The following is a 65855-nucleotide window of genomic DNA, read 5'->3' on the forward strand; positions in this document are numbered from 1 at the left end:
TAACGCTCTATACATTTGGTGCATTCGTAGCGCTTTTAAGAATTTATCTTTATCAAAACAACTCAATTAAATAATGCCGATTCTAAATTATTGTCCTCTAGATGGATGGACGGTACTCCTAGGGACAGGCAGTCCATCAGCAGCGGTAACAACCAAACGATATACATATAGTTATAAACGTATATTTCTAACTTAAGTGCAAAATGATATCCCTGGAATAACCTTTATCATGTATGATCTTGAGTCCAAAAGTCTGGAAATGCAAATACATGAAAACTAGTGGGAGCATTGCAACAAGTACAGCCAAAACCGATAATTTAGATGCAACCAAAGTAACCTACATATTTCATATACTTAAATTTTGTTATAAATCGATAATAATTGATTTTTCTATATCCACAAACTCATGGGGAGATTGTAATTTTGCAATTATGTCTGATGACTACTTTAAATGATGCAAAATGATAGTGAAAATGTTTAGAACATAATGTACATCACGGCTGTATGCAATGCGTGTGTTTTTGGGTATTTTGTCCAATACACATGACTTACTTACCCCAGGGTGTAATGTAATATAGAAAGGCGTCATAGTTTGTATCAAGGAGCATATCCTTTGCACAACTGTATTGCCATTTATTATCCATACGTCGCCTGTAAGTAAACAAGAAAAACAATAAAAGAAAATGGAAAATATGTGTATATATTGTAAGATAACTTAATTAACATCTAATCTTGTTCTGTTTTGTTCATATTGGTGTTTTTCGTTTCGTCACGCCCGTTTCTAACTTTATTGTCTCTCCATCTTAGTATAATTCTGGTGTATTTAAATGTCTTAAGAAGATTTTGTGTCTTAAGACATGGCGTAAAGACATATTAATGTACGCCTTTAATTCATTTCTAAATACACACAACTGTCTAAAGACATTTCAAGATAAAAATGAGCCATCTTTTAAAATAAGTGAGCATATGTTATACACATGTACAACGACGAATATAACAGTTGAAGCCTGTTCTCATTAATACATTTAATAAATCGGTCTCGTGATATCTGCTTTTAACAAAAATGTTAACACTGAAATATTTACATTGCGCTCAGCTTTTGCATTTGCTAGAAAATACAGCAACATATGGAACAAAGACAACGTGTAATTTACAGATCATATCTGCATATAAATCATCAATGATAGTTGCTTCAAAGAGTAAACTCGAACACTGAAAAAAATATAAGTCGACGAATAACCGACAATACCTTTAAAAGAAAATAAACGTAAAACAACAAAAAGACAAACAACAGTACATGAGGCACCTATCAAGTTTATCATATTTCAAGTGTAAAATCGTTAATAAGTCTCAATTGGTGGTGTCACAATAGAAGAAAGGGGTACTGGATTGTGGTTACGAAATTTTAAATATATCAGTTGTCATTTGTGTTGTCGTCCGTAAAACTTTCCAGCTCTACCATGTCTACCGCTATCAATAGTTGAAACAGTTTGTTCTGACAGATGGATGAAGTATGAATCCGGATTATGATATTTCAATAACAATGTACATGCAAGGTAAAAGTAAGTTTCCTCATTGTCCAAGTGAGTGTGAAATTTTAGTTTGAGAGATGATTATATGATTTGATTGGTTTGTGTATTTGCTGTACGGTTGAGTTTGATTGATTTTAACAGTGACCTTGACCTATGTTATGGTACGGTATTATCAAAAATGACGTAAACACATTAAATTAATGTAAACAAGTCAGATGATATTATGTTTTTTTTATAAATGATAGTACCTTTCTGTAAAGACTCATTTGCCAGTGTTTAAAAGAATCTTGGGATTAACTCCCCTGATTATGAACATTCATGAAGTTAAAAAGGTATATTGATGATAAATGATAACTCATTTATACTATGTTCAAAGGCATCAATTTGTTTGAAGTTGATGTTTATTGTTTGTAAATCTACGTTCTGATATTTTCCAACCGCATACCGTGTATAGAATTAAAGATGATAGCATGTATTCAGTCTGGTCGTTTAATAGATTGTTCTTCTGCTGTAAATGAACGTCTTTAACCCCAGTAGAGTCATAGAATAACAGTACAATAACGGATGGTACAAGGACACTCTTTAAGTTGTACTTATCGCCTCGGACTTGACATGAGTACTCGTGCAGAAAAACTATACGGCAACAGTTGTCACCAGCCTGTTATTTGTTACCTTTGTTCTGTGTCTAATACTTACCATAAAGGACAACATGTCGGATGTATTAAATATATAAGAACATGTAAACTCTAAAGATATTAAAAGTGTAATGTTTCAGGGGCGGATCCAGCCATTTTTAAAAGGGGGGATTCCAACCCAGGAAAAAGGGGGGGGGGGGGGGGGGGGGTTCCAACCATATGTTCCCATTCAAATGCATTGATCGGCCAAAAAAAAACCCTGAACACCCCCAGCCCCTCCTGGATCCGCCACTGTGTTTAATACTTTATCATACTGAATTGTATCGTGTTTATTTTAACACTTTAACCAATGTTAATTTGTTATTCCAGGGTTTCTGTATATAATTGTAAGATGAATGAAATTCAATGTGATGTACAATTGATGACTAAAGAACCCTTGAACTCAGATGACTTAATTGTATTTGAATGATGAATCAGAAAATTATACTTTTACACATATAACATCAGTATTAGTTAACTTCCAAAAATTTAATCTTACCTCAAAGCATAGAATTCTCCTGCGCGAGCATAACAGTATCCTGTATATACAGTTCCGGTACTGGTGAAGGTCAAGTTATAACCAGTTGGATCGTCGGCAAGGAACTCAGAAAGTATGTCTGGAAATAGTTTGGACTTGTAGCTTCTACCTCGGAGGTTACACGGGAAGCTACAGAATCCACTTGCTATAGCTGTAAATATAGACCACGTCATCGGTTGTGTTGCGTATCATTTGAGGATAACAATTGATGTGAACCGAAGGTAAAACTATGGCAACCAGTATAGTTTTAGGAATTTCCAAAAACTAATATGATGTGTATTTGAAAAATAGGTTAAAACAGACCAAATGAGGCTTTTGTAAGACAACGACGGGTGCCACAAGTTGAGCAGGATCTGCTTACCCTTCCGCACCTTAGATCACCACTTTTTTTTCAACATTCGATTTTAACATTCAACAAACGTTTTTTAACATTCAAGATTCAATTTTTTCATTTTTTTGGTGTTTTTTTTTTCATTTTTATACGACCGCAAAAAAATTTTGCGGTCGTATATTGGTATGATGTTGGCGTCGTCGTCGTGGTCGTCCGAAGACACATTAGTTTTCGCACAATAACTTTAGTTTAAGTGAATGGATCTCTATGAAATTTTACCATAAGGTTCAATACCACAAAAGGAAGGTTGGGATTGATTTTGGGGGTTATGGTACCAACAGTTAAGGAATTAGGGGCAAAAAAAGGGGCCAACAATAAGCATTTTTGTAACTTCCAGACAATAATTTCAGTTTAAGTGTATGGATCTCTCTAAAATTATACCACAAATTTCCATATCACAAAGGGATGGTTAGGATTGGCTTTGGGGGTTATGGCTCAAACCGTTTAGGAATTAGGGGCAGAAAGGGGGAAAAACAAGGTTTCCTGGTTAATGGACAATTTAAAAGCAGTGTAAGGGAGGTAATAAAAAACTCTACACATTTTTTTTTTGCAAAAAAAAAAAGGGGGGGAGGGGGTCAATACGCAACAGCATAGTGTATTGCATAAAAGCCCCCAAAAATGGGTTAATTTTTTTTTGGGGGGTGGGGGGGGGGGGGGGAGGGATGTCAATTCGCACAGGCACAGTGTATTGCACAAAAGCAAAAAATTGAATAGAAATTCAAATCATATAACCAATTCTAAGTTCTTTGACTACAGTTATTCTGTGTCAGAAACCTATTATGTGTCAAATATTTAATTACAATCCAAATTCAGACCTGTATCAAGCGCGAATATTGTGTCCATTTTTGCCCCATCTGTTCAGGGTTTGACCTCTGCGGTCGTATCCAGCTGCGCCCGGCGAAGCAATTTATTACCATTTGATTTCAACATATAAAATTCGTTTTAAAAAACATTCAACATTCGTACTTAGACGTCATCTAGGAAATAAAACATGAAGGATTCAGAGACTGTCACTTGAATAGAAGAGCCATTATTACGAATTCGAACAAACGACCTCTTGCACTCGAGGCGAACACGCTACCACGTGACCACCGAGGCGGTGATTTTGAAAACGAACGTTGAATGTTGACTCGAATGTTCAAAAAAAGTAAAATAAAAATAAGATACGAAAAAAAAATATGTTGAATGTTGAATGTTGAAATGGAATGTTGAATGTTGAAAACGAATGTTGAAAAAAAAAATTGAAAAAAGAAAAATGTGTAAGAAATCCTCGCTAAAAATTCCGGTCTACCTCCTACGGCACTCATTAGTAGCTAAAGATTTGATTTTCATTCAACAAATTAATTTATGACCTTCATGTACGTTTCGCTTAGAACACGGATATATACCAAATGGTCAATATTAATCATCCATGTAATTTGCTCTAAGGGGTGTTTGCAGAATTTAAACGGAGGCAATTTCTTGGCATGTTTTTGAATGTTGAATGTTAAATTGAATCAACTTGACATCCGTATCACATTCTTGGTAATTGGCTATTCGCACTTATGATGAAATAAACATCTTCATACTTATATCAATCTAATTCAGATACCTTTATACTTTTGTTATAGCGAAGAAATTATTAAAATTTCACTTTATGACATTGATTCGCAATAGCAAATTAAGATAAAATGTACTTACCACCCGTTATCATGCAGATAAAGACGGATATCATGGCAACTTTCATTGCACTAATTTTATCTAAAACAAATAATAAAATATAATAATGACCAACTACGTGTATAAAGTTCGATATAAATAAGTGAATTTGATATTAATACGTTTTTGATAAAATTATTTCCTCTATAGAAGTTATAAACATATGTGTGTCATTAAATAAATTGAATGTGTTTATGAACGTTTCTATCTGAGAATTCGACTTAAAATAAAGGGTGTTAATAACACGAATGATACGTGTATTTCAATATGAATATAATTAAGTGTTTTTCAATGAGAAAAACTGCACCAAAGGTCAAAGGACAAGGATGTAAATAACTATAGGTCACTTCAACAACGAAAAAAAACCATACCGTTTTACAGTACGGCTTAACAAAAAAAAAAGCTCTGGATAACAAATTGGAAAGTAAAACGTGTGTAAATATCTATACAATATTTCTTCTATAAAGATCGCCAAATCTTTAGTATTTCTAACATACTGATGGTGGAACAACTTTGTATATCAAAATTACAATGTAATTATCTGTATAGAAGTTTTAGTTCTAACTTAAGTAGCTTAAATTGTCTTTAAGTACAAAGTACCTGCATGATATACCATCAAATAACCACAGGTACTCAGTTAGCAGATTAACATTTTGTTAATCTTTTTTTGTTCAATTTCTTTGCATTTCCTGTCTATTTGTGTTACATTATTAACGTATTTAACGTTCACGTCAATATTTCTTTATTTTCTAGCAATGTACAGTTTACTATCTATATCCGTTTAATAAAAAATCCTTTTGATAATGTAATACAAATAGGCAAAACATACAAAAAAAAAAATGAAAAACATTGATTAACAAAAATTTTAATCTGCTAACCGAGTCCCTGTGCAAAGAAATTAATTATAACTGATAATCATTACTGTTCTTTTCTATTCGGTAACTTAAAGTTGTCGTTCTGTTTGCAGAATTATTTTAATTCAACTTATCGTTCACTTTCAATATTGATATGTCATATTTTTGTTGACACATTCACTTTTTCAGTGATTTAAATGGTTTCATTCAATGCCACATTTTCATACAGAGTCATACAAATCAGGGATAGTCATGCTATAAATTGCTCAAAACGTCAACTTATTTTTTCTTTCTTAATCTCTTCCTGTTGAAGTATGTTTCAACTTAATAAAAATTAGTATTTCACGCCCAGCTTTTAACAGTAATATTATTAATGGAGCAAAGAAATTCTCCATCAAATCCTTTTATTTTTGTTAAATTCACTTGTTGATCACTAAGTCTCATTTTACATTTCGAAACACAACTATAAAAACTAGTAGAATTTACTTTTTTTGTTTCTGCATTTAATTTTTATTTTTGCACCATTTTGAATATTTTTTCTGACAGTACTAGCAGTTACTGGAAGCTAGTTCAAAACCCATCACACCTAATAAATACGAGAATGAGGTTCTCTCCGACTAAAGTATTAATCATTTCACATTAAACAGATTTAGTGTAAAGACGTCGTAATAATATTCTGTTTAGGTCCTGTTGGTTTTTAGGATCCCAACGATTTTTGTTTTGCCTCACAAAATTATTGTTTTCCGATGGAGTTTAATCAAGGAATATGTAAAATCTATGTTAATTATTTTTATTTAATTCTTTTAACTTAAAAAAATCCTACAAACATTTCGAAAAGACATTTGAAAATATGAAACATCTGCTAGGGAACATCCTTTAGTGACTTGGCTTTGATTTATATCTTTAAAAATTACATATCAATTTATGATTAAACTAAAACTAAAACAACATCACTTTATTTAGAAATGAAGCATTACATTTTTACTAAAATATTTGAATGAATGTTTTATGTCAGTGGCAGATCAAGAAATAAAAAAAGGGAGAGGTCCACTTAGAAATAAGGCGAAGAGATCAGGAGTCCAAAATCTTATAAATAATGTTCCACCATAAGGTCCCCTGGCACCAACCACCTGGATCCGCCAAATTCTATCTTACAATCCAGAAAAGCGCATGAAATTTATAACGTGTTGTTTTCATTTTTTTCATAATAAAGGAAGAATAAAATTGATACTTCAAATATGCAGTGCTTTTTTCCAGAATGACCAAGACTTATCCTCAAATACGACTTACAAACTAAATAGCAACTTGTTCAGCTTTCTGTGTAGTGTTATGTAGAATTTTATCTTTCGTTCTTGCAAAGTTAACATTGCACTACCTCCACTGAAAGTCAAAATCGTACATCGGCATGTCTCAACAACATATATAACATGGTATATTAAGTTATCCTTTTCAAAGCTTCAGATGATTAACAAAAAGCTGCAAATTATTAACATACAACATTCCCAAAATATGTAGACTTCCTAACTCATACCAGATACCTCCGATCTTTATCTGTGTCCTATGAACTAGAAATATTTCTAACTATCCTTAGGCCACTTTTGTGCAGACTTATGGTGTAATTATCGTAAGGTTACTTTTTACAAAACCTATGCTTTAACTATCGTTAGGCCACTTTTCTACCGACCCATGCTTTCACTATCGTTAGGCCACTTTTCTGCAGACTTATGCTCTATCGTTAGGCCACTTTTGTAATATTTCCACATGAGTGGTATTCACTATATCAGGAATGTTAATAGTTCGTTGAAGTCCTTTTGTATACGGTTGTCTCTATTCACAGTATATATTTTCCCACTCTTTATACGACACTGCCATATCAACATATTTAAGAACAGACAGGATAAAGTATGGAAAGGCCATTTTTTGCCAACTGAATTCGAAAATTAAATAGCATTATAAATCTGCAAAATTAATATACTTCCGACGTTTATAAAACATATCAGATTATAGCCTTTATGTTCCTTAATTTTGTCTCACATATTGACATTAGGGCTTGAAACTCTTTGCATTTAGTGCATATCTGCAAAAACTGTCAAAATGTCCTCGTTTTGAGATCTTGTCTTGAGTATTTAGATATGAGCCTAAGCTTTACCCAACAAGTTAGTTTGCTGTTGAAGGCTAAATTATTTGTCATAAAGTTGTGCGTGAAATTGTCTTTTTATGCCAAATCCATTCATTTTGAAAGATTTTAACGTTTTTATGCCAAATTCATTCATTTCGAACGATTTAAACGTGTAACTATATTCAATGTATAAAATCAACTACAATGTTAGTACAAACTTTAACAAAGTTGACAAGAAAACAACTCATAGTTTTGTTTAACATGTTATAATGGAAGAATTCCAAACTAGAAAGTGAGAGAAAAGAGTGTGAATAGGAGAGAAGAAGAGAGAATAGTCAGTGAGACATTTCGTAAAACGCGAGTGACAGGATGAATGAATATGGTGGAAGTGAGTAATTGAGAAGAAATAGTGAATGAGTGAGAGAAGAGAGAGAGAGACAGAGAATGAATTAGTGCCCGGGTGCGAATGGTCGAGAGAAGAGTTAGCGAGTACAGACAAGAGCTGGGTGAGAGCAGAACGAGTGTTTGCGAACGAGAGATGAGACGAAGAAAGAGTAGACGATAGGAGAGATTGCAACTGAGTGAGTCAACGAGAAAGTATGTTAGTAAAGGAACAACTGACTAAACCTGAGTGAGTGAAGGGAGAATGAGACTGAGAGAATCGGTGAATGAGAGTGGGTGAACGAGAATCCGAGTGAGTGAAAGATGTTCAGAGGGTATATCGGGTGTTTTTTTCTGAGCATCCCTTTGTCTTTTGGTTTCTTCCGCCTCTCTTTTAAATTTAAAGATCGACATATTGTATCGACTCAAATCCCTTGGTAGTTGGTTTGACTATAGTGGATGGAATAGTAAATGCCCAGGTTCATCACCTGGTACAGCAGTTTCATTCCTGAAGGCGTCTCATGTTACAAAAACACGTTAAGCACACCAAGTTACACCAAGTTACATCATGTACACTGTACCTCTTATTGTCAAAAACAAAGATTCTTTGAATGATGATGAGGTAATCCTAGAATTCGAAAAATGGAGTTTGGAAAGATCAAAAGAATCTCCTTATATTTAATTCTGGAATGTTATCCTGCAATTTGAATAGACAGTATAGATACATGAGGCTGACGCTTTGTCAACGACGAACAACGTCTGTCTTTGATATAATCAATAGGAATAAGTTACCACTTTTTTAAACACCACCTCCAAAGAAAACTTCGACTTTCGAATGTTCCAGGAAACTGGCAAGAATTCTTGCGTCAAGATGATGTTAAAGTTGAGGACTCTCATTTGCTTGCTCATAAAAAAATTAAAACTCACTGGCATAGAAAATAAGATCGTAGTAAATGACAAGGACAACACCATTGAAAATACTGCAGAATACAGCTATGAATAATTGAGCACATGCTCCCATGAGCAGACAGATACCAGAATGCTGTTGCATGCCTTAGATGGTACCTAGAAAGGTCACGACAGAACATTGATCTGAACTGTTGATACGGATGATGTGGTATTGTTTTTGTCTTGTTTCAACAGACTGCAGATTGAACAGTTGTGGATAGTTTTGGCATTGGAAAGAACTTCCGATATATTTCAGTTCATAGAGTATGCCTTGCTCTAGGACCTTTAAAATCGAAAGTCTTATTTCTGTCCCATGCCTTCAGTGGTGCGACACAGTACCAGCTATTTCTGGTAAGGGTAAGAAATCAGCTTTGGACACGTGGTCCGTTTAAGAGGAATTTTCAGAAGCATTTGTGATTATTGAAAATCCTAATGAAGTGGAAATATTAAAATTGATAAAAGGTATAGAACGATATGTTGAGCTTCTTTATGATCGGTCTACTTCATTTAATACAGGGAATTAATTAAGAAAACATCTATACACACAGAAGACAAGAACTATTGACTATATTCCTCCAACACGAGATGCACTACTACAACATACGAAACGTGTAGCTTACTTAGGTAGTGTTATTTAGGAAAAATTATTTACAAATCCTGATATGAGGTCACCAGATTTATCTGGTTGACAAAAACTTGATGGTACGTGGGTACCATTTTGGTCAGGGCTTGCAGAAGCTACAATGTCATGTCAAGAGCTCATCCACGATGTAAGAAAGGATGTTGAGGGGCATATAAATTCTTGAAAGGAGCATTGAAATACAGGCATTATTTACTGCTCACCCGACTGTTAGAGAGAAACTGATTGAGACTGTGCTTAATTTTGATTATCCTGCAGTTGGATCTAATTTGAATTATCAATAACTTGAATATGTTCTATAAAGTTGTTATGCCGAATACTTACTTGTGAGGCGCCATTTTTATTTTCGCTCCCATTTTGAAAAAAGAAATACTTTTCTTTTATCTTTGTAGGGTTTCATACATATTTTTCATTGGTAGTAAATTGAGAGATTTTATGAAGTCATGTAAACATTAACTATAACTGTGTAAATTTACACATTTCCGAGACGCCATTTTGAATTGTACCGGCCATTTTTATTTCATAGTTTATAACACCTCTTACAAAAAAATAATATGTTGGTTTACATTTGTATCCAAATAAATGTTTCATTATTTTTGCATCAATTAATACCATATTTTTACAAAAATAAACCGTAAACTTTTGACATTTTTGACGGCGTTATTTTGCATTTTGCCGCCATTTTGGAAACATAATCTATGTCCCCTGGTATAATTAATGAATTTTAGGAATGTGTCTATATCACATGATCAGTTTCACAAATTTGTAAACTTTATGTACCACATTGATAGTGTTTAATTGTATATCAATACCGTCAAACTCTGACATTTTTTACGGTGCCATTTTGATTAACTATGTATTTATAGAATTAAAAAAAATAATTATTGGCATATTTTAAATGTATTTCCTTAAATTTGTGATATCTACTGAACTTTTGCATATTGGTAGACTTCATCAAGTGTATGATGTTATATTCCCAGTACCTTGTGGCAGCTATCTTTAATTTGGCGGCCACATTGGATTAACATTTCACTATGCCAAGTTTCATGCTTTTAACATAAAATGATCAATTATTCTTATATCTGCTGGACTATAGGTAGTTAAGTGAATCCCAAAGAATAAAATGAAATTACTTTTCTTATCAATACTAATTAATTGATTTAATTTAATACATTCCAAAAAATTTAGGACATCGATGTTTTGATATTCCATGTAGTGGAATTTTTTTAGTAGGTTTTCCTATATGAATTGAATTTTGAATAAACCAACAAATTCAACTGTAGATAAATTAAATGAAATGCGCTATACGCCACGTTTGTTTGTTTTTTTAACATGTTAAGATATGATAAAATGTCAGTTTATGTACAATTGGTTTTGGTAAATATTTGTTGTTAATTGCATTTTTTGTTGTCGCTCGGAATATGAATATGGAATTAAACTATTACAGTTTTGTTTTTGTTTGTTTCGGTAAATATATGGTTTTATTGAATGGTGATCTCGGTGAAGCAATAAGGGGTGGGGGTAGTATTATACACAGCGCAAGGACGTTATGCTTATTTTGCCCTTTTAACTCCTTATTGAGACAAATTAATTTACCGGGGGGAAAATTAATCCGACGACCCCGTAATAATTTTATATAAAAAATATATAATACATATAATATACGCACATACATCTCTCTCTCAATATATATACAACATTTCATCAAAATTTGAAATACAGACCAACAACTTATATCTTGCCAAACGCAAATTTAAATTGTCAGACATTAAAGTTATTTATAAAGATTTTAGCTTTAAAATTGAATTGCATAAAATTCGATAAGTATATATGTTAATTACTTTCATCACGTCTGATGATTTTTCGACAGAATGTTATATATTTTAACTTTTTGTTCTTCTCTGTGGATACTTAATTGCCATAAAGTTAAATGTCATCGTCAGATGTATAATGGAAGGCGATAAACACTTTAGTATATATACCACCTGCTGTTACTTCTTACCTGGACACAATTCTTATTACGTAATAATCTAATTTTGGATGTAACATGTCTTCTGATTAGCAGATGTTTTTTGTCTATCAGCTCATAGACATAATTTTGTCATGTGACCGTGACGTCATCAACGTTTTTCATGATTTACTCCTTTGAAATGGAATTTAGAACAGACAACTTTCGAGTTCGATGCATTTCCGCCAAAAACTCTGGTTTTAGTGAACATCATTCGTGCATTTAGGGGCATCGTTACTTCCGTTCCAATGTTGAGCGAGTGGTTGGAAAACTATAATGCTATATTGCACGAATTATTTGGCAAATTAAATTCTCATAATTGAAAATCAGCACTGCTGTCATTAGGGAATTGTGATTAAGTACTTACAAAACAAACGTTATTTCTAGTTATTCCTGCACAATGACGATCACTAAGACGCTTGATAAACGTTAATAGTGCAGGGATACAGGCGATCCCCTCTATCTGGTAATTGACGTCATAAAGGCGCGCATAATTGACGAGTTTTTTCCGGTGACGGATGAACTCGAAAGTGGTCTATTAAGTTATATGGACTGATTGTAATATTTTTTTTCTGTCTTTTCGAAATAACCTTTAAAAACATGTGGTGCACACTTTAAAGTAACCTGCGTAGCGAGTTATTCAGTGTGCACCACATTTTTGATGTCAAAAACTTAAACTGCTGGTCCCAAGCCCGGATGAAGGAGGAGTGAAGTCAATAATTAAGTAGATATATATAGATAAAAATAAATGATGAAATTGGCGCAATTGTACGATTGTTTTATTGGCGCAAATGAAACCTATAGTTTTCAAAATATAGTGGCGCAAAAGTAGCATTGGCGCAAATAAGTTGTGGCACAAATGATTTTGTTTTTGGCGCAAATAGATATCGGCCATCAGACAGTAACCCAAAAACTAAAAAAAAAAGAAATTCTAGTGATAAGGCAGTCCAAAATAAAATGGAATATCCTCTTTGCGGACAGAAATATGCAAAATTCATCAATTCATCAAAAAATACCGAATGCATCAACAATTCTAGTTTGTGCAAACGGTTTTTGATGACTTCAATGGTTAGAAATTTCTTTGCTGAAAGAAACAACAAAGTTAGAAACTTGCGTAAAACTATGAGAATATTCCACGACAGAAATGTCTTCTCTCAGACCTCAGAAGAAGTTCATAAAGTTGTCAGTTTAATGGAAGAAATCTCTATTATTCATTACAAAATAAAGTCATTGGAGCAGTAAGTTCATTGGAAGAAATTTATTTTATCGGGCGTATGACGAAAATATATCATTTATGGCAGCTAGTTCGTTGGAAGAAATTTTCTTCTATCAAACGTAATATGAATTACTTCCAGGTGATTGCTTGTTTAAGAAATTTCTTCTTTCAGATGTAAACCTAAAATGAAATATTTATTCTGAGCCGTTAGTTCGTTGGAAGAAATTTCTTTATCAAACCTGACCTAAATGTAATATATGTGGCATTTAGTAAGTCGGAAGAAATTTCTTCTATCAAACCTTCAGTGAAATATTTGAAGCAGTTAGTCCGTTGGAAGAAATTTCTTCTATCAGACCTACATGTAGATCTAAAATGAAAAACATGTAGCTGTTAGAAAGTTGGAAGATTTTTTTTTCAACAAACTATCAGACTTAGACCTAAAATATAAAATCTTAATTAGAATATTTGGAGCACTTACTTCGTTGGAAACATTTCTAGCTTTAAACAAAGTTAGATCATTGGTAGAAATTCTATTCACTATGAAGCAAATAACGTGACTGTGAGTAACATAATAATACCCAGGAACTGCTCAGATGACATCATGTACGCGTGGCAATTTATTTTCAAATCACATGAATTTACCTGACATTTTGGCATCAAACAGTATAAATGAAGAAGTGTAGCTGAACATAATTAGGTACGGATTTGTTTTCCTATTTTGGGGAAGGGTATTTTCGAGTAAAACAACTTTAAATTTTAATAAAAAAAAATCCTGTTTGACAAGCAAATATTTTTTTTTAAAAAGCATCCCACCTTTGCACAGACAGAATAAGAATGATCGGTGCGTTCGAAGGATATGCCCACATTACATTTTCTAATTTTAAAAACAAAAGAATTGTTGAATATTTAATTGCATTACCTGTTCTCAGAGACACTCAAAATGTAATGGCGTTGAAATACAATATTGTTATGAGAAAGTTAATGATACATGAAAGCATGCTGATAAATCGATTTAAGTAATGACAGCTTTAATAAAAATCGAATGAGCATGTCTTTCGACACGTTTAAAATCGCAGTACATGTACTTGAAATATGTCATTTAAGGCTAAAAATAAAACTTTGATAGAAGCCATTCCTTTCCACTTACTAACTGCTAAAAGTATTTCATTTTAGGTGTATGTTTGATAATAGAAATTTCTCCCATCGAACTAACAGCTACATGTATTTCATTTAAGATCTAAATGTAGTTTTGATGGAAGAAATTTCTAACCATTGAAGTTATCAAAAACAGTTTACAAAAATTGGCAAACAGTTGATGTATTTGCACTTTTTTTTTTTGATAAATTCATGATTTTTGCATATTTCAGTACGCAAATAGGACATTCCTGGATTTTCCTCTTTTATTTTGGATTGTCTTTGATCAATATTTAACATTCGTCAGCAATACGCAATGGTATTACAGTCAATAAGACATGTTAATTAAGGAATTCAGTCGAATAAGTTGTGAATAAAGTAAAAGAGTGTTATCAATCCTTAATGCTTGGTGGGTAAAAATACAGTAATCAGGAGTTACCTATTTTGCATTAAACCACTTTTCAAAAGAAAATTAGAAAATGGCTCCTGACAGTATTTATAAGAAACTGTTTTTTCCTGTTTACGTAGCTGTCTTACTTGCACTGTGTCTCGCCTGAGATTGCTGCTGTCGTTGTAAAAGTGTAATGTTGACTTAAAAAGTGTGTACAAGTATTGAAACTTTTTCTTTAGATGCTATTTATTGGTCTTGAAGATTAGGTTCTGTCCAAGTTTCATAACAATCCATGAAGGTTTACAAATTTATCATGTCAAAAAAATATATTCCCAGACAGTCTGTAAATGTAAACTACAAAAAACGAAGTTCATCTATCATGTCTATCAGAAAAATACTAAAAATGAAAAAAATATATTTTCAAAGGTTTGCTTCAGCAAAAATTATCTTTTCATCATTAAAAACTTCTGCCAAAATTTTATAAAACTCTGTTAAGGTTTGACAAAGTCATTGATGTGTACCAAACTTTAACCCCAGAATGATGAATCTACTTGTTACATGTAGGATGCTGTTACATAGTCTCCCAAACAAAGTCCCCATAAATATAAACCCCTAAAGACTCTTCCTATTGAATAAATTGAAAAAAAGTTCAAGGTCAAAGGTCAAGGCATAATTGATCATTTACCTTTCAAAAGGCCATATGTTCCCGTGGTCATTACTTAAGACCCATTTGTCTATAACTAACTGTTCTCAAGTTATAATCATTTGAAATGATAAAAAATCTTAAAATCACATAGGGTTCTATAGTAAACCCTTTCCTTCTTTTGACCCCTCAAAGTACCCCTTAATAGACCCCAATGCACAAACAAAACCCTGATTGCACCACTAGACATGTTAGTCTATTTAGTAAAATACTGAGTAAAAATTTGACAAAATTTGGAGAGAGGCAATACATAATTTTATCCCCAACTTTAGAAAGGGACAATAGCCGGCTGCAACGCGAGTGCTGTCTCATTTTACCTAACATTTCCTGTATTATAGTGTGCATACCAACTTAATCCTAACAGACAAGACAAAGATGATGTAAATACTGCATGCATGAATAAAGTACTTCAAACATTGGATTTAGTAAATAGCGATGTTGTACAATTTGAGTTGACTTGTTTTGTCTAAAACACTGCATTCTATGCACTAATCAAAAAAGATTAATCATTCTGTTATTAGTGGAAAATTTCACGAAAATGAATATCTTGATAAAATGCACACTCTTAATATATTATACCCTGTACTATATAAAAGTTCAAGTTATAGGACGAGTTAGTAGAACAAACCTAGCTTGCACCCTGTATGCAAAATTTCACCAAAGGCCACCAATGGGTCTTCAACGCAGCGAGAAAATCCCGCATCCGGAGGTAGGCCTCAGCTGGCCCCTTAATAAAAATGTGTACTAGTTCAGTGAAAATGGACGTCAAACTAAACTCCAAACCATATAAATGAACTAAAATTATAAAACATACAAGACTAACAAAGGCCAGAGGCTCTTGACTTGGGACAGGCGCAAAAATGCGGCGGGGTTAAACATGTTTTGTGTGATCTCAACCCTCCCACTATACCTCTAGCCAATGTAGAAAAAAAGAAACACACAGCAATAAGCACAGTAAAACCCAGTTTAAAAGAAGTCCGAGTCCGATGTCAGAATAGGTAACAAAAGCAATTAAGCAAAATGACAATGATACATAAATTAACAAAGGACTACTAGCAGTTACTGACATGCCAGCTCCAGACCTCAATTAAACTGATTGAAAGATTATGTCTTCATCATATGAAAATCAAGCACAATCCCTCCCGTTTGGGGTTTAGTATCATACCATCATAAAATATATGAGAAGAACATAACCCGTATCATGCCAACAACTGGTTTTAGAATAAATGTGTTTATTTCCGATGCAAAGTCTCTATGAGTGAATCAATATTAATACCAAAATATGCAATCCTTAATGACCTGACAACAGTATCGTAACTATATCCCTTCTGAATAAGTCTGTTTAAAGGTTTGGTAAGCTTTTGAGGTGAATACCGACATTTTTGTGCTTTGTAAAGAATATTACCATAAAAGATTGGACGTGAACTACCTGAACGTACAAGATGTCTGCATGTTGATTTATATTTACGAATGATGTCCTTGTACCTATGATAAAATTTAGTAAATGTTTTGACTAGTTAGTGATATCGAAAACCCTGGTGTAATAATTTTTCAGTAATAGAGATTTCTTTCGTTAAAATCTAATACTATGTTACATACACGAGTGAATCGAACAAGTTGAGATATAAAAACACCATAACATGGTGACAAGGGAACGTCACCATCTAAAAATGGATAATTAACGATAGGAAATGAAAAATCATCTCTTTTATCATAAATTTCGGTATTAAGCTTCCCGTTAAAGATATAGATATCAAGGAATGGTCAGTGTTCATTGTTAGTATAAGCTTTATTCAAAGTCAGTTCGGCAGGATAAATCTCTTTAGTGTACATACTGAAGTCGTCATAATTGAGAGCCAATATATCATCCAAATATCTAAAAGTGTTATTAAATTTTTGAATTAGATGTTGCTTCGATGAGTCTTTGCTGATTTTAGTCATAAATGTAACTCATAACAATACAGAAATAGGTCCGCAATAAGTGGTGCACAGTTAGTCCCCATGGGAATTCCGATAACTTGACGATATACGGAATCTCCATGGCGATCAAAAATATTATTTAGTAAAAATTCAAGGGCAGTTATAGTATCAAAGCAGGTCCAATTGACATAGTTCTTTTGTTTGTTGTTACTAAAAAATGACCTAAAAGAGTTTGAACATATATTTTCGTATTCTGACTTTTTAAATATTTAGATATATAATATTAGTTACATGGTGTGTTAGTGACCTTATACGATATATATGGGGTCAGTAAATTCCATATGGAGAGAGAGCAATACTCGAATCCCCATATAAAATTTTCGCTCTCACCCCATATGGAATTTACTGACCCCTTGTATATCGTATTAGGTCACTAGCACATCGTGTAACGAATTTATCTTACCGACTATCTTCACATATGGTATTTAGACTAGCGGCCTATCAAAGTGATTAAGTCTTCAATACGTCTATACAAAAAAACAGATGCCAACAATAACAACATGTTAGCTTTAAATTTGTTTTACGAATATATTTCAATCGTTCATTATCAATTTCTTCGTCTGTTGAAACCTTTCAGATTTCTTTTTTGTTTTGAAAGGGAAGCAACTCCTTACTAACCCCATACCATATTTTTGAGGACACCCTATATCAAATATATAGCCACGTGTAGTCCTTTAACCAATCATATCCCTAAAAATCTATAGCAGGTAAGATAGATATATATATATACCATGCATGCCAAATGTTCCCGAAAGCAATCTGTCATTTGTGGAAAATGCAAAGAAAATAAAATCCTGACAATATACACCCTTTTAAAATATATAATAACACCCTACATAATGTGAGCGTTCTAGCTTGAAACATGTAGAAGAAGTAAGCCACACAAACCATGTACCCTGCATGCCTTAGACGTTCAGCAATCTGTTGTTTGTAGAAAATAAATAAAAAACAAGACAAAATCTAGACAATATGCACACTGTTTGTATATGTTCTAACACCTTACATAATATAAAAGTTCTTGCTTGAAAATTGTAGTCCTGAGGAATCGGCCAAACAAATCAAATACCCAATGTGGGATCGACAAATGGACTTTGTAACACGATGTTTTGTCGCAAAGAGTGGTGGCCGGGGCATGATAAATATATATTTTTTATAATGATGTTTTATTTTTTAAGGCTATCCTTTAGAATAAGCAGTTCAAGTTTAAATAGTAATTTGAATATCTCAAAATGTAGCAATGTAAACGATGCAATGCATGGATTCCCCCTCCCCCGAAATATGTACTAGGAGACTTAAATGTGTTTTTTTTATTGGTATAAATATTGATTTTGCTATCAGAAAATTAAAACCAAACTAAATAGTATTGTTATATACATATGATATGCACATTCACGGTTCTACAATCTGTCGATACCCGTATCTTGGCATTGCACAAAGTAATGTTTTCTCTGACTGATAATGAAGTCTTTACACTAAATCCATTTGATCCGTTTAAACACTTTAGTATATATACCACCTGCTGTTACTTCTTACCTGGACACAAATCTTATTACGTAATAATTTAATTTGGGATGTGACACGTCTTCTGATTAGCTGAGAGTTTTTTGTCTATCAGCTCATAGACATAATTTTGTCATGTGACCGTGACGTCATCAACGTTTTTCATGATTTACTACTTTAAAATGGAATTTAGAATTATATTATAAGGACTGCATGACTGTAATATTTTTTTTCTGTCTTTTCGAAATAACCGTAAAAACATGTGGTGCACACTTAAAAATAACCCGCATAGCGAGTTATTCAGTGTGCACCAATTTTTGATATCAAAAACTTAACATGCCGGATAGTGAAGTCAATAATAAAGTAGATATATATATAGATAAAAATAAATGAATTGATGAAATTGGCGCAATTGTGCGATTGTTTTATTGGCGCAAATAGTTTTCAAAATATAGTGGCGCATAAAGTAGTATTGGCGCAAATAAGTTGTGGCACAAATGATTTCGTTTTTGGCACAAATAGATATCGGCCATCAGACAATAACCAAAAAACTAAAAAAAAAAAAAATTCTAAACATAATGATAAGGTAGTCCAAAATAAAATGGAATGTCCTCTTTGCGGACAGAAATATGCAAAATTCATCAATTCATCAACAAAAAAAATACCAAATGCATCAACAATTCTAGTTTGTGCAAACGATTTTTGATGACTTCAATGGTTAGAAGAAATTTCTTCTCTGAAAGAAACAACAAAATTAGAAACTTGCGTAAAACTACTGAGAATATTCCACGACAGAAATGTCTTGTCTCAGACCTTAGAAGAAGTACATAGAGTGGTCAGTTTAATGGAAGAAATCTCTATTATTCAAGACAAAATAAGTCATTGGAGCAGTAAGTTCACTGGAAGAAATTTATTTTATCAGACTTATGACGAAGATATAATATTTATGGCAGTTATTAGTAGCTATCAAAGGTACCAGGATTATAATTTAATACGCCAGACGCGCGTTTCGTCTACATAAGACTCATCAGTGACGCTCAGATCAAAAATATTTATAAAGCCAAACAAGTACAAAGTTGAAGAGCATTGAGGACCCAAAATTCCAAAAAGTTGTGTCAAATAGGGCTACGGTAATCTATTCCTGGGATAAGAAAATCTTTAGTTTTTCAAAAAATTCAAAGCTTTGTAACAGGAAATTTATAAAAATGACCATATAATTGATATTCATGTCAACACCGAAGTGCTGACTACTAGGCTGGTGATACCCTCGGGGACGAAACGTCCACCAGCAGGGGCATCGACCCAGTGGTGTAAATAGTTATCAAAGGTACCAGGATTATAATTTAATACGCCAGACGCGCGTTTCGTCTACATAAGACTCATCAGTGACGCTCAGATCAAAATAGTTATAAAGTCAAACAAGTACAAAGATGAAGAGCATTGAGGACCCAAAATTCCAAAAAGTTGTGCCAAATAGGGCTAAGGTAATCTATTCCTGGGATAAGAAAATCCTTAGTTTTTCGAAAAATTCATAGCTTTGTAACAGGAAATTCATAAAAAGTTAGTTCGTTGGAAGAAATTTTCTTCTATCAAACGTAATGTGAATTACTTCGAGCTGATTGCTCGTTTAAGAAATTTTTTCTATCAGATTTAAACCTAAAATAAAATATTTAATCTGAGCCGTTAGTTCGTTGGAAGAAATTTCTTCTATAAAACCCTCATTTAGATCTAAAATGAAACACATGTGGCTGTTAGTGGGTTGGGAGAAATTTCTTTATCAAACCTGACTTAAAATGTATAATATATGTGGCATGTAGCATGTTTAGTAAGTCGGAAGAAATTTCTTCTATCAAACCTTCAGTGAAATATTTGAAGCAGTTAGTCCGTTGGAAGAAATTTCTTCTATCAGACCTACATGTAGATCTAAAATAAAAAAAACATGTAGCTGTTAGAAAGTTGGAAGAAATTTCTTTCAACAAACTATCAGACTTAGACCTAAAATACAAAATCTTAATTAGAATATTTGGAGCACTTACTTCGTTGGAAACATTTCTAGCTTTAAATAAAGTTAGATCATTGGTAGAAATTCTATTCACTATGAAGCAAATAACGTGACTGTGGGTAACATTATAATACCCAGGAACTGGTCAGATGACATCATGTACGCGTGGCAATTTATTTTCAAATCACATGAATTTACCTGACATTTTGGCATCAAACAGTATAAATAAAGAAGTGTAGCTGAACATAATTAGGTATGGATTTGTTTTCCTATTTTGGGGAAGGGTATTTTCGAGTCATACAACTTTAAATTTTAATAAAAAAAAATCCTGTTTGACAAGCAAATAATTATTTTTAAAAAGCATCACACCTTTGCACAGACAGAATAAGAATGATCGGTGCGTTCGAAGGATATGCCCACATTACATTTTCTAATTTTAAAAACAAAAGAATTGTTGAATATTTAATTGCATTACCTGTCCTCAGAGATACTCAAAATGTTAGAGCGTTGAAATACAATACTGTTATGAGGAAGTTAATGATACATGAAAGCATGCTGATTAATCGATTCAAGTAATGACAGCTGTAATAAAAATCAAATGAGCATGTCTTTCTATACGTTAAAAAATTGCAGTACATGTTCTTCAAATATGTCATTTAAGGCTAAAAATAAAACTTTGATAGAAGACATTCCTTTCCACTTGCTAACTGCTAAAAGTATTTCATTTTAGGTGTATGTTTGATAAAAAGAAATTTCTCCCATCGAACTAACAGCTACATGTATTTCATTTAACATGTTTAAGATCTAAATGTAGTTTTGATGGAAGAAATTTCTAACCATCGAAGTTATCAAAAACAGGTTACAAAAATTGGCAAACAGTTGATGTATTTGCACTTTTTTTGGTTAAATTAATGATTTTTTGCATATTTCAGTACGCAAATAGGACATTCCTGGGTTTTCCTCTTTTATTTTGGATTGCCTTGATCAATATTTAACATTCGTCAGCAATACGCAATGTTATTACAGTCAATATGACATGTTAATTGAGGAATTCAGTCCAATAGTTGTGAATAAAGTAAAAGAGTGTTATCAATCCTAAATGCTTGGTGGGTAAAAATACAGTAATCAGGAGTAACCTTTTTTCGCATTAAACCACTTTTCAAAAGAAAATTAGAAAATGGCTCCTGACAGTATTTATAAGAAACTGTTTTTTTTGTTGTTTTGTTTACGTAGCTGTCTTACTTGCACTGTGTCTCGCTTGAGATTGCTGCTGTCGCTGTAAAAGTGTAATGTTGACTTAAAAAGTGTGTACAAGTATTGAAACTTTTTCTTTAGATGCTATTTATTGGTCTTGAAGATTAGCTTCTGTCCAAGTTTCATAACAATCCATGAAGGTTTACAAAATTTATCATGTCAAAAAAAAAATAATCCCAGACAGTCTGTAAATGTTAACTACAAAAAACGAAGTCCATCTATCATGTCTATCAGAAAAATACAAAAATGAAGAGAATATATTTTCAAAGGGTTGCTTCAGCAGAAATTATCTTTTCATCATAAAAAACTTCTGCCAAAATTTCATAAAACTCTGTGAAGGTTTAACAAAGTCATTGATGTGTACCAAACTTTAACCCAAGAATGAACAAAGTCCCCATAAGTATAAACCCCCAAAGACTCTCCCTATTGAATAAATTGAAAAAAAGTTCAAGGTCAAAAATCAAGGCATAATTGATCATTGACCTTTCAAAAGGCCATATGTTCCCATGGTCATTACTTAAGACCCCATTTGTCTATAACTAACTGTTCTCAAGTTATAATCATTTGAAATGATAAAAAATCTTAAAATCCCATAGGGTTCTATAGTAAACCCTTTCCTTCTTTTGACCCCTCAAAGTACCCCTTAATAGACCCCAATGCTCAAACAAAACCCTGATTGCACCACTAGACATGTTAGTCTATTTAGTAACATACTGAGTAAAAAATTGCCAAATTTGGAGAGGGGCAATACATAATTTTGTCCCTAAATGTAGAAAGGGACAATAGCCGGCTCCAATGCTAGTGCTGTCTAATTTTACCTAACATTTCCTGTATTATAGTTTGCATACCAACTTAATCCTAACAGACAAGACAAAGATGATGTAAAAACTGCATGCATGAATAAAGTGCTTCAAACATTGGATTTAGTAAATAGCGATGTTGTACAATTTGAGTTGTTTTGTCTAAAAGACTGCATTTTATGCACCTATCAAAAAAGGTTAAATATCTGTTATTAGTGGAATATTTCATGAAAATGAATATCTTGATATAATGCACACTCTTAATATATTATACCCTATACAATATAAAAGTTTAAGTTGTAGGACGAGTTAGTAGAGCTTGCACCCTGTATGCAAAATTTCACTAAAAAATACAAAGTTCAACATTCTGTCATTGTTGAAAATCCCGAGAATATACACCCCCTTTTTATATGTGGAAACACTCTGCATTATATTGACTTGAGTTAATTTCAATATGATAATAAACGAGCCTTCGTGGAGTTTATTATCACTATTTAAATTAATTAACGAGATTTGACATCAAGCGGTATTTTCACTAGTTGTTTAACCTATTTCACTTATGGTCAACACTTTATGTGTTAAATTAAAAATTCTGTGAATCCTTGATCTAGTCTTTTGCACATACCAGTATGATATCATGTCTCCTTTTCCGTCGTAAAACTTTGACATCAGACATTTTAAAACTTTTGTACGCTTCAGAATGTAATAAAATTTGACAAAAAGAAGATTTCCAGGATAAAAATGTGAGTGTTTCAAGAAACATATGTCTATTAACGAAATGTACACGTCTTATTAACCTTTGAAAGTTATCAATGACTTACCAAATAGCCAATGGAAATGTTGTTATATCATCTTATGGTGCTGGATGAGCCAATCAAATTAACGCAGTTTTCGTATCACACTCCATGCAGTGTGATACGAGAAATATCTCTTCATGCAAGAAATAGATAACAAGCCACAATCATAAGAGAATACCTCTTTATAAATTTTTGCATTCAGGGCGCTTTTCTATATTTACTTTTATTAACCAACTGACAATTCATTTAATGTGGGGCATGGGTTTTCAAAATAGATTGTTTGATTTTAAATTTCTAGAAACTCATTTATTTATGTTTCAAATGAAAACAGTGATTTTCAAACTAAATTCTCTTTCTGTATGTTATTAAACCAATCTTGTTTGTCCCAAGCAAAAATCCATGTCCCCCCCCCCTTTAACACACACACAAAAGATAAAAATGAATGGTTTGTACCTAAATAATTATCTAGCTATTATTTGTTTAACTACAAGAAGGAGATATGTGTGACTGATGCTGTATTCTAAGAAAAAATATATATGTGTATTGCATAAAAACAAAAAAGATTGTTATATATTGTAGTATATTTATCATCAAAATATATATATGATGCATCACAGACAATACGTGGACGGATGTAATATTCTACAAAAAAATAAAATTTGTTTACTACAATGTAAGATAATGTAATATGTATGCAATTGTCTTTAAATGATATCAGTGATAATATGGTTACCTCAAAAATATTATACTTTTATCTAAATTGAGATATACCTTGGACTGCAATTTTCAATTATAAAATAGGACTGTATAAACTAGTGCCACATATTACAGACCACAATGAACAATGTATAGTTCATACAGGGTTTTATGTTCAATATCTGTTACCGTAATAAATGTTTTTGGTAATAAACATTAACGATTGACGTAACAAACATTATATCATTTACAAAATTTTTCTTACAAAAGATTAATTCTATTTTGACTGATATTGTATAGATGGAAATCAACAAGCTGTTGAAATAAAATCTGTAACAGTGTACTCTGGTAGACTGTTCTTAACATGCTTGATTCATGTACTTTGATTTCAGCTTTATAAATAAATCCATAAAAAATAAGAGCAAAATTTGCTGAACACAGAAAATCACCAGGTATATTTCTTTGATACCTGTATTCATTTATTCATACTATAAAACTTTAAACCCTTTATTGTATATTAATAACACTTACAAATTTATCAATGCCAAATAACATGTCATTTTGATTTACATACACAAACAAAGTCGACTTTTATATACTACAAACTGTGAGTCTAGAAATTCTTTTTAAAAAAATTGTCCAATATAAAAATATGAAGATGTGGTATGATTGCCAATGAGACAACTCTCCACAAGAGACCAAATGACACAGAAATTAACAACTATAGGTCATCGTACAGCCTTCAACAATGAGCAAAGCCCATACCGCATAGTCAGCTATCTAAGGCCCCGAAATGACAAATGTAAAACTATTCAAACTATCTAAGTTTGTTCCACCACATCATTTGCTTAATGTCCTTAACATTTCAATACATTACCGCTTATAGTGTTAACGAACGTAATCATAGAAACAAAGCATATGACCAAACCTTATACATGTACAGCCAAAAATATAGTGTAACCAGCTGCTAAGTGTAGGTCCTCAGTTTGAATAAGATAATTGTTTATTTGAATATTTCTTTTCCTTTACTCCATCAAAAGCATTCCTTAACTCCATCAAAAGCATTCCTTAACTCCATCAAAAGCATTCCTTTACTCCATCAAACCTTTACTTCATCAAATGCATTCCTCTAACACTTTTATTGTAATGCAACAACATTCCTGGTAAAATGTATCCTACAGTTAGCATGCACTATTCGATGGAAAAGCACTTGTGTAATACTGCTTAAAAACACTTACATCATCAAAACATAACTTTCTAGTCATTTCAAAAGTTTTGCAGTACATGTTGTACAACAAAAAGGTTATTGCATGAATATTAGTGAAAAATATTCCAATAAATTGTCCTTTGGACTTTCGAGATCATGTAAATATAATATTCTACTTAAAACAATTTTCACCAATATTGGTGCAATAACCTTACAGAATATCATACAAATTTAATTATTTCTAGCCCTAAAATATAATTTGTTCATCATCAACATATTCCTGGTCCTGATATTCATCACACAACTTTTTCCACCAGGGTTGCCGTAGTAATCGTAATTGTTCAATATGATTTGTTTTTGCTTTAGTTGCTACTGGTAACAAACTACTTGAATACATTTCTACATCTTTATCTGTAACGCTGTTTAATGGTGGTGCCACTGAAATTTAAGTAATAAAGTAAAAAATGCATGTAAAGAAAGACACAAAAAAGCAAAATTTAGGAAAACAAATAATTTCAATTTTAAGAATGTAACTTTAAAAAAATGTAATATAAAAAAACAATATCAAGAAACAGCAACAAAATAATGAAACCATGATTTAATGATTTATTTATAGGTACAGTTTTCAATAGCTATGTTATCTATAAAAAAAAATACTCATACTGAGACATAGTCAATTTCTGCTGAGTTGGCATTAAACTGACGTTTACCAATCAGCTGTTATGAGTCTGGAAAAGTTGGAAATAAATTTAACAAAGAGCTTTCATCAATTTTGATAGCACGATGTTACAAACAACTACCACCACTGTTGAAATACGTGGCATTTGACAGGCATTTTACAATTAGTAAGGTACGACTAATAATGGAGCTTCTTTCAAATAATTTTGTTGGTTTCCAGGCTGAGCAGCTCCTGTCCAAATTGACATTATTGTCCCCCGCGTTACACGTTGCAGGGGACATGGAAATACTGGGCATCCATCCATCCGTGTGTCCGTCCGTCCGGTATTGTATCGATCTCACAGGTACAATTCTTGCCAGATTTTTATAAAACTTATACTATACAATTATGGCCCGTTGAAAAGGTGAATATCCAAAATTGTCAACACGAGAAGGTTATTTCACTGAGGGCGCCGCCCGAAGTGAAATAACTTTTAAGGGTTGACAATTTTGGATATTCATTGCTTCTAAGGGGCCACAATTGTTTTATTATACCGAACTAACAGTGGAAGGGCATTTTGAATCATTGTAAAAGCACTTACCCTTACTTGAGTCAGTAACAAACACAAGTTGACGTTCAAAAATACATGTAATTTGTGTCTTAGAATTCTCGTATGTACAACAAAGGTAGATACTTTTTGTAAAATATTGATGGCCCTGAAAAGGACCGTTATTAGAGATATCATCGGCACAAGATGCACGTCAAAAGCCTTATTTCCTCTTCTCTCGATCAATGGGCTTCCTGTAACTTGAACTTTGAAAAGGTTATTCGCCAGTGAATAATAGGGTTATTCAATGCTGGTGTAAATTTTAGGGTTATTCGTTCTTCCTTGCAATTGAATGAAAATTAACTGAATTATTCCATGTCACGTGATAACGTTTAACCCAATAGAATTGTTTGAAATATATGTAAGGTATAATAATATAGGTTAATATCAGCAATATCTCGGACAAGTTGTATAACGATGGCAATCGACTTTTTCAAAAAAGAGTCATGCCCCTTGGAAACATTTAATTTATGAAAAATGGCCTCTTTAGCGCTCTCACGGGTACAATTCTTCCCAGATTTTTATAAAACTTTTACTTTAGGTTAATATCAGCAATATCTCGGACAAGTTCTATAATGGTGGATGATGGACTTTTTTTAAAAGAGTAATGCCCCTTGGAAATATAAAATATGTGCAATGTGGGGGACATTGGAACTCTGTTCTTTTATTTCAGGTTACAGATAGATAAAGGGTACTCATCTTTCCTCTTAAATAGCATTTTGAGGATTGCAAACTACATATTTTTATATAAGACCTTGTTTGTTTCTAGTTTGCAACTGAAATGAAATTGGGAATAAGTAAATAAAGCAGTAACTTGGAGGATATATGTTCCAACTGGTTGTTTTCACCAGTTAGAGAATTATTAAGAATTAATATTTCATTTTTCAAAAATTGTTCTAGATAAACTGGAAACACTTTGATTCACAAAACATCATGAATAAAAATATGCTATGTCTGTTGTCATTTTTACTATACATATTACAACTGATGTTATACATAGACATTTTTGTCATTTCTTATTCCAAGTTTCAATCCTGTTGATGACCAATGTTTTTTTTTTCCTATCTGTTATCCTTTTTCGTATATATATATCTCAGATACAGCAAAACTACAAAACTTATTTAAGATACATAAAAAAAAATTTTGTTTTCCAAAACAAGAAAAATAGACATTGTCTTTACTGATAAAATAAATCTACTGTGGATTCATTTATTTTCGTGGGAACCAATTTTCTCGGATTAAGGAAACTTACATATTCATGGATATTTAATTTTGTGGTTTTGCCGAAGTCTGCATACAAGCCTATATAAAATTTATCATTTGTTGAACATTTAATTTCGTGGTTCACCTGTACCCACGAAATCCACGAAAATTGGTATCTCACGAAAAATGATGAATCCACAGTATAAAAAATAATAAATAAATATTCAAGAAAATAATCCTAGATGAATGATAAAAATAGAAAAAAAACATAGACATCTCATATTAAGTAGTAAACTTTTAACTATTAGAAAATCACACAAAATTTAGGAAAGTGGTGATAAAAACTAAACTATACTCACAATGTACAAGTTCAGAATCTACATTTAATCTGGCTATTAAAGCTTCCCTGTGGTGCTGTTTTTCCCTGTTTACTCTTGCAGATTTATAATAACGAGCTAACATTTCTGCTGCTTTCTTATGTCCTTGTTCTAACTCTTCTCTTGATGTATACACAGTCTGAAGTCAAAGTTCATAATACCTTTTTTCATAATTCTTTCAAAACATTTTTTTTTTATTTACATAATATTTGATTATATCACATATGGTGTAGCATTCTTCTTTTTCATTGGTAATTACGATCTACAATTATGATTCAAAGGGTAATAAAGTATATGGACGCTATGTTTCTATTTATATGTATATTAACAGTCAACATTGAAAATCTTCCAAAATTCAACGTAAAATACGCTATTCAATGTAAAATATGTTATGTATCTATTCATATAACAGTCTTTATTAAAAATCTTGCATAATGCAATGTAAAATACAGAGAAAGAACATTAAAGTCGATTTCCATAATACGTGTACACGGTTTACATATGTAATATATAAATTTTAAAAGGACTTTCACTCAGTCAATATGTTATATATGGACCTTTTACATTATATTGACACTCAGAATTCATCCTCGGTCAACATAATCTGAACAGGTCCATATATAACGTATTGACATTGTCAAAAGTCCATAACTAATTTGTAAGTTCACATCTAAACTATCTATCATATGAATCTTTTCAATCTTTTTATATCTGAAAATTTTATCTTTTATCTTAAAATTCTGAGGATGTTTTGCTTAATCAATGTGAAGAGCATTGATAAGGCTGTCCAACACCTACTGTGATATTTTTCAGTTACTCTTTTTATCTTAAGCAAAAGTGATCATTTAAATCTGGCATTCTATATGCTATAAAAATGTTAGACCTATTGTGTGTCAAATAGTCTTTGGAGAGTAACTTTTACGAAAATATCTGAACCAAAGAACAAACATGAGCAGTAATAGTTCAAAACATGTAGGTAAGGGTCCGGAAACGATCATATTTGCCAGTCATGACCGAAACTGAAAACTATTTTTACTAGATAACATTTTTGTTCGCTTTGGAGATTCCGTATATCGTCAGGTTATCGGAATTCCAATGGGGACTAACTGTGCACCACTTATTGCGGACCTTTTTTTGTATTGCTATGAGTTACAATTTATGACAAAAATCAGTAAAGACCCATCGAAACAACATCTGATACACAAATTTAATAATACTTTTAGATATTTGGATGATATTTTGGCTCTCAATAATGACGACTTCAGTATGTATACTAAAGAAATTTATCCTGTTGAACTTACTTTAAATAAAGCTAATACTAACAATGACCACTGCCCTTTCCTCGATCTTGATATCTATATCATTAACGGAAAGCTTAATACTAAAATATATGATAAAAGAGATGATTTTTCATTTCCTATCGTTAATTATCCATTTTTAGATGGTGACCTTCCCTTGTCACCCTCTTACGGTGTTTATATATCTCAACTTGTACGATTCGCTCGTGTATGTAACAATGTTTTAGATTTTAACGAGAGAAATTTATGTATTACTGAAAAATTATTACACCAGGGTTTTCGATATCACAAACTAGTCAAAACATTTACTAAATTTTATCATCGATATAAGGACATCGTTCGTAAATATAGCTCAACATGCAGACTTCTTATACGTTCAGGTATTTCACATCCAATTTTTTATGGAAATATTCTTTATAAAGCACAAAAATGTCAGTATTCACCTCTGAAACTAACAAAACCTTTAAATAGACTTATTAAGAAGGGATATAGTTACGATACTGTTGTCAGGTCATTAAAGATTGCATATTTTGGCGTTAATATTGATTCACTTATAGGGTCTTTGCATCGGCACTAAACACATTTATTTAAAAACCAGTTGTTGGCATGACACGGGTTATGTTCTTCTCATATATGTTATGATGGTATGATACTAAACCCCTAAGGGGAAGGATTGTGCCTGATATTCATATGATGAAGACATAATCTTTCAATCAGTTTAATTGAAGTCTGGAGCTGGCATGTCAGTTAACTGCTAGTAGTCTGTTGTTATTTATGTATTATTGTCATTTTGTTTATTTTCTTTGGTTACATCTTCTGACATCAGACTCGGACTTCTCTTGAACTGAATTTTAATGTGCGTATTGTTATGCGTTTACTTTTCTACATTGGCTAGAGGTATAGGGGGAGGGTTGAGATCTCATAAACATGTTTAACCCCGCCGCATTTTTGCGCCTGTCCCAAGTCAGGAGCCTCTAGCCTTTGTTAGTCTTGTATTATTTTTAATTTTAGTTTCTTGTGTACAATTTGGAGTTTAGTATGGCGTTCATTATCACTGAACTAGTATATATATTTGTTTAGGGGCCAGCTGAAGGACGCCTCCGGGTGCGGGAATTTCTCGCTGCATTGAAGACCTGTTGGTGGCCTTCTGCTGTTGTCTGTTCTGTGGTCGGGTTGTTGTCTCTTTGCCACATTCCCCATTTCCATTCTCAATTTTATTTGTCCTAAACCATGTAAACGGCAGATTAGGATTTTTAGGTCTAATTTTATTTTTTAAAAGAAATAATAACGGTCATGTTATTGAGATTAGGTTTCTTAATCGCCAAATTTCACTGAATTTTGTTTTGAAATGCTTTTTAGGTTATAAATTGCCACTCCAGTATAGTATGACAATCCTCAGGGCCCTCAAAATAACCATATTAATGCCTCTAGGAGATATTGGCTAATGATCCCTAATCTTTTTTTACCTGTGTTCCTGACAGTTGTGATCAAGCTCAGAGCTAATATTTTAAAGAAATTCTATTCCATTACAACTAACTTCATCATTTGAGAACTTTTCAGTAAAGACAATTGCCAATTTTGATTTAAAAGTTAAATTTTTTATTAAATGTATGCTGAAAAAATTAATTGTTCACTAGTCAAACATGTGCTTTATTTACTTTGTAATATTCATGTGTGAAATTGTTTTCACCAGGCTTGTCTCCAGGGACAGATCCAGTCATTTTTAAAAGGGGGGTTCCCAATCCAGGATAAAGTGGGGAGGGGGGTGGGGGTGTTCCAACCATATGTCCCCATTCAAAAGCTTTTGTCGTCATTTGGACTTTATTGCATTATTGGATTCTATTAATAAAACTAACTGGTTTTAATTCTCTATTCTGGTTAATAAATCTTTGTATTTCTACTCTTCTTTCATCAGTCAGTCCAGGAGGTTTGAGTGAAGCTTTAACTTTATTTCTTTTGTCTTCTAGCTTCTTCAACCATTTCCTAACCTGCATGTGAAAAAGAACATATTGTTTTAGTTACAAAGAACTTTTGAGTAAAATTGTGTAGACATTATCAATCACTATCAAACAGTTGATACTAAATGTTATGACCTTGCTTATGACTATCTTGACCTTGCTGATGTCATCTTGACCTTGCAGAAGGATATTAGATCTGAAATGCATTGACAAGGACCTTTTACCGTCAAGCTAATGAACAGTGACCTATACATAGAATTTCATGAAATTTTTTTCATGTACAATCAAACAATATGCTTTCATTTAGCATTACTTTGTATTTTCATAACCATTCAAAATTTATTATATAAATGAATCATTATAGATTGAGCATTGGGAGAAACAAAATGTACAAATGACCCACTCTATCAATAACATAATATACTGTTATTACATTTTACAATTATTAAATTTTTACAGACAACTTAGAAAAATAATTATATATAAATATATATAAACTAAAATTTTATTATTTTATATTCTACAAACACAACTTATATACTTACAGCACGCTGGACAGTAATGGCGGCTCTATAACGTTTAACAAATACTTCTCGGTCCTGCATGCTCTGTCGGGCATGATGACCCCTCCAGGATTTCTGTATAAGAACAGCAGATTTATTCTGTTGTCTCTGCATATATCTTTCTAGCATGGCTACAATTATAATTTTAAAAAGTTTTGACAAATACTGTACTGAAAAAAAAATTGAATCAAGTAATATTTAAACTGGTACCTAAAATTTAAGCATAACATATTCTCATTTACTATATAAGCATATTTATCTATGGTGTACTCATTTGTTGAATTTAGTTGCCAACAAAACAAGAGGCTCTAAAAAGCATGTATCGCTCACCTGCATTTTCAACATTAGCCATTTTTTGGTAAAAATAATCATGAGAGGGCAATAACTATATAAAGAGTTAACTGTCAATTCAGTCATGTTGACATATTTGTAGATCTTGTCATGCAGATCATTTTTGCTTCAAACAGTTTCTACATATTTATTATAGTTTTCAAAATTACAGGCAAAAATGCAAAATATTGGGAAAAATCTTCATTAAAGGGCAATAACTTCAATCAGGAGTTAACTGACGATTTTGATTATGTTTGACCTATTTGTAGATCTTGACTTGTTGATCATTTTGGCTTTTAAAGTTTCTTTCTATCTATCATAATTTTTAAAATATAAGGCAAAAACGCCACAAATTGGTAAAAATCGTCATTAAAGATCAATAACTCCAATAAGGAATCGTCTGATGATTTCAGCTATGTTGACATATTTGTAGATCTAGTCTTGCTTATAATTTTTCCTAATAAAAATTTCTCTGTATCTATTATAGTTTTTAAAAAAATGATAAAATTTGACATTTAAGGGCTATAACTCATATAAGAAGTCATCCGACAGTTTTAACGTAAATGGACAGCAGGTAGATTTCAACATTCTCAACATTTGCGCTCTTGTCAGATTTTCTCTTTTCATAATGGTTTCCAAGATGATAGACAAAACTTGCATTTTACCCCTATGTTCTATTTTTAGCCATGTAGGCCATCTTGGTTGACAGGCGGGGTCATCGGACACATTTTTAAAACTAAATACCCCAAATATGATTGTTCAAGTTTGATAAAATTTGACCCAGTAGTTTCAGAGAAGATTTTTATTAAAGTTAACAGACAACGGTCAACGGACAAGGGATGACAAGCGATTACAAAAGCTCACTTGGCCTTTTGGCCAGGCGAACTAAAAATGAAATTTGATACCCTACAGTAACATGTTATATCTGTAATGTATAAAGTTTATTAGCACATATAAAAAAAAAAAACAATTACCCTGGGTCTTTCCATAAACTTAAAATGAAGGTATTTGAAGTTAAAAAAGCTCAGTATATCTTTGTTTCTTTTTCCATAAATATATAAATATCAGATGAACAGGTAATACTGAATTTATGTAAACAAAATTACAAATATTAGTGTCTTACCAATGAAATTCTATACTAAAAAAGGCTTTTGCAATCAATCTATACAAAAATGTTTTTATAAGCTAAAAAAAAAACTATCTACAAATTCAGAATTTGTTTTAAACTGAATATACTTTGCAATTATTTACCTTCAGAACTTGACCAGAAATAAGAAGCATTCAGTCAGTGAGATATGTATGTGTATTAATTCTGAAGTGCTTAGGTAACATAACAGATATGTCTGCCTTGTTAACAATTAGGAAAGGTCATGTTCTGAATCTTACTACATCTTTCCAAACAAAGTTTTGTGAAATTAACTATGTTCAAAAGAAAAGGTGTATTTCTATAAAAATTTGAATCTCATGGTGAATACAGACTTTTCAAATTTATATTTTGCATAAACCATATTTTTTTTTTGAAATGACATATACTGTGGATTCATTTATTTTGGTGGGTACCAATTTTCGTGGATTGTGGAAACCTTGCATTTTCGTGGATATGGGATTTCGTGGTTCTGCCAATAGAAATTTGTATTTCGTTGAACATTTAATTTCGTGGTTCACCTGTACCCATGAAACCGACGAAAATTGGTATCCAACGAATAATAACGAATCCACAGTATATCAGTTCTTTATCATTCATAACGTTACCTGCCGGTAATATTTCTACAGTATGTAATTGTTTTTCTTTGAATTCCCTCATTATTCTCTGTCTGTTTAACTTCAGTTGTCTCTGTAATTCTATGGCTTCCTTTGCCTGTACTTTTCTGTCTTCTAATACTCTTTTCTTTAATCTAAAATATACAATTATTTAGTCTGGTTCTCTTTTGTTACCAAAGTTGGAAGTATTTTGCACATCAGGTCGCTTAAAACATGATTAATGACATATGTTTGTTTCATTTAAAAAAAGCAAGGTAAAAACTATATTTACTATAGTATGAACAGGTTTCATAAATTTTGATTTTAGACCTCATGTCTACCTTATCCCAACCTTCTATACTTTGTTCTAATTCATAGAGATCAGGTCTAGGCAGTAGAAAGGAGTATATCTGGGGTAAATCAACTATCTTTGACATGTAACTAATATAACTCTATCAAATAATAGAAGAACAAGTGTAACTAAAATCTTTTGCAAATAGACGAGTTTCTAATTTCCATTCTATGAATGAATGTTCTTCCATAGTTGACCTGCAGCCATTCATAGAATAACAGGCCATAGGTCATTGTGACATGAAGATGTTTGCTTTGCGACTTCATATGTTTTCAAGAAAATTGCACTAAATAGATAATTGTGTGCAAGATATACACATAGTATGGACACTTGTCTATCAATGAGGTATAGGTAATGACCTATAAATGTCCTTTTTGGTTTATTGTATAACCCTGTTCATCACCTATGTCCTATCAATTCAACCCTGTTCATCCATGAGGCCTTCATTTCTATATTCTTTAATTTTTTAGGCCATTTTTCTCAATTCTTTATATTTTTTGCCCATTATTCTCAATTCTTTATATTTTAACACCTCATTATTCTCTATTTTTTATATTTTAGAATCTCATTATTCCCAATTCTTTATATTTTAGCACTTCATAATTCTCAATTCTTTATATTTTAGCATCTCATTATTCTCAATTCTTTATATTTTAGCATCTCATTATTCTCAATTCTTTATATTTAAGCACTTCATAATTCTCAATTCTTTATATTTTAGCATCTCATTATTTTCAATTCTTTATATTTTAGCATCTCATTATTCTCAATTCTTTATATTTTAGCACCTCATTATTCTCTTTTCTTTATTTTGTTGGTCAATTTTTCTCTATTTATATTTTTTGCCCATTATTCTCTATTCTGTAGTCCCCATCCACACCCTCATAGCAAATGCTCTTCAGAACTACAAATACTGTATTACAACATACCTATATTGTTGTTGGAATTTTGAGAATGTTTTGTTGGCTTTTACAAGCTTCTTTCTTGTAATAAATCCTTTCCATACAGCTTGGATAGTAATAGCAGCTCGAAAAAATCTCTGGAAATAGAAATATTACCAAAACTTACAGCATATTGACACCATTATTAGGCCATACAGATTTTTTACAGCTTTTAGTCCAACTTTCAATAGCAAAGGTATTAAAGTATTTGGAATGCTGATAAAGAAATTATATAAAAATAGAACAAAACTAGAGGCTCACTTGTATATACTGTGGTTTTGGAAATCATGTAAAATAAGGTTAAAATCATAATAAATAGTATTAGATACCCAAATAATGATTGAGGCCAAGTTTGATTTAAATTGGCCCAGTAGTTAAATTAAAAGAAGCAGATTTTTGAACAAAAATTTACAAAAATTACCAATAAATTGCAGAAAATGACTTTAAAGGACAATTACTCCAATAAGATGTCAATTGAAGATTTTGGTCATGTTGAATTATTTGTTGATCTTTCTTTGCTTGATATTTTTGCTATTTGCAGTATATCTCAATCTATAATGATATTCAAAGATAATTAACAAAAATTGCAAAAGGATGCTGTCATGAAAGTCTCCCAAACAAACACCAATTGAATACCCCTCCTCTCCAAAATTTATTTCACCCAGGGCCTGTATAATGCTGGAAATGCCTTTAAATGTTTTTTGGGAACGACCTTCAAAAACAATTTGGGCAGGGGGGCATTCACCCACCCCCCCTGAAAAAATTGCACCCTCCAATGGAAAAAAATTAAGTCATCCCATTGTAGTCTTACAATAGTTACTGAAGACCCCTTATCATTATTAAAATTAGTTTTCAAATTGTGACCATTTGAAATTGTTTTTTTTAATTGAATTTTCCTGTAGACTGCAATAGTAAACAACTATGTTCTATTTTTAGCCATGGTTGCCCATGTTGGTTGGATGGCAGGGTCATCGGATACAATTTTCAATCAAGATACCCTATTTAAAATTGTGGCTCAGTTTAATTCTATTTGGCCCAGTAGATTAAGTGGAGAAGATTTTTGTAAAAGATTACAAAAATTTATGAAAAATTATTAAAAATTGACTATAAAGGGCAATAATTCCTTAAGGGGTCAATTGACAATTTCGGTCATGGAAACTTATTTGTAGATCTTACTTTGCTGAAAATTATTGCTGTTTACAGTTTATCTCTATCTATAATAATATTCAAGATAATAACCAAAAACTGCAAAATTTCCTTAAAATTACCAATTCAGGGGCAGCAACCCAACAATAGGTTGTATGATTCGTATGAAAATTTCAGGGCAAATAGATCTTAACCTGGTGAACATTTTTATTTCGTCAGATTTGCTCTAAATGCTTTAGATTCAGAGATAAAAGCCAAAATCTCTTTTTACCCCTATGTTCTATTTTAGCCATGTCGGCCATCTTGGTTGGCAGGAGGGGTCATTGGACACATTTTTTAAACTAGATACCCCAATGATGATTATGGCCAAGTTTGGTTAAATTTGGACCAGTTGTTTCAGAGGAGAAGATTTTTGTAAAATTTAGGCCTGGTGAGCTAAAAAGGGAGTCAACTATTGTAAACAACTACTAATCCACTTGTCCATTTTTAATTTTATTCTTTAATCATTAATGAAGTCAAGGTCACCTACTTTAAGTGTGGACCTTTGTCATAAAACATAATGCATTGACTGACAGAAAAGTTATCCTTCATTTGTAGTTGCTTAGATTTGGAATTTATCACAAAACTTAACTAAGATTGAAAAAGAAATATACACAGAGACAAAATCCTATATTCCCTCCCAAATGTTGTCAGATATATATCATTATGATATAAGCTGGGACAAATAAAGTTATTATATCACTTTTATTGTAAAGTGTACATAAAAAATTTTTTTTTAAATTTTATTCCTTTTACCATTGTTTACCTCAAGACATGTTAAATCAGTGCAATGTATATACACCAATAATTCAATCATATTACCTCATTTTCAGCTTTCTGTGCATTTCCTGCTTGGAGTAAAAGATGGAGTTCTTTTAAATCTCGACTAAATCCTGCTCCTTCCCATTTGGCTAATAATGGCCTTAAGCCTCTACAAAATTTTCAAATTTATTCTATGTTATGTTAAAAATTTCACATGTGATGTATGTAACTATTCGTTAACAACCTAGCATTTTAAATTTTGATAGAATTATTTGTATGCAACATTTGCTGAAATCTCAATTAATGTGGTGGTTTAGGGTCTGTTGTTCTGTTAGGATCGATAAGAGGGGGTGTCATCAGGAATTCCCCCCAAAAAAAAGTATTCTTTCCCATATCCTGAAAAATTAATAATTCCCAAGTCCAGATAGCTGCAAATCCCCCAAATCCCACGAAAATAAAGACCAAATGCCAAATTTCCTCAAAAAAAGGACCAATCCCAACGTCTCAAAAACGGTCCTTCTGCCCTCTTCTGTTGTTTGCCTTTTAGTCTTTTCCTTTTGGCCTTGTTAAATTTTTTTACTTATGGTTTTTGATTGCCCCCTAGGTATCTTTTAATCATCTTTTACTCATCTTTTACTTAACAATTCCAGTTCAGTTTGTTCTTCAATCTTATCCAATTAATTGTCGCTGTCTTTAAAAGATTTCTACTTTCTTTGTTAACAGGAGATATGAACCTAAAACAATGATTACAGTTATCTTGAAGGACAACTTAGAGGATGATCACTACTTACTTATATCTTGTACACAAGGTTTCTACTAAAGGTCGATGACTCTCACAGATTCTCAAAACACATTTACATGCAGACCTAAATATATAAACGAAAAATTACATGCATAAATTCAAAAGAAACAAACTCTTATTAATAGGAAATTTTTGATTTTCTGTTGTATTAAAATTCTATTTCTTGTTTTATGATTTTGCTTCATACATTTTTTTTTCAACTAGTATTAGATATTGTTTCATAATTAAAAGTTGATGTATTGCAAAACTAAATGATTAGTTTTTTTATGCTTTTCTCAAAAAAATTTATTATACATTTATCAGTTTATTAATCATTTTATCTGTTTAACTGCAAATTTTTTATTGAAGTTATATACTTATTAAACATAGAGATATGAAAAGTGAAAGAATGTAAAGAATCATGATCGAGACATTAAAATGACATCTTGCACAACTTGATGCGTTATTCTGAACTTGATTCCTTTTGAAAAATGTAATTTTTGATGTTACAATAAATACAATATCTTTATTTTTGCAAATCTTGAAGATTATTTTTAAACTGCTGCCAACTGCTTGCAATAATCTGACTACATTAAAGATGTCAATTCAGACATCACACTGCCAGAATATACATTTCATAATTGGAATAGTAAACAAAATTTAAAAAAACTTAAGAACTCATGAATATTAGCATCAACCTTAAACAGATTTTATTCAGACCAATAAACATGACTAATTTTTAAATAAACACCTGGAACACATAATCATACCAAACAGAGTATGTCAGATTTAAATTACTTAAGACTTTTCAGAAAAAGCAAGCATATTAAGTCATTTAATCAATTGTTTATTTTATTTCTTATTTTTTTTCAACTCTTCACAAATATCATGAATATCATAATACATCATGGTTTTGGATACTTACGCTCCAACACTGACTTCATTACTAACAGACAGTTTATAAATTAATTCATCCATTATACTGAGAATTAACTTCTGGTTCAAACTTCTTAGGACAATTCTGAAAAATAACAAACATTTATAAATTGATGTGGCACAACTAATATATGAAATTATATTTGTTAAATTGTATTTCTATTTTTCTTTACAATGGATTTAGATATTATAATGACAATGGTCAGGTTTCTTCAATTTAGAAGGATGTTATGCTCTGATACCCTTAGTCAGTCCCTTTTGCTTTTGAACCATGCTACAAAATTATCTGTGTCAATTTTAAAGGAAATCAACCATTTCATGATAAATTCAAGGTAAAGTTTTATATTGATATCAGACACTCCAGAATAAACAATCATTTTTTTCAAATTTGGCTTCTAAGAGTTAAGCAATATGATTTACCTGTTAACTCTGAGTATTTTAGGTATGAGATCCATGATAGCTACAACTGTGTCTGTGTCATCTGTGATCAGCAGTTGTAATAACCATGGACATTCCAAAACTGCAATATATAAACAGTAAATATAAAGTATATTCCACAACTGTCACACATGTACATACATATATAAATGATAATAAAAGTACTTGTACATGTCAATCTAAATAAGGTATAAAACAATTCTACATAGTTAAACAGAAGAAGAGAAACATTTTCTTTGCATCCAAAATATACATTTTCACATCTATTTAAAAGGTTTTATATCTTTTTCTGGAAAATTCAATTATTCACATAGGATTCTGCAGTTCAAGAACACCCCCTCCAAAAAAAAAATATAATAATTAAATTAAAAAAAATATAGCTTTTGAAAAAAACAAAAAAGCACTTATTATATATAATATGTGTATAGAAAGAAAAAAAATAAGATACCATTAATTGAAATAAACAACACAGGTATTTGTTCCCTATACATATTATTAAATAGCAATGTAGATAAGTTTTTACTTCTAATTGATATTTCTTTCCTTCTGGTTTGTTTGTATTTCTTGTTTATCATTACTAATTTTTCAAAACTATAAATCAGTATTGGGGCCATATATATATTAAGATGGATAATCACTATATATTTCCTCAGATAAATTTTTTTAAACTTAACTAAAATGTAGATATTACCAGCTTTTTTCAAAAATATAATAAAAAGTAAGGGTCATTGTGCTGTTTCTCAGGTTATAAGTTGTGCAAAACTGCCTTATTAGGAATAGATTATTCATAAAAATAGAAAAAATCTGTAAGATAATTTTTTTAATAAAATATGAGAAGGTTTTATGATATGCTTTTAGTAAATAAAAAGAAAATAAATGTGGATAGTGTTCACATTTGGACACAGATGATGCCCCCCCTTGCATATCATATAGTTATAAAGGGACATAACTGAAGAACGGTAAAAGTGACGCTACCCAAATTTGAACTTGATCTGAGTTTTGTGGTAATGAGCATTGTGTGTAAGTCTCATAACATTGGTTGAGGCTAACTTAAGTAGAGAACAGAAACTAAAAATTCAGCAATTTTTCTATTTGTAAACTCGCATAACTCTAGAACTGTTGTGTATAAGTTTTATAACATTTGGTTGAGACAAACTAAAAAATTCAGCAATTTTTATGTCTATAAAGGGACATAACTCAAGAATGGGAAAAGTGTCACCACCAAATTTCGTACTTAATCTGTATTATGTAGTAATAAGCATTGTGTATATGTTTCATAACATTTGGTTGAGGCAAACTAAAGTTAGAAAACGGAAACAAAAAATTTGTACTTGATCTTAGTTTTGTGGTAATGAACATTGTGTATAGGTTTCATAATGTTTGGTTGGGGCAAACTTAAGTTACAGAATGGAAACTAAACATTTTGCAATCTTTCGATTTATAAAGGGGCATAACTCAATAATGGTTAAAGTGACACTACCCAAATTCAACTTGATCTGTGTTTTATCTGTGGAAGTCAAAATTAAACATTGCATTGTATTAAGCATTGATTGTAGTTGATTCAACTATAATCATGGACAAAGGAAGATAACTCCAATTTTAAAAATTAGTTGATATTTAGAAGAAAATAAAATTTTGCAATTTTTCCATTTATAAAGGGGCATAACTCTAGAACGGTTAAGGTGACGCCACCAAAATTCGAACTTGATCTGTGTTTTGTGGTAATAAGCATTGTGTATAAGTTTCATACCATTTGGTTGAAGCAAACTCAAGTTAGAGAACGGAAACAAATTTTTGCTACGACGGGGGAATAAAAAATGGTGTCACAGAACTTGTTTTTTTGCTACAAGTAATATTAAAATTGTAAATTTCATTAACATTCCTTTATAAAATTTACTATAAGAGTTATCTCCCTTATATGGCTAAGTTAAAAAAAATTGAATAAAACAAAATAAATACTCAGTATTTGTCAAAACAGCTTAAATAATGCAATAAATCACTAAATTTTCTTTATTTAAATAAACCATTTTACACATAAATTGCCATTCTGTCTCAAAATTTGCAGAATTAAGCAAAGAACTAGATTGTATACTGCTATTTTACAATCAAAGATGGTGGTGTACAGTTCAACCACCTTAAGAGAGAAGTCAAACAGTTGTATGACATCAGCAAAATACTACTTCTACTTCTCTAAACAAACTTTAATAAAATACATAATGAACAGGATAGTCTGATTAAACAGAAAACATTCTATTTTACTTCATTCAAATTCAATATTGTTTAAGTATATTCTAAATACTATGCCATTAAGTTATTAGATTTACCTTTCTTTGGCACACTAGTGTGACCTGAGGCTAAATATACAACAGATTCCAATACACCTCTGTAACATGCAAGTAATTTATTTCTCTCTTTCATGTGGCCCTAGAAATATCAAAAATAAAGTCTAAACATCACACTCCATCATAGCATATATATGTTATTAATAATAATAATAATCAACTATAACTTCATTAAGGTACAGTGTGTTCACCAAGTATAAATATGGTTATGAGTTGTCATGAAAAATGTCTATTTAGCCAGTATGCGATTAGTCATCAAGGCATATACATTATCAGACCTGTAAATGTCTGGTTCCCAAGATTATAAAATATAAGATTCTATCTGGAATCTTGACATAATGTAAATTGTATACATCTCATCAACAGGAACATATCATTAATCTAGCTTGTATACGTCTAATGACTAAGGAAATATAATTTATCTGGGGTGTATGTGATTGGTCAATAAGAATATATTACTTACGGCTCTGTCCGGAATCTTTGCATATCTTGCTTGTATGCGCCTGGTCACTAAAAACATATTACTGACAGCTTCAAGTAGCACCTCATCCTCAAACTTCTTTACTTCTGCACTAGGAAGATCTAGGCCTGTGCATACTTGACTAAAAAATGTCAATTTTTGAAAAGTAAATTATAAGTTGAATTAAGTCTATTTCTTAAAACTTCATCTATTTCTTAATAAAATCCAAAATGCATAACAGTAAACCATCAACATTACATAAAAAATATAAATCTACATGGTAGAATTTTAATTTTTTACTCAAAATGTGAAAAGGATAGTTGTTGTACATGTACTTTGTTTATATATAAAATAAAATATGCATTGGTCATTATAAATTAAAGCATACTCTTTACTTATGTGTCTCATAATTTGTATTGGTTTGTTTTGTTCACAATGTATCACTGATGTTTAAATATGAGGGGGGGGGGGACATTATTTAAGGTGATCATTGGAAAACCCATAACATTAATTATTGCAAATCTGTGTCTGTAAGCAAATTCAGTGGTGTTCTTTATATTACTAACCCAGTATTACTTTTTTGAGGTGTAGCTATTAGATGGAGTTAAGGCTTGATATAATCATTATGCTCAACTTAAAAAGGAGTTTTTCTTTATTTTTTAAGACAATGTGAGATGTAAGGACACATCTTAAATTTGAATTTTGTTGTTCAGACGATCTAGCCAATGACTTATGACAGAGTATAGCCATACATGTATGCAATTCAAGAATCTATATTTTGTAACAGACACTTAATAGTACATGTATATATATCTGAAAACAGTTGATAGGAACCATTACATATATAACAGTAGTAAACAATGATTCATACCTGAGTATAGCCGCCAGCGATGCTGCAATTTGCCATTCTCCATCCACAATGGTGAAGTCCTGTTTTAAAACTAGAACTAGGGCTTGCAAAAGATTGTATTCCCATATTTCTTTCCTTATTCTCATACCATCTTTGCTTCCAGCTACAGCTGTGCTGAGAATTTCTAACAGAAAAATAAAAAAAATTTAATTCATGTCAAAATATCATGAATATAAATTATATCATTACATCATAAATATGTGATTTTTCTGTTGAAGCTTAAGTTAAAACAATTTTATTTAAATTCAACCCATCAATGAAAATGCATTTGTCAATGTTCGTAAAAAAAAATGCACTCATTGCTTAGATTCTTTATTGTCCTTTATTTTCATTAATTTCAAACTACATATAATGTATGTACCCGTATTATCATGATTATTCTAATCTAGGCTGTATTAAGGAGGATGCTTTTCCATGAAGTTTTCAATATCTGATAACCAATTGTTTAAAATATATGATAGAAATAAAATTGATAAAAATAACCAATAAAAATAAACATGATAAAATCTGTAGCCTTTCCTTATGAACTAAAAAAGATACATGTACCGTTGCAGTCTTCATAATAAACTTTAAAATCTACAGGCCCAGATCTCAACTTTTGGAAAATTTTAGTTAAATTCTGTTGGCCTGTAGGGATGATTTTTACAAGCCTGGGCTGCTGGGCCTGTGGTACAGTGTGAAGACTGCCGTTGATAAAGAATGATAAATTGTTTAAGCTGTCAATAAACGGTCTGAGTTATCTTTCTCATAGACACTCATTTAATCATTTACATAGTCAAAACTTTTCATTTTTACTTAGTCTTAGTTGGTGATGTAGACAATCCGAGTTGACTTTATTGACAGTCAATGTTTTCATAGATGGCCCGAGTTGTCTTGCACCAAAAACAAGCATTGTATAAACAGCAAAATTTATGTTCTACACTGATACAGACAGATCATACATGTAAGATAAGGATAGTTTTATATTTTCTTATTTCCTTGTCAATACCAGTGACATTTTTCTTCATTTTGAAGAATATATCAATTTATGGTGAAAATTTTTTGTTATACAATGTTATACAATACAATAAAATACAATACAATATAATACAATATATGTATATGTTTATTTCAATAGAAGTCCCTCATTGGGCAATGACAAAGATACAATCATAATTCAGTTATACAAACAATACAGTACAAGAATAGAATATGTATATAATACCGGTGTGGTAAAAACAAAAACAATATAAGCCGATTTTAAATGATGAGTTCTCTGCAATAAGGATGTTTGCAGCAGTGTGACCTAAGGGAAGACAAACCGTTTGGTAAATTGATTACTTACATTTTGTAGCTGGAGGAGACACCAGGGGACAGTGCTTAAGAATCATATGCATATATATATGAATATCCCTGTGTCTAAATCATCAATGCCAACAAGACTTAATAAAATAGATAAATAGTGGCCATCTATATGATTGCTGAACTACATGAAGAGGAGAGTCCGAGACACCAGGGGGGTAATGCTTAAGTTAAGAATTGTTTGAATATGGTTCTCCCCGTGCCAAAATCAGCCAAGCAAGCATTTAAAAAAACAGAAAATGAAATGAAATATGAGTTTAAAAAATTTGTTTTAATGATTCAGATTATATCTAGGTTCAACTCTTTGTGGAAGAGTTTTGAGCATGACTGGTCTTGTTCATATCAAAATTGAATGACTATTATTACCTTTCAGCCTCAATAGTAAAATTGGAATACGTCTATCCCGTGTCTCTGCTACCTCAGATGCTAAATTAATAACACGTTTATCTCTTGTCGGACTCGGCTGTCTCGACATTTTAAAAATATAAGTTGAAACTTGCCGAAAAAAAGGTTGTTTACTTGGTCATTTAGGCGCTTCCGACTGAATCAGCAGTACGTTTTATTATCTAGCTGTCTAAAATAAAAACAAACGCGGACAGCAGCAAAACGAAAGTAGGAATGGCGGGAAATGTGTAACAGTTAGAACAACATGAAGTTTAGAGGGAAAATCGTTGATATAGGATGTATACACCATTTCACGAGCAAGTCTATTTACATTTTTTTTATTCATACAAGAATCGAATAAATGATAGTAAAACAATACTCAGTCCAGAAAATGTTTCCATTCTGTGTTTATTTTTAGGTGTATCCTTGATAACCAATACCAGAGACATATAATACAAGAGATTCGCAACTCGGCGAAATCCCGTAATAACACGCGGCCACTAGTTAAACCTCGCGAGATCTCCTTAGGTAATAAAGTCATTAATAAAAGTATTAAAAGTACTCGAAGTAAGGACGAATGTTTAAGCATAACATAAACTGTTTCAGTGTTAAATTTATCATAATTAATTAAATATAATTTGAGTACATATATAATTATTTATTTTAATGTAATTTTGATTTTAGATTTGTATTATTGAAAAAGAGACATAATTTGATATTGTATAAAAAAAAACTGATATTAAATAATTAACACTTGATAAATTGTGTCAGAGTTCATTTTATTTGATAGTTACATAATGGGTTTCTATTGAATATACACCTGTCTCGGAGACATAATTTCACAGTGTGACATGTATATTAGGTTTGAATTATTCGATGACCAGGTAAATCACGAACATGTTATAAATAATGAGTTTTAATTGACACCTTGTAAACAAGAAGTTGTCACACCACAGGTGTCCACACTCTTTCCAAAAATACAATTCGCAAAATGTATAATTAATTAATATGGAAAAAAACTTAATTTATTTGTTAATTAATTGTTAATCATGATAGGCTTTGTTTTTTATTGTTGATATTTATAAATTATTAAAATTTTATTTATTTTTATATTCCTCATTTATTGGGCTTTCATTGAGTTTTTTTTCTGTAGGATTGTCGGTAAATGTTTGATTTCTATGTGTTGTTATACAGTTTTATCATATAGGCTTGCATTGAGTTGTTTTTTTAAATGATTGTCGGTAAATTTATGGTTTCTTCATGTTCGAAGTGTGTATTGAGAATTAATATTTAAGAAAATTACAATTAATTTCTCATTTGAATAAAGCTTCATTCATGTGCACGCAATATGGAAAATTCCGATTTTATTTCGTGGGATGACAATCTTAATTTCGTGGGATGACAATCTTAATAGTTACGACTTAGATATACTCCTAGTTGAATAAACTGATAACGAACTCTTTGTTGATAGTGAAAAGGACGAAAACATAAGCGAGAGACCCACCAACAAAAACAATTGACAATACTGCATACATAGATGGATATGTGTGTCCTCGAAGCAACAAAAAATCTATAAAAAAACACAGGTCATACATCAAAGCAACACGGAAGACACTATTTAAAAAGTATTTTATAACCTTGTTTCCACGAGACAATCATTTGTAGTGGTTTTTGTCTTTTAATCATTTGTAGCGGTTTTTGTCTTTTTATTCTGGGGTAAAGAGATGGCAATTTAAAAGTAAGATTGTTTATGTGTATACATATACAAATCCTTGGTGTAAATAAAATCTTTTATTATCATATATATATATATATATATATATATATATATATATATATATATATATATATATATATATAAAAGTCTAAATTGAAAACAACGTTCAAACCTATGATTGCGTTGGATAAAAACCGCAATTTTTATACGTGTGCATGTAAAACAAATTTCTTGGTAGAGGGGTCTAAATACAGCACAAACAACAATTTCCAAAAGACAAAAAAAAGTGAAAAAGTCTATTTTAACAAAACGCATTTGACTAACAGGTCGAACAACTGATGTTCTTAAACCCTGCTGACTGCCATTGGCGATTGCCAAATAAATTGATCACCAGATCTAACAAAATGGATCTTAATATTAATTAAATACCAAACAGAAAACAATAAACTTGTGGAAAAGATGATATACCACAAACATATATATATATATCTTTTGCAGTCACCATTGAAATGTCCTCAATACGATTTTAATTTAAAAATGAATTAGGTTCATGTTTTGAACGAGAAGCGTAGTCTGAAACGACAACAGATGCATATGAAGCTCATTCATAATATTACGACCAGCAGAAGGTTTCCTTTACTAGGAAAATTTTACTCCTTTTGTAAATTTACTGCATTCGTTCATCTTTGGCACCCTAAAAAGAAGAAAAAAACAATGACTTCAGAATAGGAGAAAATAAACAACTTTGCTATAAACAGAATGAAAAATGAATAAAATGTCTAACAAAATGCAGGCTATAAATTTCATAGTGCACAAAAAAGAAGGACTGATTTAAGGAAATTTGTCCATGAACAATTTCAATATTTAGCCAGTTTAATAAAAAATTTCGGGTATCAATCAGAAAAAATCGCCACATTGTTGGTTCAAATTTTACGAAAATAGTCTTATTTTCAGTCACGAAACAACATTTGGGAGTACTATTGGCCCATAAAATTATATATTTATTAGCATATTTTTCAAGTTTTAAGAAAAAAATTGGGAGATCAAATGGTTTCTACGGCAATAGGTGAAGTAAAATGGGCCGAGTTTTAACTTTGTTTGTATTTGATTAATCTCATCATTAGAACACATTTTATCAATAACAAATTATTAGAATTAGTTTTTTGTAACTTTTAAATATACTTGCATGCTTTAGCTGTGAAAGGTATCGGCATTATCCATTAGAAAAATCGTGAGGCGTAGAACCTTTTACACAACAATACGGGTTATTACCCATAAATCCATCGGATTAATCGGCTTTCCGGTGGCCACGTCATTTCATTGGCTGTTATATAGACTCTACTAGAGTTGCGAATCTCTTGTATTATATGTCTCTGCCAATACTATACAGTTAAAGTTCCATAAATTAAATTTGTATCCATACAGAATCATAGAAAAAATGGTTTGAGCCGACCTCCAAATGACCCAAGATTCTGTAATGAGGAGTCTGTCTACTATTTGTGGTTGTACTTCTCCCCATATCCTCCATCAACAGGAATCGGAAATTCTATCAATAAAATTCTGTAAATAATAAAGTCGACTATCAATAGAGCTTCTCGTCGGGCTCCATCCAATGTCTGTTCTTTCTTTTGTCTACCAAACGTGTCCAAATTTCCTTTGGTCTTCCTAGATTTTTCTTTCTAGTTGTGTCCATGTCATGGCGATTTGATAGTCGTTCAATGGTCCATCCTCATGATGTTACCTATCTAACTCAATCGCCTGGGTTAATGTGATGATGCACATGTTGGCTCTTTGCAGCAGTTCTGTGTAAGAAATCATAGCTGGCAACAATATTCTGAAGATTCTATGCAAGATTCAGGTGTTAAAGATATTTGTCTCCATCTCTCTTGCTTAATATATCATCCAACATTCTGCCCCATCCCCTGCTCCATATAACATCACTATCAAAACATTGCTTTTATAGTTTTTCATTTTGGTGTTCCTACTGTATTGGTTCAATATATTTTTACTTTTTTGTGTAAATGTTGTTTATTCCTTATTTCTTAGTAGTACAGATGTGATTCTTATTTAAGTGATTATTATGAATTATCAGTCAGGGGTATGACTTATAAAAGTAATTTGAAAATTTCAGTAATCACCTATTTAAGTGATTTTGGTGTTTCCTTTGATCTTCAAATGCTATAAATGTCATTAATTTTCCATAAAATGACAGTTTTTTTTGTAATTTGCATACATAGATCAAGTACCCCTTTTTCTTGTATATTAATCATGTTAATTTCATCAGTGCGCCTCGGGGCAGTAGATTTGTGTGATAAAGCTTTAAAAAGTTCCCTTGGGAATTTTTCTGTGATCAAATATTCATAAAATACTCTTATAATCAGACAAAGGTTAACAATTTTAAGTAACCTGATTAATCTTCTTTACTCTTAGAATGATCAACTTCAAGGTTTTTGTCCTAATCTACAAGTTATATTAGTTTATGCATATTTCGTGTATTTCAAATAAACTGTAAAAACTGACAGGCTCATCAAGCAAAACATCATTTCTGCATGCATATATAGTTGTTTTTGTAAATGGAATACTTGTCTTTTAACGAATAAAAAAATCTAGTTTGTGGGAAAAATATCAAGAAAATGTTATAAACACTTATTGAAGTGTTTAAATTTTTACTTCTCTAATTACTTGTTTTAGTGATTTTAGGAAGTCGGTGTCTGATTTTGTAAAAATTTTCAATTTTTCAATGCTGAAATCACTTGTATAAGTAGTACCTGGACTGATTATACATTGAATTAATTTTCAGGAGTAATAGGGACTCTCTCAAAACTAATCAAAAGTTGTGTCTTGAGAATAACTCCTGGTAATTGGTATTTTATACTTGCTGAAAAGTTGGCAAATGGAGGAATACAGATCTGGTGTGAACTACCTCAGGTAAAATTTGTATATTCATGATATAGGTCATGTAGGTGATAAAAAGCTATATTATTTACAAACATCCATTAGGGTGCAATTATTTATAAAAGATTTCAAAATACATGGTAAGTTGAGTACAGATCACTGAGATGAAAAATTAATTAAATCTAGTAAAAGCATGTTCTGGTCGCAAAAACTTCTGTATACATGATAAAATGGCAAAATTAAACAAAATCATCACTATTTTAAACTCTAATGCTATAAAAAAAAGTAGAGAGTCTGAGCAACCCTCTTTAAACATGTTAAAAAGATATTACAATAGTCATGATATTTTCTGTTCTGATGATCACTGGCTTAAAAACTGAAGCTTTTGCTCAATGTTAATCATGTTAATATATCCAATATATTCCTGAAATAAGCCTAAAGTTTGCTTAAATCTGAAACTCTGCCTTTTGATATCACAGTTAAATTTTGAAATCAAGTCCAGGCTGATATATGTTGTATTTGCATTTTCTGAGAACCATCATTCATGTCATAATCAGTCAGTGGTGCTACTTAAACAAGTGATTTCATCATCACTTATTTCAGTGATTTGATAAATTCAGTTATCACCTATTTAAGTGATTTTAGTGTTTTCTTTGATCTTCAAATGCTAATTTCATTGATTTTCCATATTTTCACAATCTTTTCTATAATTTTCCTACATAAATCAATTATCCCTTTTTCTTTGTATATAAATTTCACCAGTGCGCTTGGGCAGTAAGTTAGTGCGCTAAAGCTTTTAAAAGTACCCTAAGGCTTGGGAATTTTTCTGTAATAAAAAATTCATTAACTACTCTTACTATCAGACAAAGATCAACAATATTAGGTAACCTGATTGGTTTTCTTTAGAGTTAGAAAGATCTACTTCAAGGTTATGACCTGATCTACAAACTATTCCAGTTTTTGCATATTTTAAAAAAACTAAAAAAGTGTCAGGCTTATCAAGCAAAAGACAATTTCTGCATATACATAGTTGTTTTTTCGATGGAATTGTTGTCTTTTTACCAATAAAAAAATCAAGCTTGTGGGAAAAATATCAAGAAAATGTTATAAAAACTTATTAAAGTGATTACATTTTAACTTCTAAAATTACTTGTTTCAGTGATTTTAAAAAGTCTGTGTGAAAATTTTTAATATTTCACAGCCAAAATCACTCCAGGGAGTGATTCTGAAATCACTTGTTTAAGTAGTACCCCTGACTGATAATATCGTTTAAATATGTGATTGATGTTGGTGCCAAAGAAATTATATGAATACAAACTACTGTTAGGTAAACATCTTTCAGACAGCAACCCAATGTCAGAAATAATTAAAATACACCCAGAGGTCAACCTACAGTCTTCATCAATAAACTTATATTAATATTATTCAGTTGATTCCTTAAATTTTATTGTATAGTTCTACATTCAACACATTTAACGTCTTACTGTTCGCGTGTCTATTTTATGCCAAATCTGTATATTTATATTGAAAGTTTGATGTAATTTTATATATTTTAAAAATATATAGCTCATAATGATTTAGTAGCTCTCCACTTTATATGCTGTCATTTGATATTTGAAAGTTGTGTTGTGACCTATAATTGCCTACATGTACATCATTTGGTCTCAGGGGTATTTGTCTAATTTATCATACCACATCTTTGTTAATCTCGCCTCAACAAAGTTTGGAAGATGAGACTTCAGCGTGCTATTTCCAGCAGTAGTGGATTTGGCAGTGATGTCAACAATGTATTACATTACAATTTAAGTTTATACAAATTGTCAAGTACAATATCAACAGTTTGATATAAAATAAGGAGATACTGTAAAGTAAGTGTATTATTATTAATTTGTTTTTAAATTCAAAATGTACATTTTCCCATGTTTTTATGCCCCCGCCGTAACAATGCGTAACGGAGGGGGCATTAAGTTTTACCCTTGTCCATCCATACGTCCGTCCGTACGTCCCAAAGTTGGTTTCCGTTCTCTAACTTTAGTTTGCCTCAACCAAATGTTATACACAATTCTTATTACCACAAAATACAGATCAAGTTTGAATTTTAGTGGCATCACTTTAACCGTTCTAGAGATGTGCCCCTTTACAAATGGAAAAATTGCTTTAGTTTGCTTCAACTAAATGTTATGAAACTTATACACAACAATAATTACCACAAAACACAGATCTAGGTCGAATTTTGGTGGCGTCACTTTTACCATTCTAGAGTTATGCCCCTTTACAAATGGAAAAATTGCTGAATTTTGCGTTTCCCTTCTCTAACTTTAGTTAGCCTCAACCAAATGTTATGAAATTTATACACAATGGTTATTACCACAAAACACAGATCAAGTTTGAATTTTGGTGGTGTCACTTTTACTGTTCTACAGTTATGCTCCTTTACAAGTGGAAAAATTGCTGAATTTTTCGTTTCCGTTCTCTAACTTAAGTTTGCTTCAACTAAATGTTATGAAACTTATACACAATACTTATTACCACAAAACTCAGATCGAGTACACATTTGGGTAGTATCACTTTTACCGCTCTTCAGTTATGTCACTTTATAACTTTATATGATATGCAAGTGGGGGCATCATCTGTGTCCCATGGACACATTCCCCATTTATTTAAAAATGTATTACCTAATATTGTTCCTAGTGTCTTGACGAAAAATTAAACATTTGTTTATTTCCACAGGGTCATTTCTTTGACGAATATGCAATGGAAGGTGTATCTAAGGAAGCTAATGAGATTTACTTAGAAGTTGCTCCAGATAATATTGTTAAAGCTCTAAAAACAGCTAGCAATGCCAAGTGGATCAAGATTAAACTGACAAAGAAACATGTCCCTTGTCTTACTTTTGAAATTGATCAGGTAGGTGGATATTGCATGGTAGTCACAGGCACTTGTTTCTGTCAATGGGGGGGTTTACTATCCGCACTCGTATGAAAGATAGTAAACCCCCCATTGACAGAAACAAGTGCCTGTGATGGTAGTGGCCTTGGTGGCTGAGTGGTCAAAGGAATACATTTACAGTGATCACTAGCCTGTCCACACTGCGGTTGAGAGTTCGAACACCACTTATGGTAAAGTGTGTTTGATTCTGATCTAACTGACAAGGATTGTCAGTTTTCCTACCAAAGGTTGTTCTATCTAGCTACTTCGGCTTCTTCCACTAAGAAAAACATGGCATCATTATATAGCCAAGTGTGCTAAATGCAGTGTTTATCACATACAATAAATGGATACGCCATTAGAAGGAAGACATTTGTTAAATTGCTTTTGATTAGTTATCAAAAATTTTAGAATATGATAGGAAAAACTAATATTTTTAGAACACTTTAGGACGTTTGAAATCTGTTCTAGTTTATAAAGACAGTTCTATAAAATAGAATTAATACTACAAGCAAGTGACTAGAAGTAAAAATTGAAGCTGAAAGTTTTCTACTTGGAGTCTTAGAAATCAAAGTTGTACATGCTGTAGATGTATTGATTTTTATACGACCACAAAAATTTTTTTGCGGTCGTATAAAAATCTTTTTATATTGGTATGACATTGGCGTCGTCGTCGTCGTCGTCCGAAGACACATTAGTTTTCGCACTCTAACTTTAGTTTAAGTGAATGGATCTCAATGAAATTTTACCATAAGGTTCAATACCACAAAAGGAAGGTGGGGATTGATTTAGGGGGTTATGGTACCAACAGTTAAGGAATTAGGGGCCAAAAAGGGGCCAAAAATAAGCATTTTTGTAACTTCCAGACATAACTTGTGTGTAAGTGTATGGATCTCTTTAACATTGTACCACAAGGTTCCATATCGCAAAGGGGATGCTGGGATTGATTTTGGGGGTAATTGCCTCCAAATTTTAGGAATTAGGGTCCAAAAAGGGGCAAAAAACAAGCATTTTTCTAGTTTAATGACAATAACTTGTGTGTAAGTCTATGGATCTCTCTGAAATTGTATCACAAGGTTCCATATCACAAAGGGAATGCTGGGATTGATTTTGGGGGTATTTGCCTCCAAATTTTAGGAATAAGGGGCCAAAAAGGGGAAAAAAACAAGCATTTTTCTGGTTTCATGACAATAACTTGTGTGTAAGTGTATGGATCTTTATGAAATTGTACTACAAGGTTCCATATCACAAAGGGAAAGCTGGAATTGAGTTTGGGGGTAATTGCCCAAAAAGTTTAGGAATAAGGGGCCAAAAATAAGCATTTTTCTAGTTTCCAGACAATAACTTGTGTTCAAGTGTATGGATCTCTCTGAAATTGTACTGCAAGGTACCATACCACAAAGGGAAGGCTGGGATTGATTTTGGGGGTAATTCCCTCCAAATGTAGTAATAAGGGGCCATAAAAGGGCAAAAAACCCAGCATTTTTCTAGTTTCAGGACAATAACTTGTGTGTAAGTGTATGGATCTTTATGAAATTGTACTGCCAGGTTCCATATCACAAAGGGAAAGCTGGGTTTGAGTTTGGGGGTAATTGCCCTTAACGCTTAGGAATTTGGGGCAAAAAAGGGGCAAAAAAACAAACATTTTTCTAGTTTCCAGACAATAACTTGTGTTCAAGTGTATGGATCTCTCTGAAATTGTACTGCAAGGTACCATACCACAAAGGGAAGGCTGGGATTGAGTTTGGGGGTGATGAATCATAATGAGGTTCAAAAAATTTGGGGGGGGGGATTTTTTTTTTCCTTTTTTTTCTTTAAAATTTTCCATTTTAAATTGGTTATTTCTGTTTTGTATATAAAAGCAAATAATAATGATATGGTTTGAATAGGTAAATTAAAAAATTTTAAGTTCTTAGACCACTTTCATTCTGTGTCAGAAACCTATGCTGTGTCAAATATTTAATTACAATCCAAATTCAGTGCTGTATCAAGCTTGAATGTTATGTCCATACTTGCCCCAACTGTTCAGGGTTCGACCTCTGCAGTAGTATCAAGCTGCGCCCCAGCGGAGCATTTTATTTTATAAGCAACTATAAAACAAAGTGTACTAATAAATACATGTGTATACTGATCATAGCAGCACATGTTTTAATATCTTTGTTTTGCACATTCATTATCATTGATATGTTAAGTTATAAAAAAAAAGTGAACAAAAATAAATCTTTTGCATGCATATGTGCGTACAAATATGCTGTATTAAAAATTCATGTAACATTTTCAAAGAATCCTTTATTACCAGAAGAATTTCAAACTGCTTGTTGTACAGTGTTTTTTTTATGAAAATTTATTTTAAAATATGAATAAAGAGAGATAAAGGGTAAATATAATGATCAAAGACAAAAACAACTACAAAATCCAAAAGATGACTACAGGTACCAAACAAAAACTAGAAAAAAAACAAACCAAAGATGACTACATATACCAAACATAAAGTATTAAAAAAAAACATACCAAACTAAGACAAGTAAAAAAACATGCCCTATTATTTGTATTTTCAGCCAACATTAAGTTCCCACAGCAGAACAGTCGTCCACGATGTACCAGTTTCTGTTATACCCCGGAGATTATGGGAAGACTACGAAGAACCTGGACTTCCACACTTTGATGTGAGAATTCATTCTTTAGATGTTATTCATGTGTTAACCTAGTATTGACATGTTGACTGTAGAAAGGTTTATTCATAATTATTCCTCTGCTCCAGAAGAGAGGGGATGCTGGTTTATGTCTCTCTATCCATGTTTCCATCAGTCAGTCTGTACCTTGAAAATTTTGTCCCACTTAACTCATACTTGTCAACCTATGACAATGAAAATGCAGGTGATGACCTGCATAGAAGAATGAAATCTCAGGTCATAACGCTACAAACTTTTTCGAGCTGAATTTCAGTATTTAGGGGACATTTTTCTTATAATATATATCAAAGTTTCCAAAACATGTCCGCATGGTTAAGTAATTTAGAATTGTACATTTTATTATTTCATTGCACTTGGAGGCCATTGAAAGATTTGTGTTACATTGCCTTTATTCCTGTTCATATTCAGTCCATGGCATACAATGTGCCAATTTGTGTTTTCATTGCATACATTTGTATTCTTTCAATAGGACAGTACATGTACATTGTCCAAAAATATAAAACAACACAGGTAAAGCAAGTCAAACAGAGATAATGTTTTATTTCCTTCACCATTTTATGACCAACAATGTATAATATAAATCTAGATCCTTGAAAAGGGGCGTTCTGAATTTGAATCAAGTTTCATGTGTGCATGCTATATGGTGTGATGCATTTTCACATCCACCGCCCATCAACTTCCTGTTTACAGAATAGTGGGGTATCATTTATGAGAAATAGCTCACATCTCAATTTGTTTTTGTTCAGTTTTATTTAAAGTAGAAGATTTATGCTGCACTGACTTATTTATTGCAGAACTTCATTTACTGTGGATTCATTTATTTTCGTGGGTATCAATTTTCGTGGATTGAGGAAAACTTGCATTTTCTTGGATATTTGATTTCGTGGTTTTTCAAAAATCTTCATATAGTCATACAGCAAATTTGTAATTCGTTGAACATTTAAATTCATGGTTTCCCTGTACCCACGAATTCCATGAAAATTGGTATCCAACGAATAATAATGATTCCACAGTACACTTACAAGTTCATGGATTGCTGTACATTTGTCATTCTTTATTTCCACAGGTCAGTATAGCTATGCCACAGATGAAGTTATTGAAGAACATGATAGATAAAATGAAAAATCTCAGTAATCATATGGTAAATATAGAAATCTATTATATTATAAAGGAAAGTAAACTAATGCCTGGTAGATAATTAGTTTGATAATCTATTATCTGTAATACCTTACCAAAACATGAACAGTTTGTAGAACTATTTTTGAGTTGATATAAAGAAGCAAGCTACATATTTCATAATACATCACACATACTGAATATCTTGTGTTCAAAACATTTTTCTGAATTGCTCTTCATAGTAGACTCTCTGATCTGAAGTTATGAAAGCCATGGGAAAGTAAAAACAAGAACGACACAAGTCTAATCAACTTGAAACTTAGTACACATGTTCCCTATGATATGATCTTTCTAATTTTAATGCCAAATTAGAGTTTTGACCCCATTTTCATGGTCCACTGAACATAGAAAATGATGGTGCGAGTGGGACATCCATGTACAATGGACACATTCTTGTTATATTTATTTCAGAAACATTTTTTCTTTTTTTTTTAAATTTTGGGATACTTTTATTTGGGTTTCAGTTTCATTATAATAAGTAATAGGATCACACAAGGTCATGTAAAAAATACAGTGCTTTAGGTGAATAATAATTTATTATAAGTTTAACCTTTAACTAATAATAACAATGTCTTACTTTGGACGAAAATGTAAGATTTTCCCTCCGCTTCAGAACTGTCCAACAGCATCAAACTAGACGGTCTTGGATGATTTTCTGTTGGTGTGTTACACCTGTACATATTAAAATTTTGAGCTTTAAGGTTGGTGCCATAGTTTTTGAGCAGATAATGTGTTGAGGTTCAGAGACTGTCAGAATTTATATAAGGAGATGAAATTTTATGTTAAATGAGCCTTTTGTTTGTTAAAGGTTCTATCAGCCAATCAGAATGGAGAAATGAAATTAAGTGTAGAAACAGATATGGCAGCTGTCAGTACACATTTCAGAGACCTGATCAACCCTTCAAGTTAGTATACTGAATATCATATTATTTTTATCGTTAAGGTAAAGTAACACTTTATACCAGTTGTAATCACTACTAATTTATAGATTGAAGTGAATGGACTACCATCAAAACTGTTATTACTTAACAAGGTTATGTGCATCTATCTGTTATAACAAATAAATCAATCCCAAACCATGACCAGAGTGGTAAAATACTTGTTATTTGGTGTACATAAAATAGACAGCAAACTAAAAACACGATTGAGGATGTTTAGATATGATAAAGTTACAATGAAAAATTTTAATTGAGAAAATAATGACGATTAGTCAATATAATTCAATACACCTTATCGCTATTCCCGCTTGACCCGAGAATCTGTCCCGCTCGAACTTTTGACGTCATACAACAATCACTTTTCCATTGTGGCGTCAGACATTTTCTATTATGACGTCAAAATTTTACGGGAACTTGTGTGATGTCCAGTAATGGCGGACAAATAGCGATAAGGTGTATACAATAGGAGTAAAGAAAATCTTTCTTTCTGAAATGAAACATTATTTATTCTTTGAAACATTTATTAATTGTGAGCTCAACCATGAAACCTATTCTTTCAACAAAGTAACATTTATTTGTATTGGTCAATTTGATGATTTTCACATTTGTATTTAGCTCTAGACCAAGTACCATGTTCACATGACAGTTCTCCAGAAAGGGTGAAAGATCCCAATGAGTTCAGCAAGGCCAGGATAGATATCAGAAAATTTGCCCAGTTTCTATCAGGACAGCTGGTTAATCCAACTAAAGTTATATGTAGTGAGTACTTGTGTTATAAAATTGTTCTTCCGACTTAAATGATATTTAGTAATTAGAAAGATCTGTTATAGTAACTTCCAAATGCACTGAAATAATTAGGGTTAGCAGTGCTCTTTTTTAAGTTTAAAAGCACTTAAAAGTGTAGCTTATTATGCACCAATTTGTAGCGAGATGTCTATTTTTTACGGTACAAATTAAAAAAAAATATGTCTGTTTAAGTTTTTTTCAATGCTTTACAGATTGATTATATGATAATTATTGATAATCTTTTTGAAAAAAGATTATCAATCTTTTTTCAAAAAGATTATCAATAATCTTTTTGAAAAAAGAAAAAAATATTTAAGGTAACCTGTGTTGTTTTAAACAAAAGTAAAACTAACTTTTTTTCTGAAAAATGAGGAAATTTTCATTTTAAGTTATGTGTGTCAAGGCTTCTATCTCAACATCATGTACAATGTGGTAAAGATATTAAATAAATAATAAATCAGCCATTCATCATATACATTGACCTTGTAAAGCTAGTTTTGTCAGTTTAAGGGTTTCGAATCTTCACAAATAACCTGTTAGATGGTTTATATCAATGAAACTATTTGTTTTACATCGATACTTGCCTTTAACTATTCAGTATGTCTTTTAGTTTATTTAGTTTATATGTCTTTTGTTTTTGTCTCGAATTACAGAGTCAAAAAGCGAGACAAAGGTATGCTATTTCAGGCGACGGCGGCAGAGTCGTCAACAATGTACTAGTTTGCTATTGGGCCATTTTTTGGGGAACCACTAGTTGTAGGTCAATGATATTGGGGGGAGGGGGGGTATGTAGTTGTATTAGCATTGGCACACCTCATTTCCATGGAGATTGTTTGGCCATCTACATGTTAAAATATTGCTATTTTAGTTTCAACATTTGCATTTTTCTATCTAAGTAATAAAATGGCTGTGTTAACAGTTATTTTGTATCATTGGGTTGCTGTCTCATTGATGTAAACCCAATATTTCCTTTAATTAATTAATGATTTCTATTGATTATTTCAAGTTTCAGATAACAAGTAACCACTTTTTACTAGAAAATATTGAATACAAATACAAGATGTAATTTTAGCAAACAAAAAATGACACACAGGAAATGAAAGACATGAGTAGAAAATTTCAATAAACAGTCAAGTTAGTTTATGTTGCTGCTTGTTAATTTCAGGTACTGGAATTATTCACTATGACAAAGAGTCATTTTCAAACGAATACGTGATTATCAGCTACTAAATTTTATGATTTGATGTCATTTATTTTCACAGATATTGTTCACAACAAAGTTGTGCACTTCCTATTGCTGAATGAAGATGTCTCATTACAGTACTTCATGCCAGTTGTAGCTTCATGATACAGGATAAGAATTGTATGGTTGTGTGAAGGGAGACAACTAGGAATTGATGACGGATTTCAAATTGTATCAAGGGAGATGAATATGTCCAATTTTACAATTTAAAGCCAATTCAGTCCTTCAGCATTTCACTTCTTTTTTTATCATAGATTTGGAGTATGTTCAACACAGTTAATACTGTTTCATGTGAGGTTATTGTAATATTTATAACCTAACACAAAAGGGAAAAGAAAAATATATAATCTTTTGTTCATTGACAGCACATAGTTCAATGAAAATTGTTTAGAACAAAATCTTTTTAAAAAGTTCAACATGGCTTTAAATATTGGTGAGAACAGTAATACCTTATTTGTCATGAGTTTCTATGTTAAACATGTTCTATAGAGCCACATGAATCATTGATTTAATATCAGTTGAATATAATCAATAGAAAGTCATTGATTTTAATCAATGAAACAAGTTGTGAAAATATCAGTGTTGTTCACTTTCAATGGTATGATTAAAAATGGAGAAAAGATTTGTAGAAAAATGAACTTATACTGTTAATGATATTTATTGTACATATTTACTTAACTTGTAATAATCAGTATGTGTTGCGATGTTGTTGATTAAATTGCAGAACTCCAATATGTATTAGTTCATTTATAAAAAAGTTTTGACTTATTACTTATGGACTATGTTATGCCATATCAAAGGGTTCAAACTGGTGAATGAAAATTTGACATTTTAGAAATGTGCTATGCTTTTGACATTTAACAGCTATTCATAGATTTATTCACTGTCTGTCATTCACAATTAAGAGAAAGTATACAATTTGCACCTTGATTACCTGAGCTGGCAGATATTTAACTAGTTAGGTTTTGTTATATCAAGTAACAGATCAAATGTTTTATTAAAGGTGGTATTATTTTACAGAATTGCTACCCTTTTCAAACGTATTTTTGCTGTACCAGCATATATTAAGGTTAATTCTGATAAACAGATGTGTAATGGAAATCGTCACATTTTTGTGTTTGGTTTTTGCCAAACCTGCGACTTCTGTCGTAGAAAGCTAAACATAGGGATAGTGATTGGACGACGGCGTTAACCAACTACTTAAAAGCTGAATATTTCAGAAGGTAGAAGACCTGAATGCTTCATACTTTGTATATAGATGCCTTATGTTACGAAGTTTCTGTCTGTCATATGTCCTTTGTCCTTGACCTCATTTTCATGGTTCAGTGACAGCTCGAAAAAAAGTTCAGATTTTTTGTAATGTTAATTTCTCTCTTATTATGAGTAATAGGATAACTATATTTGGTATGTGCGTACCTTGCATGGTCCTCATGCCTGTCAGACAGTTACACTTGACCTCGACCTCATTTCATGGATCAGTGAACGAGATTAAGCTTTCGTGGTCAAGTCCATAACTCAGATACTATAAGCAATAGGTCTACTATATTTGGTGTATTGAATGATTGTAAGGTGTACATGTCCAACTGGCAGGTGTCATCTCACCTTGACCTCATTTTCATGGTTCAGTGGTTAAGTTAAGTTTTTGTGTTTTGGTTTATTTTTATGCCCCCGCCGTAACGGAGGGGACATTAAGTTTTACCCTTGTCCGTCTGTATGTACGTACGTCCCAAAGTTGGTTTCTGTTCTCTAACTTTAGTTTGCCTCATGTTATGAAACTTATACTCAATGCTTATTACCACAAGATACAGATCAAGTTTGAATTTTAGTGGTGTCACATTTACTGTTCTAGAGTTATGCCCCTTTACAAATGGAAATTTTTTTGTTTCCGTTCTCTAACTTAAGTTAGCCTCAACCAAATGTTATGAAACTTATACTCAATGCTAATAACCACAAGATACAGATCAAGTTTGAATTTTGGTGGTGTCACATTTACTGTTCTAGAGTTATGCTCCTTTACAAATGGAAAAATTGCTGAATTTCTCGTTTCCGTTCTCTAAATTAAGTTTGCCTCAACCAGATAATAAGAAACTTATACACAATACTTATTACCACAAAACTCAGATCAAGTACAAATTTGGGTAGCGTATCTTTTACCGCTCTTCAGTTATGTCCCTTTATAACTTTATATGATATGCAAGTGGGGGCATCATCTGTGTCCCATGGACACATTCCCCATTTATTTTAATACTGTATGCAATAGGTCAGCTTTATTTGGTGTATGGAAATTCTTTACGATGTTCATGTAAGTCTGGCAGGTTTTACTTGACCTTGACCTCATTTTCACAGTTCATTGCTCAATGTTCAGTTTCTGTGTTTTGGTTGGTTTTTCTTAAAATATAAGCAATAGGTCAACTATATTTGGTGTTTGTATGGAATGATTGTAAGGTTTATATGTCTATCTGGCAGGTATCATCTGACCTTGACCTCATTTTCATGGTTCTTTGGTCAATGTCAATGTTTTCTTGGTTAAGTTTGTTTCTGAGATACTGTATTTAATAAGTCAATAAAATTGAGAATGGAAATGGGGAATGTGTCAAAGAGACAACAACCCGACCATAGAGCAGACAACAGCCGAAGGCCACCAATGTTTCTTCAATGCAGCAAGAAACTCCCGCACCTGGAGGTGTCCTTCAGCTGGCCCCTAAACAAATAAGTATACTAGTTCAGTGATGATGGACGTCATACTAAACTCCAAATTATACACAGAAAACCAAAATTAAAAATGATACAAGACTAACAAAGGCCAGAGGCTCCTGACTTGGGACAGGCGCAAAAATGCGGCGGGGTTAAACATGTTTACTTTATTTGATCCATGGAATGATTGTAAGGTGATGATAATGGAAGTTTTTAACGACCTTGACTGGCTATACAGCCCTCGCACGGTCGGTTTGTAATGTGTACATGTCTGTCTGGCAGGGTTCATCTGACCTCATACTTGTGGTTCATTGGTCAATATAAAGTTTTCATGGTTTTGTCTGTTTCTTGTATACTATAAGAAATAGGTCAACAAAATTCAATGTATTGAATGATTGTAAGGTGTACATGTATTTCTGGCTTGGTTTATCTGACCTTGACCTCATTTTCTTGGATCATGTTAAGTTAATGTGATACTTGTAGTAAAACTTTATATTTAGGGCTATCAACATAACATCAATGGTAGTAAAGCAGGCGAGACATTTCAGCGTGTGCACTCTTGTGATTTATCTACTTTTGTGGAAATTATATCCCTTGGAATTAGCACATTTCATGGCAATTCTAATTTATATACAATCCACAGATACTTAGCCAACTTTTTATTGGTACTTGCATAAGGTAGAATTTCATAACAATTATTGGTTTTCCTTCTGGCGGATATACTTTTTTCACTACATAAAACTATGATATTATGTATACATCAATAAGACAGCAACCAACATACCACAAAAGGCAGGTACATTATTTCAAGCTTTAAACTGTCAATGATCTGTCATCAACATCATTAGCAAGAAACATAAGACATGTTCACTGATGAGGTTCCATACTTAAGACTTGAACATGAATATGCAGTGACATTTACCTCTATATTCAGTCTTTTTTCATCAGTTAATGCCAAAAACATACACAACAACATTAAAACAAGTATGATATAGTGGTAGCAATAAACAAATCTGCCTCACAGGACGAAGTGTTGTAAAGTAATATAGGAATCAATCATGGTCATTGCAAGTTTTGTTTTAGCTTAAATACCTTATTATACATGTCAACCATCAGTGAGTTTGTGGCAGATAAGGTTGGAATGTTTTTTTTGCAAGTCAATGTCACATGATGTTAATATCAAAATTTGCAAAGTGTGCAGATCAGAAGTTTTGAATGATTTGAAATTTATTCAATTGTTGCTCTCCATTAAAGGATGTGTAATTAAAATGACTGCAAAGTCAACAGTTCAACTCTACTTACCACATAATCGAACTTACAAATAGATACAATTGTTCTGAATGGATAGCATTTTGAGGGATTTTTTCAATACAGATTGTAGACTAAATATAGAAAGTCAGTTCCACTATATAGACACAGGGCGCCCAAAACCATGTTTAACCCTGCCACATTCTATAATGCCTCTCCCAAGTCAGGATCCTGTAATTGAGTGGTTGTCATTTATTGTTTTGTAGTTTGTTGTGTTGTTGTACCACTTCCCCAGTTTGTGGAGGGTTGGGCTCCCACTAACATGTTTAACCTAGCCACATTCTATATGTGCCTGTACCAAGTCAGGATCCTGTAACTGAGTGGTGTCATTTATTGTTTTGTAGTTTGTTGTGCTGTTGTACCACTTCCCCAGTTTGGGGAGGGTTGGGCTCCCACTAACATGTTTAACCTAGCCACATTCTATATGTGCCTGTACCAAGTCAGGATCCTGTAATTGAGTGGTTGTCATTTATTGTTTTGTAGTTTGTTGTGCTGTTGTACCACTTCCCCAGTTTGTGGAGGGTTGGGCTCCCACTAACATGTTTAACCTAGCCACATTCTATAATGCCTCTCCCAAGTCAGGATCCTGTAATGAGTGGTGTCATTTATTGTTTTGTAGTTTGTTGTGCTGTTGTACCACTTCCCCAGTTTGGGGAGGGTTGGGCTCCCACTAACATGTTTAACCTAGCCACATTCTATATGTGCCTGTACCAAGTCAGGATCCTGTAATTGAGTGGTTGTCATTTATTGTTTTGTAGTTTGTTGTGCTGTTGTACCACTTCCCCAGTTTGTGGAGGGTTGGGCTCCCACTAACATGTTTAACCTAGGCACATTCTATAATGCCTCTCCCAAGTCAGGATCCTGTAATTGAGTGGTTGTCATTTATTGTTTTGTAGTTTGTTGTGCTGTTGTACCACTTCCCCAGTTTGTGGAGGGTTGGGCTCCCACTAACATGTTTAACCTAGCCACATTCTATAATGCCTCTCCCAAGTCAGGATCCTGTAACTGAGTGGTTGTCATTTATTGTTTTGTAGTTTGTTGTGCTGTTGTACCACTTCCCCAGTTTGTGGAGGGTTGGGCTCCCACTAACATGTTTAACCTAGCCACATTTTATAATGCCTCTCCCAAGTCAGGATCCTGTAATTGAGTGGTTGTCATTTATTGTTTTGTAGTTTGTTGTGCTGTTGTACCACTTCCCCAGTTTGTGGAGGGTTGGGCTCCCACTAACATGTTTAACCTAGCCACATTCTATATGTGCCTGTACCAAGTCAGGATCCTGTAATTGAGTGGTTGTCATTTATTGTTTTGTAGTTTGTTGTGCTGTTGTACCACTTCCCCAGTTTGGGGAGGGTTGGGCTCCCACTAACATGTTTAACCTAGCCACATTCTATATGTGCCTGTACCAAGTCAGGATCCTGTAATTGAGTGGTTGTCATTTATTGTTTTGTAGTTTGTTGTGCTGTTGTACCACTTCCCCAGTTTGTGGAGGTTGGGCTCCCACTAACATGTTTAACCTAGCCACATTCTATAATGCCTCTCCCAAGTCAGGATCCTGTAATTGAGTGGTTGTCATTTATTGTTTTGTAGTTTGTTGTGCTGTTGTACCACTTCCCCAGTTTGGGGAGGGTTGGGCTCCCACTAACATGTTTAACCTAGCCACATTCTATATGTGCCTGTACCAAGTCAGGATCCTGTAATTGAGTGGTTGTCATTTATTGTTTTGTAGTTTGTTGTGCTGTTGTACCACTTCCCCAGTTTGTGGAGGTTGGGCTCCCACTAACATGTTTAACCTAGCCACATTCTATAATGCCTCTCCCAAGTCAGGATCCTGTAATTGAGTGGTTGTCATTTATTGTTTTGTAGTTTGTTGTGCTGTTGTACCACTTCCCCAGTTTGGGGAGGGTTGGGCTCCCACTAACATGTTTAACCTAGCCACATTCTATAATGCCTCTCCCAAGTCAGGATCCTGTAATTGAGTGGTTGTCATTTATTGTTTTGTAGTTTGTTGTGCTGTTGTACCACTTCCCCAGTTTGTGGAGGTTGGGCTCCCACTAACATGTTTAACCTAGCCACATTCTATAATGCCTCTCCCAAGTCAGGATCCTGTAACTGAGTGGTTGTCATTTATTGTTTTGTAGTTTGTTGTGCTGTTGTACCACTTCCCCAGTTTGGAGAGGGTTGGGCTCCCACTAACATGTTTAACCTAGCCACATTCTATAATGCCTCTCCCAAGTCAGGATCCTGTAACTGAGTGGTTGTCATTTATTGTTTTGTGGTTTGTTGTGCTGTTGTACCACTTCCCCAGTTTGTGGAGGGTTGGGCTCCCACTAACATGTTTAACCTAGCCACATTCTATATGTGCCTGTACCAAGTCAGGAGCCTGTAATTGAGTGGTTGTCATTTATTGTTTTGTGGTTTGTTGTGCTGTTGTACCACTTCCCCAGTTTG

The 65855-nt window shown here is 32.2% G+C and overlaps 2 protein-coding genes and 1 long non-coding RNA gene across 3 annotated transcripts in view; 1 reads left to right on the forward strand and 2 right to left on the reverse strand.

Moving 5' to 3' along the window:
- The window catches only part of LOC127729130 (uncharacterized), a 5484-nt gene extending 581 nt beyond the window's left edge, over window positions 1-4903 (reverse strand). The window contains exons 1-3 of the long non-coding RNA XR_007994527.1: window positions 4816-4903; window positions 2706-2895; window positions 557-651 (exon numbers count right to left, since the gene is read on the reverse strand). This is a non-coding gene — a long non-coding RNA (uncharacterized LOC127729130). The remainder of the gene's footprint in view (window positions 1-556; window positions 652-2705; window positions 2896-4815) is intronic.
- Window positions 4904-24103: 19200 nt separating this feature from the next.
- Window positions 24104-45181, reverse strand: LOC127729117 (IQ calmodulin-binding motif-containing protein 1-like). Its single transcript, XM_052236773.1, has 14 exons — window positions 45012-45181; window positions 43266-43428; window positions 42398-42536; window positions 41917-42016; window positions 39575-39674; window positions 39144-39239; window positions 38229-38303; window positions 37498-37606; window positions 35479-35588; window positions 34210-34352; window positions 32110-32258; window positions 31463-31594; window positions 28291-28447; window positions 24104-25901 (listed from the first exon to the last, which is right to left on the reverse strand). Exons 1-14 carry the CDS (start codon window positions 45118-45120, stop codon window positions 25711-25713), a joined length of 1773 nt encoding a protein of 590 aa, XP_052092733.1. The 5' UTR covers window positions 45121-45181; the 3' UTR covers window positions 24104-25710.
- Window positions 45182-45239: 58 nt separating this feature from the next.
- LOC127729122 (checkpoint protein HUS1-like) lies at window positions 45240-59797 on the forward strand. The gene is made up of 8 exons (XM_052236779.1): window positions 45240-45346; window positions 49547-49674; window positions 52372-52548; window positions 55128-55235; window positions 56329-56403; window positions 57247-57343; window positions 57992-58135; window positions 59425-59797. Exons 1-8 carry the CDS (start codon window positions 45295-45297, stop codon window positions 59508-59510), a joined length of 867 nt encoding a protein of 288 aa, XP_052092739.1. The 5' UTR covers window positions 45240-45294; the 3' UTR covers window positions 59511-59797.
- The last annotated feature ends 6058 nt before the right edge of the window (window positions 59798-65855 follow it).

Source organism: Mytilus californianus, unplaced genomic scaffold (assembly GCF_021869535.1).
Source record: "Mytilus californianus isolate M0D057914Y unplaced genomic scaffold, xbMytCali1.0.p SCAF_2, whole genome shotgun sequence".
Taxonomy (NCBI): Eukaryota; Metazoa; Mollusca; class Bivalvia; order Mytilida; family Mytilidae; genus Mytilus; species Mytilus californianus.

Excerpts from the sequence above, each read along its gene's own strand:
- LOC127729117 (XM_052236773.1), bottom strand. The coding sequence starts at position 45,120 with ATGTCGAGACAGCCGAGTCCGACAAGAGATAAACGTGTTATTAATTTA. Across the intron at positions 43,429-45,011 it reads TTTACTATTGAGGCTGAAAG|AAATTCTCAGCACAGCTGTA; the intron begins GTAATAATAGTC and ends TTTTTCTGTTAG. Across the intron at positions 42,017-42,397 it reads CAAAGATTCCGGACAGAGCC|GGCCACATGAAAGAGAGAAA; the intron begins GTAAGTAATATA and ends TGATATTTCTAG.
- LOC127729122 (XM_052236779.1), top strand. The coding sequence starts at position 45,295 with ATGAAGTTTAGAGGGAAAATCGTTGATATAGGATGTATACACCATTTC. Across the intron at positions 49,675-52,371 it reads TCTGGTGTGAACTACCTCAG|GGTCATTTCTTTGACGAATA; the intron begins GTAAAATTTGTA and ends TTATTTCCACAG. Across the intron at positions 55,236-56,328 it reads CTGGACTTCCACACTTTGAT|GTCAGTATAGCTATGCCACA; the intron begins GTGAGAATTCAT and ends TTATTTCCACAG.